Below are 69118 nucleotides of genomic sequence, written 5' to 3'. Positions count from 1 at the left end.
CTCTCGTCATATCTCAGCGCGCCTCTCACCGCGATCTAATTCTGACTGCTCATGACCCTGTCTTCCAGGCGCCCGCTCTCTTTCCCAGTGGCGCAGTTGGTAATGACACGGGTCTTTAACCAAAAGGTCGTGGGTTCAATCCCACATTGGTCAACATGTTTTTTTCCCTACAAATTAATACACTAACACAACCCAGTAATTCATATTCATCATTTATTACAATTCTGCAAACTTTTTTATGATTTTACCAGCTTTTCTAATATGGACCTCACATTCTTGTTAACACTCCATGGCACAAATACTGTTCCCTTTAGGCTCTGTGTATGTGTGTGTGTATCAATATTTCTCCCATTTTAAAGTATTACTCCTCCATAATTGTATTTCTGTTAAATCAAAGTACTTTTACTACATCTTAGTACTTCTGCTCAATCATAGTATTTCTGCTAAATCATAGTATTTCTGCTTTTTATAATATTTCAGCTTTTTATAGGATTTGTGCTTAATATAGTATTTCTGCTAAATTATAGTAGTTCTGCTTTTTATAGTATTTGAGCTTAATATAGTATTTCTGCTTTTAATAGGATTTGTGGTTAATATAGTATTTCTGCTTTTTATAGTATTTGTGCTTAATATTGTATTTCTGCTCTTTATAGGATTTGTGCTTAATATTGTATTTCTGCTTTTTATAGGATTTGTGCTTAATATAGTATTTCTGATTAATTATAGTTTTTCTACCAAATCATAGTACAGTATTTCTGCTTTTTATAGTATTTCTGCTTTTTATAGTATTTCTGCTTTTTGTAGTATTTCTACTTAATATAGTATTTCTGCTTAGTATAGTATTTCTGCTAAATTATAGTATTTCTGCAAAATTATAGTATTTCTGCTTAATATAGTATTTCTGCTAAATTATAGTATTTCTGCTTTTTATAGTATTTGTGCTAAAACATAGTATTTCTACTAAATGTAGTATTTATGCTTAATCATACTATTTCTATATATTACTGCCAGGTCCCCAGGCAGCCAATCCTCTGTGAGGACTGAGACATTCAAATTTACAAATCGGAGCCTGCACGGCTTCCCAGACAGCCAATCATATCTGAGGTCTTCCGTTTCTTCTCTCGTCATATCTCAGCGACGGTTGTACAAAGAGCAATGAAAATCGCAGTCAAAGTACACCAAAGTCCGCTGATTCACCCAGTATAAGAATTATGCTTCTATTTCACCTAGTTTTTGAGTTACACAACGTTTTGTAACTCCAAAAAACCGCGTATTTCGCCTCTCACCGTGATCTAATTCTGACTGCTCATCACCCTGTTTTCCAGGGGCTTGCTCTCTTTCCCAGTGGTGCAGTTGGTAATGACACGGGTCTGCAAGCCAAAGGTCGTTGGTTCGATTCAACCTTGGTCAACATGTTTTTTTTCTTATAAATTAATACACAGTCACAGACCAGTTTTTAATATTGATCATTTATTATAATTCTGCAAACTTTTGTGATTTTAGCAGCTTTTTTGCCAAATCATGGTTTTTGTGCCAAATCATAACCTTTGTTTTATGTTATAGTATTACTACTTAGTGGAGGAATTTGTGTCATGTTACAGTATATGTGCTGATTACAGTATTTCTGCTAAATCATACTATTTCTACTATATTATATTTTTCTTTCTAAATATAGAATTTCTGCTATATAATTGTATTTCTGCTATGTTATAATATTTGTGCTAAACCAGAGTATTTGTGCTGAAACATAGTATTAATTTAAAATTACAATATTCATAGTTCATCATAGTGTCTCTGGTAAATCACAGTATTTCTGCTATGTTGTACTATTTTTCTAAATCATAGTGTTTCTGTAATGTTTAAGTATTTTTGGCTAAATATATTCTTTCTGTTATCTTATACTATTTCTCCTAAATTCTTGTATATTTGAGAAGTTATCATGTTTCTGCTAAGTTACAATATTTCTGCCAAGTTCTGCTATGCTATTGTATTTCTGCCAAGTATTATGTTTCCTCTAAGATATTGCAGTTCTGCTAAGTTATTACTTTTTAGCAAAGTTCCTTTGCTTCTGCAAAGTTTTTACAATTTCTGCAACTTTTCTGCTTTTTCAGCTACTTTTTGCAGACAGCTTCAGCTTTAAAGCATCCACACTGCATTTTCGCAGGAAATGCAAATTGTGTGGATGCCCTCAAAGGCATCCACACTATTGAGTTCCTGTTTCTCTTTCTTCTTTATTATTGTGTGGATGCCCTCAAAGGCATCCACACTATTGAGTTCCTGTTTCTCTTTATTCTTTATTATTATTCTTCAAGTTGCTTCCGTTTTTTCCGTTTTTTGGACCTTAACTACTCCCTCAGTTTTCATGCTATTTTCACCGTTCAAATCTTAAAAAATTCTGCTCTTTCTGCTCTTTCCTGCTATGACTTTTGGTGCTCATAACTTCTATACTTTTTGAGATATTGAATTTGTTTTGCAATATTTTTTGCCCTTTTCTGCCACATTATCAGTGGCCTCACTGATTTTCCTTGCCGGGTTGACCTGTGTTTTAGCTCAGTGAGATGAGCATCCGTTCTCAGACTGGGAGGCCCGGGTTCAAATCCCGCTTATGGCAAAATTTCTTTCAGTTAACAGTTAAACTTTTTTAACTCTTTTCAGCAGAAATTCTGCTGATTGAACTGTTTTCAGCAGAAATTCTGCTGATTGAACTCTTTTCAGCAGAATTTTAAATTTTTTCACCACTTTTCAGCACAAATCCCAGCTTTTTCAACTGTTTTCAGCAAAAACCTCTTTTCAGCAGAATTCTGCTGATTGAACTCTTTTCAGCAGAAATTCTGCGTATTGAACTCTTTTCAGCAGAAATTCTGCTGATTGAATTCTTTTCAGCAGAAATTCTGCTGATTGAACTCTTTTCTGCAGAATTTTAATTTTTTTCACCATTTTCAGCACAAATCCCAGCTTTTTCAGCTGTTTTCAGCAGAAACCTATTTTCAGCAGAATTCTGCTGATTGAACTCTTTTCAGCAGAAATTCTGCTGATTGAATTCTTTTCAGCAGAATTGTAAACTTTTTCACCACTTTTCAGCACAAATCCCAGCTTTTTCAGCTGTTTTCAGCAAAAACCTCTTTTCAGCAGAAATTCTGCTGATTGAACTCTTTTCTGCAGAATTTTAAATTTTTTCACCACCTTTCAGCACAAATCCCAGCGTTTTCAGCTGTTTTCAGCAAAAACCTCTTGTCAGCAGAATTCTGCTCATTCAACTCTTTTAGCACAATTTTCTGCTTCTTTCCATCTTTTCTGTAGAAATTCTGCTCATTCAACTCTTTTCAACAAAATTTTCAGCCTTTTCACCTCTTATCAGCAAATCTTAGCCACTTCTGCTCATTTCAGCAAAATTGTCAGTGTCTCCACCTCTTCGTTGTGAGAATGACTTTGGCGCAGTGAGATGAATAGCCGCTTTGAGACTAGAAGGGCCAGGTTCGAATCCTGCTCAGGGCAACTTTTTTTTTTTTTTTTTTCACCACTTTTCAGCAAAAATTTCTCCGTCTTTACCCCTTTCAGTAGAATTTTTTGCTTTTCACCACTTTTCAACAAAATTTTCTGCTTCTTCACCTATTTTCAGCAGAATTTTACGTTTCTTCACCGCCATGCAACTTTTTGCAACTTTTCAACTTTTTCAGCTTTTCTAAGGAGACATCTTCAGCGTTAAGGCATCCACACAGCATTTTCGCAGGAAATGCAAATTTTTCTAGTTATTCTTCTAGTTGCTTCCGTACACTTTTTGGACCTTAACTACTCCTTCAGTTTTTGTGCTATTTGCACCGTTCAAATCTTTAAAAATTCTGCTCTTTCTTCTAATGCCGGCTATGACTTTTGGTGCTCATAACTTCTATACTTTTTGAGATATTGAATTTTTTTTGCAATATTTTTTGCCCTTTTCTGCCACATTATCAGTGGCCTCACTGATTTTCCTTGCCAGGTTGACCTGTGTTTTAGCTCAGTGAGATGAGCATCCGTTCTCAGACTGGGAGGCCCGGGTTCAAATCCCGCTTATGACAAAATTTCTTTCAGTTAACAGTTAAACTTTTTTAACTCTTTTCAGTAGAAATTCTGCTGATTGAACTCTTTTCAGCAGAATTTTAAATTTTTTCACCACTTTTCAGCACAAATCCCAGCTTTTTCAGCTGTTTTCAGAAAAAAACCTCTTTTCAGCAGAAGTCTGCTCATTCACCTCTTTTCAGCAGAATTTTTACCTCTTTTCACCCCAAATTCTGCTTATTCACCTCTTCTGCAAGATATTCAGCCTTTTCACCTTTTTTCAGCAGAAATTATGCTCATTCACCTCTTTTCAGCGCAATTTTCTGCTTCTTTCCCTCTTTTCTGCAGAAATTCTGCTCATTCATCTCTTTTCAGTGCAATTTTCTACTTCTTTCCATCTTTTCTGCAGAAATTCTGCTCATTCAACACTTTTCAGCAAAATTTTCAGCCTTTTCACCTCTTATCAGCACAAATCTCAGCTGTTTTCAGCAAAAACCTCTTTTCAGCAGAATTCTGCTGATTGAAGTCTTTTCAGCAGAAATTCTGCTGATTGAACTCTTTTCAGCAGAATTTTAAATTTTTTCACCACTTTTCAGCACAAATCCCAGCTTTTTCAGCTGTTTTCAGCAAAAACCTCTTTTCAGCAGAATTCTGCTGATTGAACTCTTTTCAGCAGAAATTCTGCTGATTGAACTCTTTTCAGCAGAATTCTAAACTTTTTCACTACTTTTCAGCACAAATCCCAGCTTTTTCAGCTGTTTTCAGCAAAAACCTCTTTTCAGCAGAATTCTGCCGATTGAACTCTTTTCAGCAGAAATTCTTCTGATTGAACTCTTTTCAGCAGAATTTTCACCTCTTTTCAGCACAAATTCTGCTTATTCACCTCTTTTCTGCAAAGTTTTCAGGCTTTTCACGTCCTCACCACATTTCAACTTTTTCAGCTTTTTTCACCAGACATCTTCAGCGTTAAGGCATCCACACAGCATTTTCGCAGGAAATGCAAGTTTTTCTAGTTGTGTGGATGCCCTCAAAGGCATCCACACCATTGAGTTCCTGTTTCTCTTTATTCTTTATTATCCTACTTTATTATTCTGGTTGCTTCCGTACACTTTTTGGCGCCTAACTACTCCCTCAGTTTTTGTGCTATTTGCACCGTTCAAATCTTAAAACATTCTGCTCTTTCTGCTAATGCCGGCTATGACTTTTGGTGCTCATAACTTCTATACTTTTTGAGATATTGAATTTTTTTTGCAATATTTTTTGCCCTTTTCTGCCATATTATCAGTGGCCTCACTGATTTTCCTTGCGGGGTTGACCTGTGTTTTAGCTCAGTGAGATGAGCATCCGTTCTCAGACTGGGAGGCCCGGGTTCAAATCCCGCTTATGGCAACATTTCTTTCAGTTAACAGTTAAACTTTTTTAACTCTTTTCAGCAGAAATTCTGCTGATTGAACTCTTTTCAGCGGAAATTCTGCTGATTCAACTCTTTTCAGCAGAATTTTAAATTTTTTCACCACTTTTACGCACAAATCCCAGCTTTTTCAGCTGTTTTCAACCTCTTTTCAGCAGAAATTCTGCTCATTCAACTCTTTTCAGCAGAATTTTCAGAAATTTAACCACTTTTCAGCACAAATCCCAGCTTTTTCAGCTGTTTTCAGCAAAAACCTCTTTTCAGCAGAATTCTGCTGATTGAAGTCTTTTCAGCAGAAATTCTGCTGATTGAACTCTTTTCAGCAGAAATTTTGCTGATTGAACTCTTTTCAGCAGAATTTTAAATTTTTTCACCACTTTTCAGCACAAATCCCAGCTTTTTCAGCTGTTTTCAGCAAAAACCTCTTTTCAGAAGAATTCTGCTGATTGAAGTCTTTTCAGCAGAAATTCTGCTGATTGAACTCTTTTCAGCAGAAATCTGCTGATTGAACTCTTTTCAGCAGAAATTTTGCTGATTGAACTCTTTTCAGCAGAATTTTAAATTTTTTCACCAGTTTTCAGCACAAATCCCAGCTTTTTCAGCTGTTTTCAGCAAAAACCTCTTGTCAGCAGAATTCTGCTCATTCACCTCTTTTCAGCAGAAATTCTGCTCATTCACCTCTTTTCAGCGCAATTTTCTGCTTCTTTCCATCTTTTCTGCAGAAATTCTGCTCATTCAACTCTTTTCAGCAGAATTTTAAATTTTTTCACCAGTTTTCAGCACAAATCCCAGCTTTTTCAGCTGTTTTCAGCAAAAACCTCTTGTCAGCAGAATTCTGTTCATTCACCTCTTTTCAGCAGAAATTCTGCTCATTCACCTCTTTTCAGCAGAAATTCTGCTCATTCACCTCTTTTCAGCGCAATTTTCTGCTTCTTTCCATCTTTTCTGCAGAAATTCTGCTCATTCACCTCTTTTCAGCACAATTTTCAGCCTTTTCACCTCTTATCAGCACAAATCTCAGCTGTTTTCAGAAAAAACTCTTTTGAGCACAAATTCTGCTGATTCATCTCTTTTGAGCAGAAATTCTTCTGATTCACCGCTTTTCAGCGCAACTTTCTTCTTCTTTACCTTTTTTCAGCAGAAATTCTTCTGATTCACCTGTTTTCTGTAAAGTTTTCAAACTTTTCACCTCTTATCAGCACAAATCCAAGCTTTTTCAGCTGTTTTCAGCAAAAACCTCTTTTTAGCAGAATTCTGCTCATTCAGCTTTTTTCAGCAGATTTTTCACCTCTTTTCAGCACAAATCTCAGCTGTTTTCAGAAAAAACTCTTTTGAGCAGAAATTCTTCTGATTCACCTCTTTTCTGCAAAGTTTTCAGCCTTTTCACCTCTTATCAGCACAATTCTCAGCAGCTTCTTCTCATTTCATCACAATTGTTAGTCTCTCCACCTCTTCTTTGTGACAATGAGTTTGGCTCAGTGAGTTGAGTAGCCGCACTGAGACCAGAAGAGCCAGGTTCAAATCCTGCTAAGGGCAACTTTTTTTTTTTTCCCCACTTTTCATCAAAAATTTCTTCGTCTTTTCCCTTTTTAGTATAATTTTTTGCTTTTCACCACTTTTCAACAAAATTTTCTGCTTCTTCACCTGTTTTCAGCAGAATTTTAAGTTTCTTCACAACCATACAACTTTTTGCAACTTTTCAACTTTTTCAGCTTTTTTCAGCAGACATCTTAAGCGTTAAGGCATCCACACAGCATTTTCGCAGGAAATGCAAATTGTGTGGATGCCCTCAAAGGCATCCACACCATTGAGTTCCTGTTTCTCTTTATTCTTTATTATCCTACTTTATTGTGTGGATGCCTGAAAGGGCATCCACACCATTGAGTTCCTGTTTCTCTTTATTCTTTATTATCCTACTTTATTATTCTGGTTGCTTCCGTACACTTTTTGGCGCCTAACTACTCCCTCAGTTTTTGTGCTATTTGCACCGTTCAAATCTTAAAAAATTCTGCTCTTTCTGCTAATGCCGGCTATGACTTTTGGTGCTCATAACTTCTATACTTTTTGAGATATTGAATTTTTTTTGCAATATTTTTTGCCCTTTTCTGCCACATTATCAGTGGCCTCACTGATTTTCCTTGCCAGGTTGACCTGTGTTTTAGCTCAGTGAGATGAGCATCCGTTCTCAGACTGGGAGGCCCGGGTTCAAATCCCGCTTATGACAAAATTTCTTTCAGTTAACAGTTAAACTTTTTTAACTCTTTTCAGTAGAAATTCTGCTGATTGAACTCTTTTCAGCAGAATTTTAAATTTTTTCACCACTTTTCAGCACAAATCCCAGCTTTTTCAGCTGTTTTCAGCAAAAACCTCTTTTCAGCAGAAATCTGCTCATTCACCTCTTTTCAGCAGAATTTTTACCTCTTTTCACCCCAAATTCTGCTTATTCACCTCTTCTGCAAGATATTCAGCCTTTTCACCTTTTTTCAGCAGAAATTCTGCTCATTCACCTCTTTTCAGCGCAATTTTCTGCTTCTTTCCATCTTTTCTGCAGAAATTCTGCTCATTCACCTCTTTTCAGCGCAATTTTCTGCTTCTTTCCATCTTTTCTGCACAAATTCTGCTCATTCAACTCTTTTCAGCAAAATTTTCAGCCTTTTCACCTCTTATCAGCACAAATCTCAGCTGTTTTCAGCAAAAACCTCTTTTCAGCAGAATTCTGCTGATTGAAGTCTTTTCAGCAGAAATTCTGCTGATTGAACTCTTTTCAGCAGAATTTTAAATTTTTTCACTACTTTTCAGCACAAATCCCAGCTTTTTCAACTGTTTTCAGCAAAAACCTCTTTTCAGTAGAATTCTGCTAATTGAACTCTTTTCAGCAGAAATTCTGCTGATTGAACTCTTTTCAGCAGAATTTTAAATTTTTTCACTACTTTTCAGCACAAATCCTAGCTTTTTCAGGTGTTTTCAGCAAAAACCTCTTTTCAGCAGAATTCTGCTGATTGAACTCTTTTTAGCAGAAATTCTGCTGATTGAACTCTTTTCAGCAGAATTTTAAATTTTTTCACCACTTTTCAGCACAAATCCCAGCTTTTTAAGCTGTTTTCAGCAGAAATTATGCTCATCCACCTCTTTTCAGCGCAATTTTCTACTTCTTTCTATCTTTTCTGCAGCAATTCTGCTCATTCAACTCTTTTCAGCAAAATTTTCAGCCTTTTCACCTCTTATCAGCACAAATCTCAGCTGTTTTCAGAAAAAACTCTTTTGAGCAGGAATTCTGCTGATTCATCTCTTTTCAGCGCAACTTTCTGCTTCTTTATCTCTTTTCAGCAGAAATTCTTCTGATTCACCTCTTTTCTGCAAAGTTTTCAGCCTTTTCACCTCTTATCAGCACATTTCTCAGCAGCTTCTTCTCATTTCATCAGAATTGTCACTCTCTCCACCTCTTCTTTGTGAGAATGAGTTTGGCTCAGTGAGATTAGTAGTCGCCTTGACACCAGAAGGGCCAGGTTCTAATCCTCCTCAGGGTGATCTTTTTTTTTTTTTTCTTCAACTTTTTCACCTTTTTTCAGCAGACATCTTCAGCGTTAAGGCATCCACACAGCATTTTCGCAGGAAATGCAAATTTTTCTAGTTTTTCTAGTTCTTTATTATTCTAGTTGCTTCCGTACGTTTTTTGGCCCTTAACTACTCCCTCAGTTTTCAGCCGATTTTCTCAGTTCAAACTCTAAACTGTTCTGCTCTTTCTGCTCTTTCCGGCTATGACTTTTGCTGTTTATTACTATTATACTTTTTAAAATATTACACTTTTTTCCTTTAATTTGTCCCATTGAAATGAATGGGAAACTTCCACAATTCTGCTAAAACTTGCTTGTTTTTGAAACTTAACTACATGCTCATACTTTCACGTAGAAACTTCATTCAAACTTTAAAACGTTCTCAAATGATTGGGCTATTCCTGTGTGATTCAGCTTTTTCATATCTGTTACCGTTTTCATTTAATGCCTCTTTAAGTTTTCAGTTGCAGATTTGTGATTTTTCAGAAAATACATGCGTTGCTATGGTTGCTATGCAATTAACTCAGAGTGAGCACTGGTGCGTTCTGAATTTTCTCTTCATGTCTGAACAACTTCTTGCTACTCACTCAATTTCCACTGATCCTCCACAAATTATACATCAAAACGTAGGTATTTTTGCTGGCTTTAAGACAGTGTCACTATAATTATCGTGCGAGTTACGGTTTTTTCACAATTTGCCTCGAAGTGACACGAAGTCTAAAAACTCCCCATTCAAAGTCTATGGGGAGGTTGTGAAACTCAGAGCTGAAATACTGAAACTGAAGGCATTTTCAAATCGTCATATCTCCTTAACGAAGCAAAGTTAAGACATGAGGCTTGTGCCAATTCATCTTCAGACACTGCTGACACTCACGGTCGAAGCAGTTTTTACAGTCATCTTACCGTTGAGCCATAAATTACGTTTGTTTGAGGGGTGGAAATCTGTCCTCCTCTCAGTTTTCAAACTCCGAAAATGAAGCCGTTTCTTCTCTCGTCATATCTCCGCGACGGAGGTACAAAGAGCTATGTAAATTGCAGTCAAAGTTCACCAAGGCCCGCTGATTCACCCAGTGCAAGAATTATGCTTCTATCCCACCTATTTTATGAGTTACACGACGTTTTGTAACTCCAAAAAATGGCGTTTTTCGCCTCTCACCGCGATCTAATTCTGACTGCTCATCAACCTGTTTTCCAGGCCCCCGCTCTCTTTGCCAGTGGCGCGATTGGTAATGAAACGCATCTTCAGACCAAAGTTCGTGGGTTCGATTCCACCTTGTTCAACATTTTTTTCCACTACAAATTGATACACTATCACAGACCTGTAATTCATATTGATAATTTATTACAATTCTGCAACGTTTTATGTTTTTGGCAGCTTTTCTAATATGGACCTCAGATTCTTGTTAACGCTCCATGGCAGAAATACATACAAGTACACAGCCTGATGAAGCAGACAGAAGCAGTACCTCTGATTGGTGGACTGAAATTGAGCAGAACCAGGTTGTTCTGTCTCTTTTCAGCAGAAAGCTTAGCGTTTTATCCTCTTATCAGCACAAATGTCAGCCTCTTCTGCTGTTTTTATCAGAATTTTCAGCTTTTTCACCTTTTTTCAGTTATGTGAGAACCAGTTTGGCTCAATGAGTAGCTGAAAAATTTCAGTCTCTTCTGCTCATTCAGAAGAATTTCAGCTTTTTCATCTCTTTTCAGCACAATTTCAGTCTTTTCAACTGTTTTTAACATACGGTTCTGCTTCTTCACCTCTTTTCACAACAATTCATCTTTTTCGGCTCCCTTCATATTTTTTTCTCTCGTCATATCTCTTTTGAGACAAGAACTGCTATGGCCCAGTGAGATGAGCAGCTACTTTGAGATCTGTTGGTGCAAGTTTGAATCCTACTTGTGGCTGTTAGCACACTTCTGCTCTGCTTGCATGCACTCTGCTTTAGTGACACTGTTCAGTGTACCATTTCAAATACAGAAGTTTTCAGCGAAGAGTTCAGCTTCTACACAGTGTTTTCAACATATAGTTCTCCTTCTTCTGCTGTTTTCAGATTCCACTGCAAGGCATTCACACATCATTTTTGCAGAAATATAGTTATTTCTGCTAAAAAGCAGAAATACTGTCTTATAGCAGAAAGATCTGCTAAAAGACAGTATTTATGTAAAAACTTAGTATTTCTGCCAAATCATAGTATTTTTGCATAAACATAGTATTTGTGCCAAAGCATCATATTTGTACGGAGTCATAGTATTTCTTCTAAATCATAGTATTTGTACCCAGTCATAGTATTTCTGCTGAAAAACAGTATTTGTGCCAAATCATAGTATTTGTGCCAAATGATAATATTTCTGTTATTTTATAGTATTACTACTAAGTCATAGATTTTCTGTTATGTTATAGTATATGTGCTGAATATAGTATATGTGCCAAATCACAGTATTTATACAAAATCATAGTATTTTTGCAGAAACATAGTATTTCTGCCAAATCATAATATTTCTGTTATGTTATAGTATATGTGCTGATTATAGTATATGTGCCAAATTATAGTTTTTATACCAAATCATAGTATTTGTGCAAAAACATATTATGTCTGCTAAATCATAGTATATTTGTTCTGGTTTAGTATTACTACTAAGGCATAGTATTTCTGCCAAATCATAGTATTTGTGCCAAAGGATAGTATTTTTTGCTAATCATAGCATTTCTGCTATGTTGTAAAATTTTTGCTAAATCACAGTATTTCTGCAATATTGCAGCATTTTTGCTAAATCATAGTATTTCTTCCAAATCAGAGTACTTGTGCCAAATCATGGTATTACCAGAAATACATTGCAGAAAGCTTGCGTCTCTGTCTGTGTGTGTAAGGGGTGCCATAGAACACTAAGATTGCCTACTTCACCACTGGCACCCTAGGTCTGGTGAACTCCATCACATGCTCCTTGGTGATGGTGTTCAGGAGAAGACCGTTCTTATTAGTTTAGAATATTTATTTAATGTATAGACTTCAACTTCTGATAGTTTTTTTTTTCGGTGTCAAAACATTTTGCATGATAATATTTCAAATTACATACATTTTTGACGTTTACAATGCCCATTTTGTGTAATACTAGAATTTCCTACTACCCTTGAATGCCTCTTCTTTCACGTGTCTGGCTCACGCCTGCGTCCCCTCCCACTCTGTTAACATCAGCTGCCGGTAAGACCTGCTTCTCTTCTCTTAAATGAAATGTCTGTAAGCCATTTGAGTGATTTACCAAGTTATTGTTGTTCGTGACTTATGAAGCCAGTCGAAGTATAACTCATGTTAAAGTAACACAATGGCTGCTTTTTTTTTTTTTTTAGCGAAAAGCTGTCATTTTAATATTTAAAAGGAGTTTTCGAGAAGCTAACCCTAACAACCCAATGCTAATGCCTAGCGTTCCTATAGGCCCAGTGTGAAATGAATATGGTTCATTTGACTGTTTACTACAGTTATTCTGTTGTTGTTTTTTAGCTTCATTTGTTGTGTTAGTGTTTCTGAGTGTGTTAGGAAAGCGGCAGTTAGTTCTCCCTTTCACAAATCGGTTGGTTAAAACATCTTCATTCTTTAGGTTGTAAGGTAATGTAAGGAGCCACCATCTTAGAAACATTGATTAACGGCAGGTTCAAGGAGCTGCTGCATGAAAGGACAGCTGTCGGCAAGATCAAAGTAGCCATTTTACCGCCTCTGATAAACACCGGGAGGGAAAGTCACGTGTGTGTCTGTTTCGCTGGTTAATTGGAAGAGGGAGAGAGGAGAAAACACATAGTTAATACAAGAATATTAAGATCTTTTAATAAGAAGGAGACTTTTTAATTTTTAAGAACTGTTTAACAAACTGTTTGTGCAGGCCCACTTTGAAATAAAACCTAAATCTGCAGCTCTGTTTGACTTCTTACCTTGTGGAGAAATAATGAAATAAGAAATAGGTCATTTTCAAACAAATAAAATGCAGCAGTGGGCCATTAATATTATTAATATGGTATGTAGATATTTATTCTAAAACATCAGCATATTAAATGACACTAAATGATACTGTATGTAGTTGATAACATTTTTAGGAAGTACAATTTTTAGGATCTACAATTTAAATGCAGCCTACACATATATCATGAAAGCTTTCATTTATGATTGTTGCATACTTTGAAATTGTGATGTCACCAATTGATGAATTGTGCAGTGCTAGGTGTAGCAAATCATTACTTATTATATCTACTGTGTTATATAATAGCACCAAGCTATTAGAGCTTTACATGAAGCTTATGTGTCTTATTGCAAATGGATGGAACCACACATTACCTAAATGAAGATGGCAATCTTTAATATGGTGCAGAAAAAAGGGGAAAGGAGTAGTTTTTATTCCAGCTATGGTAAACAAAGAAGTTAACTGAATCTTTTTGACTACAGTGAGTGATGCAGTATTGACTCTGATGCTGATTTGAGTGGTCTCATTCTGTATTTTTGTCTTTTGTTGCACAGAGTGAAATAGATCTTTGGTTTTGCCTTTGCTGGTAAGTAAATAGTGATTGCAGCTGAAACAATATGACATTGCCGTTGTGTAACATGTCTAGCAAGTCACATACAATAGTTTGACTTTTTGTGATGTTTCCATTCACTCATGGGCAAAAGCACATTGTCAGGATTTATAATCTGTAGCAGCAAAGCCCCCACACAGGACCTCTGACTCTCACTGAAAATGTCCCTGAAGTTTAATAGACCATTTATGTCTGATTATTATGGCTTGTCTTATCATGTCCAAACATAAATGTCAGATGTCTTTATACAGTTGTTCGTGCTGTCCTTATGCTTGTGGATTTAAGTAGCAGACAAAACTATTAAAGTGTTTTAGGTGAGTCACTATCAGTGGTAGCTCAAACATTTACAAGCATCACAGCTACTGATTTATATTGTCTCTCATAATCTGCTTATATTACATTAAAGTCATAACACTATGGAAGTATCTTGACTGAGTCGGTTTAATAATGAAAAACTAGAAGAAGCAGAGTTGTGATTGGATATTTGGCATATTAAAGCCAGTGTGTTTAATTAGTTTATTAATTATTTGGTGAATGTAATGTGTTTTAAAATTACATAGAAATGTTGCCAAAAAGGAATATATTGCAAAATAAATAAATATTTTTAGCAACAGGTACAATAGAAGGAGTTTTTAGTGTAAAATTTAACAAATTTGCATTTTAATTACAAAACATGGTGCACCTCTGTTGTTGTTGCTGTAACATGTGAATACTAACATGTATTTTAGGATTTACATATTCAGGCCAGATTAACTGAAACATGATGACATTTTCTGTTGCTTCTGATTTAAATAATTACTTTTTATCCAATGTGCTCAATCTGAAATGAAATGTTTTTCACATTTTATTAGCACTGACTTGACATACAAAATGTTGGAGCCACAAAGCTTTTGTGTAGGAAATATTTGGTATATCCTGCATTTGTGCCAACATATATTGGTGCCTATTCTTTGCACTTCTGTAGTAATGAATGTTTTTAATACACACGCTATAGCCATCTGAGAACTTAAAATTCATTTTTGCCCTCTTTAGACTACAGTAAGTTCATGAAAGCTTGAAGAAATTGAGGATTTTACTAGTTAATTTATGTCACAGTAAATTGGATTGTGTGTGAAGAGGCTCAACAGTCTGAATCATTACACAGTGATCTGATGTCTTGTTTCCTTTCTCTAGACTGCTGACCTGAATGTCTCAAGTCTGGTAAGTAAAGGTTTTGTCTGAGGTACAAATCTGAAAATCTTTCTTCTTTGCAGATTTATTTTATTTATGCTTTTTGACACATTTAAATGTTACAAATGATGTAACAAGGATAACCTGGATAAATACAAAAAGCAGTTTTAAAGTGATGATTTCATTTGCAAACCAGAACAACCTGGTCTAACGTAAAAACATGTTGCTCTCTAATACCCAGTTGTGGAAGCCCTGATAGCAACTACAATGAAGTATTTACAGTAACTAGTAATGAGATACATTGATACATCACTAGGGGGAATTTTGGTCCACCACATTATGTCAGCAGCTGTTCTCCACCATGAACTATGTTAATAACAAACACCACTCACACCTGACAGATGACAGCTTACAGTCCTGTGTAAAGATGAAAGCCCCGATTTGTAGACACTGTGCGCAGAGGTTCAGGACCAAAAGTCCCATTGTAAACATATCACGGCAGACCCGACAATGTTTGCATGAACAAGCAGCATCTCTTTATTGACCGCTTTTCACACACGGTTGCCGTACGCATACAGCCGGCTGTAGCTTTTCAGCTCACAGCCCAACACATACCAACACAACAGCATAGAGAGCACAGACGTAAAGGCGGCCACACACATTAACCAGGTAAAATATATATTTAAGCAGAATTTAACAAATATCTATTTTTCATTTTTTAGCAGCATAGTGCTTTTTTGCCAATTATTTTTTAAAAGTCAGGTCAAGGCTCCAAAAGCCCTAAGGCGATATAACAGTTTTTGTTTGCTACATGGATCATTTTAGTTCAGCTGAGTGTCTTTCCTTTGGTTATATTTCTTTAAGAGTTCAAAATGTGTTAATTGCATAAATAAAATGTAATTTTCTCTGTAGCACTTCAAGGATTTCATAAGCAACACACCTTAGTTGTTCACACAAAGCATAAAGGTAAAAAACAATATATACAGTGTTATCTTCATTTTAGATGTCAAAAACTATTTGCAGCTCCCATTGTGGTTTAATTTTGTTCTGTTTGTTTTTATTGTGTGAATAGAATTCAAAAATGTCCTTACAACAGTTCCACCACCATTTTTTAAACCATTTTTATTCAGTTCAGTCCAATAATGTACTGTACAAGTCTTCTGTGTGTAAAGCCCTATATGTACTGTATTTTTCAGACTATAAGGTGAATGAACCCAAACAAAACAGATAAGTCAAACTTTAACTCATTCACAATAACTCTCAATATTGTCCAGTTGTAACATATAAAATACAAAACAATACACTCACTCATTCAATTTATCTCTCTTCCGCAAATCCATCAAATTCTTGATGGTTTGATCAGATTGAAATCTGCTTTGTAAGCATGTCTTTTAACAGGTGCCAGGTCCTTATACACACACACCATAATATTATGATGAAGCACAGTACATATTACTCCATGAGTCTCCTGACTATGGTAGCTGTGATGTTCTGACACTCCATCAAGCGCTGCAGCTTTGTAGCTTACCAAAGTTGTACTAAGACATTTTGACAGAACTTTGAGCCCTGTGTACCACATAAATCCAGTTCGAGGTCAGTAGGCACAACCAGAATCAATACGTAAGGCACACTGTCAATTTTTGAGCAAATGACAGGTTGTAAGTTCGCCTTATAGTCCGACGAATATGGTAAAGGCAAGCTTTTTGGAAATATGCCTAATTCCAGTCTCTTTGTGTCTTACAGGTGACCTGCTGCAGAAAACCCTCTCCCTCTATCATTAACAAACAATTCAGTCTGTCCTATCACTCTCCCCACTCTATCTATTTTGACAAGCCATTCTATCTTGCATCACTCTATCCCAAGAGCTCTATCTAATTTACCAAAAATCAAGTTTTGACTGGAATCAAGTTTTGACTGGAATCAAGTTTTGACTGATCCCATTTTTTGGAATTGAAGTTACCAGTACTTCATCTATCTGTAACAGAATTCTGAGAGGTCTCTGCTCTCACTGCTCCTTCTCTCCTGTCGTTAAACTCTCTCACATCCAGTCTTTTTGCTGGAAATTACAAGTAGAAAGTTGAATATGCAGTAGTACAGTTAAACTAGAGTAGAAACTACTTACACAGCCATAGATTTATAATTTCAATTTTTACATTTGGAACACTTTGGAATAAACACTGATAGTTTGGCTTTAAGGTGCAATTACTTTGATAAATTATATAAAATATTCACCTTTTCAAAGGTTTATTTGTAATAAGATAATCTTGTTATTCTGTAATACATATTTTAAGAGTGCTATATTCACATAAATATTTAATTTGCTTTCTTCAAATACATTTTGCTAGTCTGTTTCATTGAACATAATATTTGAGTACAATAGGTTTATACTATTATTATTTAAGGACAAACACATTTCTGTTACTCAGTGTAAGTGTTCAGATACAACTGTCATTGAGAAGCTGCCCTGAGGACCCAGACTTCCTGTTTCCTGACTGCTGCAGCACATCCAGCTGGAGAATACTCATCGCCTGTCATCTGGTCACCACACCACCACAGCTCCTTATATTTGCTTTAAATAGATATCTGAAAGATTTACACAAATTATACTTAAAAGCAAGAATTTTATCATAGCCTGTTGATTGTTGTGATTTTTTGTGCATATCCCTCTACAGAAGTTAAGAACTAATCATTAACCAGTCTGGTTAAGAAATATACAGTTGTTTTATTTGTTTTTTTAAAAGCTACAATAAAACTGACCCAGAATTTGTTTTATTTAGAGAACTTCGAATATCTTTTTATATTGACTTGGGATTAAAGTAAGCTTTTACATCCATTGCATATTCATAATAACATTTAAACATTAGTATAATCTCAGTAACCTGAAGATTTTAGGTTTTCAGTGTTTCCAGGTTTTTTTGTTGATATCTGCTTATATAGGGTCCATTTTATACTTCAACAAAATGCCAAGGAAAGGTCAAAGGTCGCAGTCCCAGAAGCTTAGATGGCAAAAGCAGAAAGAACAGGTAAATGTTTCTCAGAGCGGTGAACAGGAAAAGGTGTCTGTTAAAACTATTCCCAGTCCAGAAGTGCAGAGCAGCGTTCAGACAGCTGCAGTGTCTTATGCAGATGTGGTAAAGAGAGGTGTTCCCTCAGTGTCTGTGCCAAAGGCTGAAGTACAGCAGGTAATCCATACTGAACCCCTGGTAACTGTGCGAACGCAGCATGATGGAGAAGCTCCAGGACCATCTGATGTACAAGTTAGAAACAGTGAAAGTCGTCCACGAGTGAGTAGCACCTGTGCGTCTCGAAGCCAGGCCTCTGCTAAGTATGGTAAGTACAGGAATAAGCAATGCATGGCTAACAGTTTGGTTTTCCTGTCATTCTTACACGAGGATGAATTCATTACCAGAGCAGATCTTAACCGTGTGTTGGACAAAGGCCATGCCGTGTATTCAGATGCCAGAAAGAGGTTTGTGAACAGCGTGTTTCTAGCCTGCGATGAGCTTCCCACAGTGGTCACCAGCCGCAGACACGAGTATCAAGTGGATATGTCTCAGTTTGCTCGTTACGGCACATTTGATGGTACAAATCATCTTCCGAGCCTTGAACAGGGACTACAGTGTTTGGCTTCAGAGGTTCGCTATGCTTTGCTAGTCATGGGAGGAATGGTCATCGCAGTTTGCAGGCTGACTTCAGGTGAATACGCATACTTTGATCCTCACCCACGTAAGTCTACAGGAATGCCATTGTCGCTAGGTGTAAGTGGTGGAACTGCAGTTATGTTAAAATTCTCACGTCTTAATGACATGATTGAAAGGCTCAAATGCTTGTACCGAATGTTTAGCATTGCCCCAACCTGCACTTATGAGCTACAGCCTATTGAGTTTAATGGTTACAACGCTGCTGACCAAATAGATGCTAATCAAACCACCGAATACAGACAACCTGCTACAAGTTTTCCAGCACCAGCTTTAAATCAACCTGTTCATGAATTAAAGTCCCAAAAATTCACTGAGCAGACACAGAAAACTGGGACTGACAGTTTAACCACTGAAAAGACATCATCCAGAGTGGATTATTTAGATGAGACAGCTGCTGCTGAGATGAACCATTGTCCTGATTATTTTCAAAATGAAACATCTGCATTTTCTGTGGACGAAACTCGGGTAACATCAGATTCTGTTCCTCAGAATGATCCAACCACTGCCTCCTGTTCATTTCAGAAAGCAGAGGAACTCTCACATAAACTGTTGAAACGTAATAAACAGGAAAGGAAAAAAATAAGGAGAAGATTATTGGCCCAACAAAAAAAACTACAAAGAAAGGAAAATCAGAAAAAGAAAGAAAGGGAGATGTACACTTTTGATGAAACCTTTAAGGCAAAGAAGAAAAATTCCAGTAGAAAGCCTAATGATCCTGATCACAGACAAAAGAAGAGTGTGTACAAAAATAATCTGTATAAACTAAATGCTACATATAGAGAGAAACAGAGAGAGCATTTGAAAAAGATCTATAGAGAAAGTGCTCAAATTAGAGCGACAAAAAGAGAACGTGTTATAAGGACATATAAAGACAATCCCATATTGAGAGAAAAGCAGAAGGAACGTATAACAAGAACATACAGAACTTGTGGAGAATTCAGAGAGAAACAAAAAGCTTGCATGAGGTCATATGTTTATAATCTATATAAAGAAAGTGAAGAATTTAAACGGAGAAAACAATTTTACATCATTAAACGTTATGGACAAGAGAGACAATTTCAGCAACAACACAAGCACAATATGAGAGAACGAATGAGAGTAAAATATTGGAACAGTTTTTCTTTTAGACAGATACATAATATCAGATGTGCAATGAACATAAAAAGAAAATATCGTCACATGCATCGACCAGCTGAAAGTTTAGAGTATCACCCAGATAACAGTATAATGAATGAGGCCATATCTCGTTTCAGATCAAACATCAAGTTATCACCATCTTATGTTTGTACTGTTTGTCTAAAAGCCTCTTTTCCTAATCAGGTGAAAATCTGCAAAAGAGAAAATTACTCAAAACACCAAACTGTAGCTCAACAGTGTCTAACTGGTAAATTTGTTCATGTGTGTGACGAGGCATGTAATGATCACTGCAGCTTTCCTGTTGAGAGAAAAAAGGAGTATATCTGTCACACGTGTCACAGTTCCCTCAAAAGTGGATGCATGCCCAGGCTTGCTGCTGTCAATGGTTTAGAACTGCAGGATATTCCAGCTGAACTGTGTGATCTCAACATTCTGGAGAGACATCTGATTGCCAAATGCATACCTTTTGCTAAGATTATTCCACTTCCAAAGGGAAGACAAAGACTCATACGTGGTAATGTGGTGTGTGTACCATCTGAAGTCCAACAAACAGTTGACTGTTTGCCTCGGTTAAGAAACCATTCCCAGATAATGAGGATCAAGCTGAAAAGACGACTGTGCTACAAAGGCCATCAGCTGTTCCAGACTGTTACCTGGTCTAAACTGATCCAAGCCTTGCATAAACTGAAACAGATTCATCCACAGTACACAGATATTATTATCAGAGATGATGCATTGCTTTGTGATCCAACGTTACCTGATGATGACAGCAGTGATGAAGCCAGCATGGCAAGTGATGATTATAATGAAGCAGATTTAATGGAAATTGACAACTATGAAAAAGATGCCCTTTTGTGTGAAAGTGAGTCTGAAAGTGACCAAGATGTTAACATGCTATTATGTGATGGACAGCCAGAGGGACAAAATCCAGAGGAACCAGAAAGTGATTTGAACAATGGAGGTTTTGCTCTAGAAAGTTGTCTGCAGCCTGTAGACATTTCAGAAGAGATTCTCTGTTTCAGTGATAACACATATTGTGTGGCTCCTGCAGAAAGAAACAATCCTGTTAGCTTCTTCAGAACTCCTCATTTGGAAGCCATGGCATTTCCTGTGCAGTTTCCTACTGGTCAGAATACACTGGATGAAAAGAGACTTCTTAAACTCACACCGAGTGCTTACTTCAAGTCAAGGCTTTTCAACATTGATGCAAGATTTGCTAAAGACACAAATTACCTATTTTTCTCACAGTTTGTTACTGAAATACACTTGGCTAATTCCAGCATGACAATACAGCTAAGGAAAGGTAAAACTATGACCAAAGATGGACGCAAAATCACATCAGGAATGTTACAAAGTAAGACAGAAGTAGAGAAGCTGGTAAGAAATAAAGATGCAATCAGATTTATGCAGCCACTCAGAGGAACTCCAGCTTACTGGCAGAAAACTACCAAAGATTTATTCAGTATGGTTCGTCAAATAGGAACACCTCAGTTCTTTGTCACTTTCTCTGCTGCTGAGATGAGATGGCCTGAAGTGATTCAAGCAATAAAGAGACAGCAAGGTGAAGAGGTTGATTTTGAAGCCCTGGACTGGTCCGAAAAGTGTGAAATTCTAAGATCAAATCCAGTAACCACCATGCGAATGTTTGATAAGCGTGTTGAGGCTTTGTTCAGAGATTTGCTGTTTTCTCCTGCACAGCCCCTTGGTGAAATCATTGATTACTTTTACAGAGTTGAGTTCCAGCACAGAGGTAGTCCGCATATACACATGTTGCTGTGGATTCGAGAAAAGGTAGAAGTAGATGTGGATGATGACCAAACTGTCTGTGACTTTGTGGACAGATACATCTCAGGTCAACTCCCTGATCCAGAGAAACAACCTGAACTGCACAAAAAAGTCACTGAACTACAAAAGCACAGCAAAAACCACACAAAAACATGCTTTAAGAGTGTGAACTCTGGTTGTAGATTTGGGTTTCCAAAACCACCAGCCACAAGAACAATGATTGTGAGACAGGATGAGGATTCAGACACTGAAGCTGCAAAAGCCAAACTCAGACCTTTGATGAACCTGCTGAAGGAACCTGAAGCTGCTTTGCTCACCATAGAGCAGATTCTGTCACGATGCAACTTGACAATGAATGAGTATGAACAATGCCTCCAAGACATAAACAAGAAAACAGCTCTTATTCTGAAACGTGACCCAAAGGACTGTTGGATCAACAATTACAACCCACACCTGCTTGAAGCCTGGAACTCTAATTTAGATGTCTCATTCATTTTGAATGCCTATTCATGTATAGAATACCTCTGTAAATATATAACGAAGAAAGAATCTGGCCTTTCTGAATACCTGAAGACAGTTATTGACAACTCTGATAAGAACACGGTCAATGAATGTGATGAAATGAGAGCTGTGATGCAGGCTTACTCAAAAAAGAGAGAAATCAGCGCACAGGAGTGTGTGACTCGAGTCTGTGGCCTAAAAATGAAAAAATGTTCCCGCAGTGTTGTATTTGTACCAACAGATGATAACCCAGTAAAAATGAGTCGCCCCATGAGCTATCTGGAAACCACAACACATGACAGTTGTAATATTTGGATGACAGGTTTGACTGATAAATACAAATGCAGACCTGAGACACCAGAATATGAGGAAATGTCGCTGGCTGATTTTGCTGCCCTGTGCCGGTTGGTGAGTGGTCCAAATGAAGGAAAAGATGTGCTTCCTCTTCTAAACCAGCTTGGATTTGTACAAAGGCGAAAGAATGATAAACCAGCTATAATCAGGTATTACCACTGCTCACAAGAAAAAGATCCTGAGCAATATTATGGTCGACTGTTGAGACTTTACCTTCCACACAGATCAGAGCAGGAACTGAAACCACAAGGGTTCCTAACCTATCAGTCCTTCTACAACTCAGGTTTTGTACGACTTCCATGTTCAGACCACAGTGAGTCTGTGAAAAGGGTTGTGAAGAGAAATAAAGACAAGTATGAGAAGAACTCTGAGGATATTGAGAGTGCACTGGAAGAGTTTGAACAAAATAGAGATGTTGTGATTGATGAATGGTGTAATCTTGCTCCTGAATCTGAAGTTGTGAGGTTGCAATGTGATGAGAATCTTCCTGAGAGACATTCTGATGATGAGAACGAACAGGAGAATGTTCCCGACTACAGTCGTCAGTCTGATGCTGTAACAGAGATCAGAGCCATCAGAGAACAACCTGCAGTCAATCTAGCTGTGGTACGTGTAATGTATCAGAATCTGAACCAGAAGCAGGCCTGCGTGTTCTATGCTATAAGAGACTGGTGTATTCAGCGCATTTGTGGTTTGAACCCAAATCCATTTTTCTTGTATGTCAACGGTGGTGCAGGAACTGGAAAGTCACATCTGATTAAATGTATTCACTCTGAAGCATCAAAGATCCTGAGCAGACTGCCTGCTAATGCAGAAGAAGCTGACATATCAAATCCAACAGTTTTACTGACTTCATTTACCGGTACAGCAGCTTTTTCTATCAATGGCTCTACGTTACATTCCCTACTCAAACTACCCAGAAGTCTGAAACCACCCATTCAAGGACTTGGTAACCAACTGGATGAAGTCAGATCTGAGCTTATAAATGCTGAAATTATTGTTATTGATGAGATTTCAATGGTTTCAAAACCCCTTTTTGCTTATGTGGATGCAAGACTGAAACAAATCAAAGGCACTCAGAGACCTTTTGGTGGAATGTCAGTTTTAGCTGTTGGAGATTTTTACCAGCTGCCACCAGTGCGACAGTCTAAACCTCTCTGTGTTTACGATCCAGAACAGATTGACCTATGGCGGGAACATTTTCAGATGATCACTCTAACCGAGATTATGCGCCAGAGAGATGATGTTGCCTTTGCAGAGATGTTGAACAGGATTAGAGTCAAAGAAAAGACAGATGAGCTTTCTCAGTGCGACAAAGATTTGTTGTCACAGGCTGTGACTGCACCAGAAGAATGTCCAACTGAGGTCTTACACATTTATGCCACCAACAAGAATGTGGAATCCCATAACACAGATACCCTGAAGAAGCTTCATTCAAACATCATAATCATCACTGCAGACGATTTCCAGAAGGATAAACGTACAGGCAGAATGGCACGAAGAGACAAACCATTTACAGGCGGGCGAAATGATTTACCCGACACCCTGAACGTTGCTGAAGGAGCTCGAGTGATGCTGACCAGAAACTTGGACACACTAAACGGTTTGGTCAACGGTGCTTTTGGTATACTGATAAAGGTGGTGAGATCTGAAAATGATGGACACATAATTAAACTGGGCCTCAGAATGGACAACCGGCAGTCTGTAAGAAGGAACCGCAGTGCTAATGCAGCATCTGATGATCTGGTTTACATTGAGAGAGCAGAGGAGAGTCTGAAATTTAAAGGGGCGGTACGCAGACAGTTTCCTGTAAAGCTAGCATTCGCCTGCACAATTCACAAAACTCAGGGTCTTACAACACAGACAGCTGTAGTTTCAATGAAGAACATTTTTGAACCAGGTATGGCTTATGTTGCTCTCAGCAGGGTGACGTCTCTCAGTGGACTCTATTTACAGAACTTGGATGAGAAAAAGATTTACGCCAATCCTGAGGTAACTGCAGCGCTCCAAACCGTGACACAATCCAGCGTTGAGGAAATGATGCCTCTTCTTCAGGTCAGAGAAACAGCCAGCAGACCTGACACTCTTACACTGATCCATCACAATACAGAGGGTTTGCCATCTCACATCAGTGACATCAAGAGTCATCATGAAATGTGTTTAGCAGATGTTTTGTGTCTCACTGAGTCTCACCTCCAAGGCTCCTTTGTTGCAGATAGTCTTCATTTGGACGGCTACACCATGTTCAAACGCAACAGACATGTGTCCTACACAAACTTTCCTCACATGGCCAGCAGAAGTGGTGGTGGAGTTGTTGTGTATTTGAGGAATCATTTTCAGGTTCAGGTAAAACAGTATCTGCATAATGTCACTGATCTTGAGTTTTTAGTGTTGAAGGTTCAGGCTCCATTCCCTGTGCTCATTGCGGTTGTGTACAGAGCCCCTGACTACAGTTTGACACCATTCATGCAAAACCTGGTAAGTCTTTTAGATTCACTTGAAATAATGGACTCTCACCCAATAATTGTGTGTGGAGATTTTAATGAGAACCAGTTACAGAGTGGAAGAAAACAGATTCTGGAGCAGTTTCAATCTAGAGGGTATTCACAGCTGATTACTTCTGCCACTACGGACAAGAACACCCTGCTTGATCTCATTTTTATTTCTCAGCCACAGCAAAGTCTCCATTCAGGTGTCCTGAGGACATATTACAGTTACCACAACCCTGTCTTTTGTGTCCTGTCCTCAAGCTAATCATGAAGTCATCTGGTAAGTTTTTTAATAATTACAGATCATATTTGTTAGAGAATTTGCTGTTTGTAGGGTTGAAAACAAGATTTTTCAATGATAACAGATGAGTTCCAACATATTGGCTTCCCTGCTCTGTCTGTAACAAGACCATTCTACAAAAGCTACCTTAGTATTTATCAAACCTTGCTTCTTGGATTGGTCAGCACATTGTTGTCAAATCATGGCTTAAATAAATACAGAGCAGGGAAGATCTGCATTCTGTTTTCATGCACCTCACATCTGAAATATGCTGCAACAAACAATTGCTAATTGTCATCTTTTTTTGTTTATACTTTATTTTACTCTGACATATTTATCTCAATACTGTTGAAATGACACCTTTCCCTTAAAGGGCTTTCTATTACATAACAAATACATAAATCTGGGATAAATGTAAGTATTTCTTATGGGTCATATAAAAAAAATACAGATCTATATGTTTTCTTCATTACAGTAGATTTTATAGACTCAAGTTTTTGGATAAATTAATCTTGTTGATTACGTTTTACAGCTACCTAAAATGTAACAACTCTTCAAGTTTTTTTAGGCTACCAAGAATTTCTATCATTATTTATTTAGTGGAGGAAAATATTTTTACAGGCAATATATATGAAAACTGATTTCAATGTAAATGTACAATTTGTAAATCCTTTTTCTGACTTGGCCTTTATCTGGGTGGGTTTGGGTTCGGGTGGATAAGGGCCAAGTCGGAATTCTCTGAGCAGCTGGAAATAGCTGCTAATAAACAAAGACAACAGGAAACATGGGCTTTAGGTGTAGCCCATACTTTCTGATGCACTATTTAGATTTATTAACTGACACCCCATACCAGCATTACATTGACACTTGGGGGCTGAGTGGGTGGGTAGGGTGGGTGGTGTTAAAAGCACTTTGTGTTTTGTAGATGCATTTTCTTCAGACAGGGCACACACAGTCCTGTCTCCTTTGTGGCAAAACCTTCACACATCATCATCCTCAGCTGAAACAACAACATCATAACACCATCTTCATGAACTCCTGATCCCAACCTCATCCATCACCCCTGGAAACACAGAGACTACATGCCAAATAGAGACTCCTGCTTTATAACCTGCCATACCAGTGTGTCTTCAGTGGAGAAGATGACACACCCATCACCTTACCTGCCAATTAATCTGCAGACCATCACCATGTGATGACACTCCACACCTCTGAAACCATCACCGCTGTACTTCATGCCATACTACAGTAATCCTGAGACCAGAGAGAGGTATGATTCGTTGTCTTTCATTAAAAAAAAAAAATCATGTCTGCACTTGGAATTCATTTCCTCTTTATTTTATGGATGATTCTTTACTCAAACAATTGAACTTGTAGGCACTTTTCAAGTTTTTTTTTTTTAACATTATGGAAAACTAATCGGTTTTCTTTTCCTTTGTCTCTCTCTTCAGCTATTGTTCTCATGTGATTTCTTCCGTTTCACAACTGACACCTTAAAACGTCATCACAGAGCTCATCTATCTTAACCATAGACGACCATAATACAAGATGGCAGCAGCCAAGATGGCAGCAGCATGTCTCCTTGTTGAATGTCTGCCTTGAATTTTTGGGGTATTTATTTATTTATTTTTTTACTATCTTAAATGGATTTTAGTTTTTTCTAACAAGCTTTTTAAGACTATTTTAAACTATTCTGTAAATTCTTGGAAAGTGGTCTTTTTTGGGGGGGGGACCTCTGCTACTACCAGAAGTTGTCTGCACCACACCAGGGCCTGTGCTGCTAGCATAAACCAACTGAACCTCAACCAGGGCCTGTCCTGTTTTCTGAGGCCATCTCACTATACCGAGGCCTGTGCTACCAGCTGGATCCATCTGCACCACCCCAGGACCTGTGCTGCTGGCTGGAGCCATCTGCACTGCACCAGGGCCTAGCTGGACCCATAGGCACCACACCAGGGCCTGTTCTGCTAGCATAAACCAACTGAGCCTCACCAGGGCCTGCACTGCCGGCTGGACCCATAGGCACCACACCAAGACCTGTACTGCCAGCTGGACCCATAGGCACCACACCAGGGCCTGTGCTGCTAGCATAAATCAACTGAGCCTCACCAGGGCCTGCACTGCCGGCTGGACCCATAGGCATCACATCAGGGCCTGTACTGCCGGCTGGGGCCATCTGCACCGCAACAGGGCCTGTTCTGCTGTCTGGATCCATAGGCACCACACCAGTGCCTGTGCTGCTAGCATAAATCAACTGAGCCTCACCAGGGCCTGTACTGCCGGCTGGACCCATAGGCACCACCCCAGGGCTTGTGCTGCTGGTTGGGGCCGTCTGCAGCACACCAGGGCCTTGCTGCTGGATGAACCAACTGCATCTGTGTTACTAGTGGAAGACATCAGCACCACACCAAGGCCTGTGCTGCTCGAAAAGCTCATCTGCAATACATCGGGCGCTGTGCTGTTGATTGAAGCCTTCTACACCACATTGGTGAATGTGCTAGCAGAAGCCCTATGCTAGCAAACCACCAGGACCCGAACTTCTGGCTGGCGCCTTAATTGCCATCCTAGGTTTGTGCAGCCTATTTAATTCAGCATCAACAATCATTGTGTTTTGGATAATGGCTTTTTTAAGAACTTTACTTTGCTTATTGGCCGTGGGGGACTTTTGGACACTCAATTTTTCTAAGATGAGAACATTTAACAGTGTCCCCATTCTGCGAGACATGGTTCCCAGATCTACATGCGTCACTGCTGCTATACATCCTGTACAATTTCCAATGTATTTGGAACAGGACATTAATTTATCATTTGAACTACAGAAAGATTTACCTCACCTTCAAAACCTTCTTGCTTTGTACAATTACAAAATTAGTTATGAAAAATCCTGCTTTGTTTCAACATTTCACAAGTCAAAATCAATAAGTACAAAGCAGAGACTTCTTATCGTCTTACTACTGCTCTTATCTGGTAATGTACAACCTAACCCAGGCCCTGAGCTGCAATGTAGTCAGACACCATCTGAATTTAAATCCTCAACTGGGCTGAAGATTGTTCACCTTAATGTGCGCAGTTTGTTACCCAAGATGGATATGATCAAGATCTGGGTTCAATCAACAGATGCAGATATTGTCCTCATTTCTGAAACTTGGTTGTCTAAATATATATCTGATGAACATGTTAGCATGGCTGGCTACAATATCTATCGCACCGATAGGCTTAAGAAAGGTGGTGGTGTTGCTGCTTATGTTAAGTCAAAATTTGATGCTACAATAGTTCTATCAGAATCAATTTGCAAAGAATTGGAATGTTTGGCTCTGAATGTGAATGTTGCAAAGGGTCTTTGCATAACAGTTGCTTGTTGCTATCAACCCCCTTCTGCCTCCACAGAAGCTCTGCGTTCTTTAAACCTTTTGCTGTCCAGACTAAATTATGGTGAGCTTGTTCTAGCTGGTGACTTTAACTGGGATTGGCTCAAAACTGTTTCAGATGATTTTAAATCTTTTTGTGATTCTATCAATCTTACCCAGCTGGTCAATTTACCCACTCGGCTGAATCTCAAAAGCCCCCAAAAGTCTACCTTGATTGACTTGATTTTGACAAATGTTCCTCATAAATTTTCATTTTTGGGTGTCTTTTGTAACGACTTAAGTGACCACTGTGTTGTTGCTGCTATTAGAAATACTAAAGTGGCCAAGTCACAACATCATATTATTTTTAAAAGAACTCTTAAACATTTTAATGAACGAGCATTTTATCATGAATTGTCAAACTATGACTTGAAGAAAATAGGATTGATCCCTGATGTAGAATTAGCGTGGGCATTCTTCAGGGATGGGTTTATGCAAATTGTGAATAAACATGCTCCATTAAGAAGATATAGGATAAAAGGTCGTGAAAACCCTTGGTTCTCCCCAGAGCTGGCAGATATCATTCATGAGCGCAACCTGGCTTGGGCCAAAGCGAGGAAAACAGGCTACCCCAGTGATTGGCTTATTTTTAGACAACTAAGAAACAAATGTACTTCCTCTATTAAGAAAGCTAAAACAGAATGTTATCTGCCTGTCACCACTGACAACCTAAATAATCCACAGAAGTTCTGGAAAATCATTAAGTCTCTTTCAGTGAGTAAAAGCTCCCACGCTCTACCCACCTATGTTTTTAAGGATTCCTTTCCTGTTTATGATAGGAAGGAGATTATGAATTGCTTTAACAAGCACTTTATATCTTCTGGCACTTTGTTTGACTCTCTGAACCCAGTCTCTGTAAAATCTGGCACAAACCTTCCGGTGTACACTGGTCAGCCATTTAACTTTGTTCCTTTCTCTGTGCAGGAGGTCTGTAAAGCTCTTAAACTGTTAGATCCTAGAAAATCTCCAGGGCCAGACTTACTAGATCCTTACTTCTTGAAACTGGCAGCTGATTTTGTGGCAGAGCGTCTCACAACACTTTTCAACCTCACACTGGATACGAATAAAATTCCCTCAGTATGGAAATCAGCTTTTGTTATTCCACTATTAAAAGGGGGCGACCCAGCAGTGTTAACTAATTACAGACCAATATCTAATCTATCGGTGCTGACCAAAGTTCTTGAAGCTCTTGTGTGTGAGCAGTTAAAGGAGTTTTTACACACCAATGCCATTTTATCTGAATATCAATCAGGCTTTAGGAAGAATCACAGTACAGCTGCAATTAGAGTGGTAAATGATATTACTATTGCACTTGATAAAAAACAACACTGTGCATCCCTTTTTATTGATTTGTCAAAAGCATTTGACACTGTTGATCATTGTATTTTAAAACTTAGACTCTTCCAGTCAGGACTCTCTGAGAGAGCAGTGGCATGGTTCTCAAACTACCTCAGTAACAGGACTCAGTGCATTAAATCTGACGATTTATGTTCTGACTTTGTTACAGTGCACAACGGAGTGCCACAGGGTTCTGTATTAGGTCCCCTTCTATTTATCATTACGTAAACAATCTTAGTCTACATGTGCCAGATGCAAACTTGCACTTCTATGCTGATGATGCAGTTATTTACAGCTGTGGTTCAACTCTTGTCCAAGCCATTGACTCCTTGCAGAAAGCCTTTTTTGCTGTCCAGCACTCATTACTTCAGCTAAAACTTGTTCTCAACGCAGACAAAACAAAGCTCATGTTGTTTTCCAAATCAAGGAGACGAGCCCAAACAATCCCATCAGTAACCACTCTTGAAGGTAATAAAATAGAGTTGGTTCACACCTATAAATATCTGGGAATCTTAATTGATGACTCGCTTACCTTCAAACCACATGTAGAGAATCTTGTGAAAAACCTGAAGTTAAAACTGAGATTTTATTTTCAAAATAAGTTGTGTTTCTCTTTTAATACAAAGAAGCGGCTTGTTGCTGCAACATTCTTGCCTGTGCTGGATTATGGTGATATTCTATATATGAATGCTTCTGCTCAATGTCTTTGAATGGTTGATTCTGTGTATCATGCTTCTCTGAGGTTCATCACTAACCGTAAATTTCAGACTCACCACTGTGAGTTATACTCTCAGGTAGGATGGCCTGCTTTGGTAAGTCGGAGGAACTCTCATTTATACAGTTTTATATATAAGGCGATACTTGGGTTGCTGCCTTCTTATATATGTTTCCTGCTTGTAATGAAACATGCTGGTCGGTATTCTCTTCGTCCGCATGGTTACTTGTTGCTTTCTGTTCCATTTGCCCGAACTGAACTTGGTAAAAGAGCTTTTGTCCATTTAGCACCCTCGGCTTGGAACAAACTGCAGAAGGAATGGAAAATGACTGAATTAATTTCATTAAGTGCTTTTAAATCTAAACTACGAATCCTTGAGGCCAAGTCCATAACATGCAACTGTTTCAATTAGATTGACTGTCATTTTAACTGATTTTTTTTATTTATTTATTTGAATTTTATTTTATTTTATTTGTATTCTTTCACTTATTGTTGCATGTGTGTTGTTGCTGCCTGTGTTTGAGTAATTTCTGTAACTGTGAGACACCTGCTGCTGCGTATCTCGGCCAGGTCTCCCTTGAAAAAGAGGTTTTTAATCTCAATGGGATTTTCCTGGTTAAATAAAGGTTAATAAAGAATAAATAAATCATGTCAGATTTCTCTGGACTCTGGTTATGTGGCCTGGAACACATATGAGGTATTTTAAAATTATTGATTGTTTAACTTCTCTGTAGTTCTTAGTCCTTAACACCTAGAACATGATTTTCAATGTACTTTTCAAAACATGCTTATTTTGTAAGACTGCATTTCAGCTTAGACATTACAAGGTACTCATAGTATTACTGTTTTGAACACTCTTATAGTGACCTTTTTCTGTGACCTCATTGCTACTGATCAAACACCTTGGTCCAGGAAGAGAGAGGGCTGCAGCTTTGAATCAGTTTGTATCACCAGAACTAACAAACAATATCAGACATATAAAAATGAACTTTCAACAAATGTGGATTATTTTTTATTGTGTCTTGACTGTCTATTGGGTAATCTATTTACCCAAATCATATGACTTGTTTGGGGAAATAGTGGATTCACATTTTTTTAACTCAACAATTGCAGGCTGTATTCCTACAAACAGCTTATAATCTTCCAGTCTTGAATTGTAGAGTACACAATATTGATCATGTAATTCTTGTAGAGAATGAAAAAATACTGTACTGATCCATTCTCATACTTTTTCTACTGTGAAATGTGACAAAAAAAATGCATATTTCACAGGATAAATCATTACATCTCACTGTTTGTATGAATCTTCCTTTAACATGGGGTGTCAATAGGTAAATGCATACAGAACTTGTGTAACACTGCTAAACATTTCTGTTTATCATTTCTTTTGAGGAAACACTGCTGACTTATGGTTGCACTGTGATGTAAACTTAAGTTTCATGTCTATGACTTTACAGTTACTTTATAATAGATTCCCAGCTCTGGCACACTGATAGCACCAATATGTCGAAACAGGCGACCGTGCCTCAGGGGATTGGGAAGCTTATATGTAACCGGAAGGTTGCCGGTTTGATCCTCCTGCTTTCTCTGTCCTGGTCGTTGTGTCCTTGGGCAAGACACTTTACCCTACCTCCTACTAGTAATGGCCAGAGGGTCCAATGGCATGTGATATGGAAGCCTCGCTTCTGTCAGTCTGCACCAGGGCAGCTGTGGCTACAACTATGGTTTGCCTCCACCAGTGTGTGAATGTGACAGTGAATGAATAGTGAAATTGTAAAGCACTTTGGGTGCCTAGAAAAGCACTATATAAAAGCAATCCATTAATAAAACCCTTTAGAATCAATCATTCACTTACTGTCTAAGGAAAGGCAGTCATTTTTTCCCCATTGAATTGATTTCACAACTTTAATGTTCTTTACCAGTCTTTCTCTGAATATGCGCAACAATTATTCAGCTTTGTGACTGTCCATGTCTAAAGTGTATCACAAACTGGACTTAATTTAGACATTATTTAGGTCCTTTGTTTCTGCTCAAATTCATATACAAGTGAAAACAACCTACACCAATTGCATAATGTATTTAGTATTTCACCGTTTATAATTTTCCATCGCTTTGTTTTCTTTTTCCATACAAGTTGTAGTAAAACATTGGAATTTTGCTTGTAAATCTTGTTTGTAAAATTTAGATTTGACTTTATTATAATCATTTCCTGTTGCAAACACTGCCCCAAATCCAATTATGGTTTTCTTATAACATTGTATTTACTGGAAATGACTAGATTCGTCTTATGTTCCAAAACAATTTCCATTTTGACATTTCTGTGTCAGGTGACACAAAGCTTTTTGGACAGAAAATATTGCCTAATCATAAACGAAGCATCACTATTACATTTAATCAAGTAATGTGAAGTATCATCTTTGTTTTGTTAAGTCTTTTTACATTAAGGTCACATTCACTGCACATTTGTTACTACTTTTACACATCACTAAATAAATTATTCTCACACTTGAATGTTCAATGTTTTGTTGGGTTTTTGTTCTTTAAATTCACGGTCAGAATATTACATGAAATTTATTGTACACCAACTGATATCCTGGGATTCTTCCCCTTACTTCAGTTATAAATCCTGGCCTTCATAAAATATGCATGTGGTTTTCATTCATCTCAAATTATACCTTCATGATTTCTCCCTTGCATAACTCTTTGTTCAAACCATTAGAAAACCAATGTAACACTGTACACAATGTACAAATGTGGTGCCTTTAAACATACAACATCCATTATATGTTTGAACTTCGTTCAATGGAACTTAAAAAATGGAATACTCATTTCAACTTAAGATATTTTCTTTTTAACAGACTTTTTTCATCTTTTCTCAAAAACCCTCAAAATAACAAGTTACAGAATTCTGATGGGAACGATTGCCAATAGCCTGGAGTATTACTGCTCCTTTAACACATTTGTATTAATCATAGTTTTCATTTTCTATTTCATTAACACACCACTGACTCATTAATTTCCAACTTTATTACCATTTTCTTCCATATGAACACCAAATATTTGAAACATTTTAACTTTTTACATCATGAACATTTAACAGTTTTCTTTAACTATTTACACTGACATTTTTCAATCTCTGAAACATTCTTGCCTTTAAGTTTGATGTTGACACAGACCATGGCCTTTTCAAGGTCTTTGTCGAATGGCTGCCACATGTCCGCATCAATGTATAGGGTCTCTCCATCTTCCAAAAGCAGCTCAAGCTGATTGGCGCTGTTGGTAGTGGTGACGCCGACGACCATAGCTTGTGCTCGCTCATCTTCATTTGTCTGTCAATACACAACAACCACCTGGTAAGCATTTTAACCTTTAACTTCTTTCATCCAAAACAATTAATATGGTAAATATGGTGCCTCTGTCAGTGTGCCCCAGGGTGGCTGTGGCTACAATGTAGCTTGCCATCACCAGTGTGCTAGTGTGTGTGAATGTGTGGATGACTGAACGTGTAAAGCGCTTTGGGGTCCTTAGGGACTAAGTAAAGCACTATACAAATACAGGCCATTTACCATATTTGCCCCAAATTCCCAGTTCATATACATAATGCATTATATTAACTAACATCTTGATGCATTCTCAATCATCCAGGAAAGTAAATCTCCAAAAGTTTATTCTGTTCATCTGGACCTAGCGTTTTGTGGGAGAAACGTTTTGTCACTCATCCAAGTGACTTCTTCGGTCTCAGCTGACTGCAGGTTTCCCCAAATATTAGAAACAGTACATTTGCAGAGGAAACCTGCAGTCAGCTGAGACCGAAGAAGTCACTTGGATGAGTGACAAAACGTTTCTCCCACAAAACGCTAGGTCCAGATGAACAGAATAAACTTTTGGGGATACGTTAACATTTTTTTAATAGATCTACTTCCAGATATCTAGATATCAAATCCAGCTATAAAAATAGATCTGCAACATTACACAATATATGCACTGTCATATTTTCACCTACTATAAGAAAGTAGACTTTTACTTTTCAAAACGTATAATTGTAAAAATTACTACATTGCTATTACAAGTTCGTACAACCATGGCTTCTTCATACCTCAATTTCTGTAAATACCGTCGTGTGCAGCTCTAATCCAAAAGTTGACTGCTTCACTTTGACGTGGGACACCTTTATGTGGTCTCCCACGTGAACCTGATGAATGGCCGCCTCCCTCCACAAACACACTCTCATGATACAAGCATCCTGAAATCATAAAGATTATAGAACATTTATTCATAACTAATACAAAAAGGCACTCACTACCAAATTCAAGCAGACAACGTTATATAATCTAAACCTCTACCTCCAATCTCAAATATGAAACATTACTTTTCCTACTTTTAGTATCACACTTCAGTTGCACCATTACCTGCTTTAGCTGCAAATTTTTGATGGGAACTTCTTGTGTACCTGACAGCACTTTCCTGATGGCCAAACACTGAAAAGTCAATTAAAAGATAATGTCAGTTACAGTGAATGTATAACCCTGGTGTACATGTCTAGCTTACTTCAATACTCTGTTTATGTTCCGTTATTTTAATAAAACAATCTATAATCACCTTTTACAACATTCCTGATACATAATACATTCATAATTTTTGTTTTAACCCATGCTTGAGTAACAACATCAATTACCAATTTGCGAATTTCAAGCATGGCAATTAGTTGCCATAGAAAGCCAATATTTTTTCATAATTTCCATTGTACTTCTTTCTTATTAGACATATCTAATTCAATAAACCGGTTTCTCTGTAAACATTTACCAAAGGGTATAAACTTATCATTCCATTGTTTTGAGAAACTACAGAATGCAGTACTAACCTTTAATTCTAATCTCACCAATACAATAAAAATGCATGTTAGCATAATAAAGATTGTGTATAAACACCAAAAACACTTGGTAATGCAAATTACAAAATAATATTCATTAAACATGTTTCCCAAATTTAGTGTTTGTTTGAAAACAAGACCAAAAATGATTATTTACACTTCAAAATAAAGAAAAACACTCAAGCCTTCTTAACAAAAAATAAATAAATAAAAAACTCGAGCTATATGCTAATCACAGCACAAATACTTACCTCCACAATCTCCCCCTCTACTGTTACAAGCCCTGCATTTATGGAGCTCATCTTAAGTTGCATCAAAGGAGCCGGGGGATGCAAAAGATCCTCTGCTTTAGTAAACAGCTCCTCGGACACACACAGGGCAGAGGACTTGAAGAATTGTGTCGAGGCACCAATATAAATGGTATAGGGGGGAGCTGTCCCTCTTAGCTCGTGCCCTTTTATTATATAGGAAAAGCCTTCCTGCACTTTTGAGCCAAAAGCCTCATACAAGGTCACCTTAACAACTGCCTTCCCATCAGAGAGGGCTGCCACCTTGTTACGCTTTGTAGTGACAGGTTTTGCCACTCCCTCATTTACGTCCCATTTAATCACTCTTGCCTGTTCACAGAGCTTTAGCACACACACATGCAAGGCTGGTGGACGGAAATAAGGGGTTTCAGGACGAGTATTGATCAGCTGCATCAATGCCATTCTGAAAGAAAACAAACAATATATTTACACAAATTTATACATTTCTGCTAGATACACTTCTGATATTACAATAAAACGTTTTGCATTTATTCAGTCTCTGTATTTTCCCAGACAAACCTCTTCACCTCTTACACCAGGTGTGGGCTACTGCAGGCCTCTAAGGCCAGTGTCCTGCAGCTTTCAGATATGACCCTGGGTCAACACACCTGAATCAAATGATTAGTTTATTACCAGGCCTCAGGAGAACTTCATGACATGTTGATAAGGCAATTGTACTCAGCTGTGATGGATGAAAGACGCATCTAAAACCTGCAGGACACCAGCCCATAAGGCCTGGAATGCCCATCCCTGTCTTACACCCCAAATGTGTTTCTGAAGTTCCTGAAGTTCAAAAACTACAGTCCACAAATCATTACAGTACTTCTGTCAAATTACCATCATCATAAAAATATACTCAAAATAAATTTGAGACTTATCACCCTTCTTTAAATACATACAAATAGTAACACCTGAAAGCCTGTCCAACTCCCGCTTCATAAACCACTGAAAAAGAATAGGAAAAAAGAAAACTCCTTTCTTTGCCCAACTTATTTTTTACGGCTAATAATGCCTTTTGAAAATTTTTTACAATACACTTCAGAAAACAAAGAAACATCAGAAAGATTTCACTAAACATTTATGTTAATACTTAACTTTACCACTTAACTATAAACTTCTATCTGGCATTCTCTCCTACTGTGTTCTTAGATTGTATTACAATGTACAATACCAATAACACTAAAGTTATTTTAACAGTTAAGACGCAAAAAATAAAAAGTACTACATTTTTTTTAAACTATTTTTACTGTCTAGTCACATACATCAACACAATGCAATTGTTAATTAGGAGTTTGAAACAAATGTTGAAGTTGTAATCATGATGGCCTCATCTGACCACAACTCAAAATCAAACAGCCATCAATTTGTTGCAGTATATGTAACAAATATATACATAACTTCAGCATAAAGGTTTAAACTAAGAAGAACCAAATCAAACTCACCTCACCTCAACTGCAATGGGACTGCAAAGAAGGAGCTAGAGGTGAGCGCAGTTCATATACTAGAAAAATTCGCATTTCCTGCGAAAATGCTGTGTGGATGCCTTAACGCTTAAGATGTCTGCTGAAAAAAGCTGAAAAAGTTGAAAAGTTGCAAAAAGTTGTATGGTTGTGAAGAAACTTAAAATTCTGCTGAAAACAGGTGAAGAAGCAGAAAATTTTGTTGAAAAGTGGTGAAAAGCAAAAAATTATACTAAAAAGGGAAAAGACGAAGAAATTTTTGATGAAAAGTGGTGAAAAAAAAAAAGTTGCCCTTAGCAGGATTTGAACCTGGCTCTTCTGGTTTCAATGCAGCTACTCATCTCACGGAGCCAAACTCATTGTCACAAAGAAGAGGTGGAGAGACTAACAATTGTGATGAAATGAGAAGAAGCTGCTGAGAATTGTGCTGATAAGAGGTGAAAAGGCTGAAAACTTTGCAGAAAAGAGGTGAATCAGAAGAATTTCTGCTCAAAAGAGTTTTTTCTGAAAACAGCTGAGATTTGTGCTGAAAAGAGGTGAAAAATCTGCTGAAAAAAGCTGAATGAGCAGAATTCTGCTAAAAAGAGGTTTTTGCTGAAAACAGCTGAAAAGGCTGGGATTTGTGCTGATAAGAGGTGAACAGTCTGAAAACTTTACAGAAAACAGGTGAATCAGAAGAATTTCTGCTGAAAAAAGGTAAAGAAGCAGAAAGTTGCGCTGAAAAGCGGTGAATCAGAAGAATTTCTGCTCAAAAGAGATGAATCAGCAGAATTTGTGCTCAAAAGAGTTTTTTCTGAAAACAGCTGAGATTTGTGCTGATAAGAGGTGAAAAGGCTGAAAATTTTGCTGAAAAGAGGTGAATGAGCAGAATTTCTGCAGAAAAGATGGAAAGAAGCAGAAAATTGCGCTGAAAAGAGGTGAATGAGCAGAATTTCTGCTGAAAAGAGGTGAATGAGCAGAATTCTGCTGACAAGAGGTTTTTGCTGAAAAAGCTGGGATTTGTGCTGAAAACTGGTGAAAAAATTTAAAATTCTGCTGAAAAGAGTTCAATCAGCAAAATTTCTGCTGAAAAGAGTTCAATCAGGAGAATTTCTGCTGAAAAGACTTCAATCAGCAGAATTCTGCTGAAAAGAGGTTTTTGCTGAAAACAGCTGAAAAAGCTGGGATTTGTGCTGAAAACTGGTGAAAAAATTTAAAATTCTGCTGAAAAGAGTTGAATGAGCAGAATTTCTGCAGAAAAGATGGAAAGAGCAGAAAATTGCGCTGAAAAGAGGTGAATGAGCAGAATTTCTGCTGAAAAGAGGTGAATGAGCAGAATTCTGCTGACAAGAGGTTTTTGCTGAAAACAGCTGAAAAAGCTGGGATTTGTGCTGAAAACTGGTGAAAAAATTTAAAATTCTGCTGAAAAGAGTTCAATCACCAAAATTTCTGCTGAAAAGAGTTCAATCAGCAGAATTCCTGCTGAAAAGAGTTCAATCAGCAGAATTTCTGCTGAAAAGACTTCAATCAGCAGAATTCTGCTGAAAAGAGGTTTTTGCTGAAAACAACTGAAAAAGCTGGGATTTGTGCTGAAAAGTGGTTAAAATTCTGAAAATTCTGCTGAAAAGAGTTCAATCAGCAGAATTTCTGCTGAAAAGAGGTGAATGAGCAGAATTCTGCTGACAAGAGGTTTTTGCTGAAAACAGCTGAAAAAGCTGGGATTTGTGCGTAAAAGGGGTGAAAAAATTTAAAATTCTGCTGAAAAGAGTTTGAATCAGCAGAATTTCCGCTGAAAAGAGTTCAATCAGCAGAATTTCTGCTGAAAAGAGTTAAAAAAGTTTAACTGTTAACTGAAAGAAATGTTGCCATAAGCGGGATTTGAACCCGGGCCTCCCAGTCTGAGAACGGATGCTCATCTCACTGAGCTAAAACACAGGTCAACCCGGCAAGGAAAATCAGTGAGGCCACTGATAATGTGGCAGAAAAGGGCAAAAAATATTGCAAAAAAAATTCAATATCTCAAAAAGTATAGAAGTTATGAGCACCAAAAGTCATAGCCGGCATTAGCAGAAAGAGCAGAATTTTTTAAGATTTGAACGGTGCAAATAGCACAAAAACTGAGGGAGTAGTTAGGCGCCAAAAAGTGTACGGAAGCAACCAGAATAATAAAGTAGGATAATAAAGAATAAAGAGAAACAGGAACTCAGTGGTGTGGATGCCCTTTCAGGCATCCACACAATAATGTGTGCCAGGCGTGTTCAGTGAAAGCACAGACTGCAGAGGCAATCAGTGGTGAGAAAGTAAATGAGGAAACAAGGTCAGTCTGGTGAGGTGAGGGAGAGTGAGGAAAAGGGTGAATACAACTCGAGAGCAAACATTTTAGTAGACATTTTAAGTGTGCCAGTTAAATATATGTATAAACAATTAAATTTATTAAATTGGCCAAAGATTTTATGATTTCTGCAACTTTCAAATATAAAGTTCAGCTTTTTCACCTGTGTTCAGCAGCTCCCAGATAAAAAGGACGCCCCAACTGCCTTTTTTTGACTGCTCATCACCATTTCTGCCATATTATCAGTGGCCTCACTGATTTTCCTTGCCGGGCTGAGCTGTGTTTTAGCTCAGTGAGATGAGCATCCGTTCTCAGACTGGGAGGCCGGGGTTCAAATCCCGCTTATGGCAACATTTCTTTGAGTAAACAGTTAAACTTTTTTAACTCTTTTCAGCAGGAATTCTGCTCATTCACCTCTTTTCAGCGCAATGTTCTGCTTCTTTCCATCTTTTCTGCAGAAATTCTGCTCATTCAACTCTTTTCAGTAAAACTTTCAGCCTTTTCGCCTCTTATCAGCACAAATCTCAGCTGTTTTCAGAAAAAACTCTTTTGAGCAGAAATTCTGCTGATTCACCTCTTTTCAGCACAACTTTCTGCTTCTTTACCTCTTTTCAGCAGAAATTCCGCTGATTCACCTCTTTTCAGCATAATTTTAAATTTTTTCACCACTTTTCAGCACAAATCCCAGCTTTTTCAGCTGTTTTCAGCAAAAACCTCTTTTCAGCAGAATTCAGCTCATTCAACTCTTTTCAGTAAAACTTTCAGCCTTTTCGCCTCTTATCAGCACAAATCTCAGCTGTTTTCAGAAAAAACTCTTTTGAGCAGAAATTCTGCTGATTCACCTCTTTTCAGCACAACTTTCTGCTTCTTTACCTCTTTTCAGCAGAAATTCCGCTGATTCACCTCTTTTCAGCATAATTTTAAATTTTTTCACCACTTTTCAGCACAAATCCCAGCTTTTTCAGCTGTTTTCAGCAAAAACCTCTTTTCAGCAGAATTCTGCTCATTCACCTCTTTTCAACAGAAATTCTGCTGATTGAACTCTTTTCAGCAGAATTTTCACCTCTTCTCAGCCCAAATTCTGGTTATTCACCTCTTCTGCAAAGTTTTCAGCCTTTTCACCTCTTTTCAGCACAAATCTCAGCTGTTTTCACAAAAAACTCTTTTCAGCAGAAATTCTGCTCATTCACCTCTTTTCAGCGCAATGTTCTGCTTCTTTCCATCTTTTCTGCAGAAATTCTGCTAATTCACCTCTTTTCAGCGCAACTTTCTGCTTCTTTATCTCTTTTCAGCAGAAATTCTGCTGATTCACCTCTTTCCTGCAAAGTTTTCAGCCTTTTCACCTCTTCTCAGCACAATTCTCAGCAGCGTCTGCTCATTTCAACAGAATTGTCAGTCTCTCCACCTCTTCTTTGTGAGAGTGAGTTTGGCTCAGTGAGATGACTAGCCGCCTTGAGACCAAAAGGGCCAGGTTTGAATCCTGCTCAGGCCAAAATTTTTTTTCAGCTTTTTTCAGCAGACATCTTCAGCGTTAAGGCATCCACACAGCATTTTTGCAGGAAATGCAAATTTTTCTAGTTGTGTGGATGCCCTCAAAGGCATCCACACTATTGAGTTCCTGTTTCTCTTTCTTCTTTATTATTGTGTGGATGCCCTCAAAGGCATCCACACCATTGAGTTCCTGTTTCTCTTTCTTCTTTATTATTGTGTGGATGCCCTCAAAGGCATCCACACTATTGAGTTCCTGTTTCTCTTTCTTCTTTATTATTGTGTGGATGCCCTCAAAGGCATCCACACCATTGAGTTCCTGTTTCTCTTTATTCTTTATTATCCTACTTTATTGTGTGGATGCCTGAAAGGGCATCCACACCATTGAGTTCCTGTTTCTCTTTATTCTTTATTATCCTACTTTATTATTCTGGTTGCTTCCGTACACTTTTTGGCGCCTAACTACTCCCTCAGTTTTTGTGCTATTTGCACCGTTCAAATCTTAAAAAATTCTGCTCTTTCTGCTAATGCCGGCTATGACTTTTGGTGCTCATAACTTCTATACTTTTTGAGATATTGAATTTTTTTTGCAATATTTTTTGCCCATTTCTGCCATATTATCAGTGGCGTCACTGATTTTCCTTGCCGGGTTGACCTGAGTTTTATCTCAGTGAGATGAGCATCCGTTCTCAGACTGGGAGGCCCGGGTTCAAATCCCGCTTATGGCAACATTTCTTTCAGTTAACAGTTAAACTTTTTAAACTCTTTTCAGCAGAATTTAAAATTTTTCACCACTTTTCAGCACAAATCCCAGCTTTTTCAGCTGTTTTCATCAAAAACCTCTTTTCAGCAGAAATTCTGCTGATTGAACTCTTTTCAGCAGAATTTTAAATTTTTCACCACTTTTCAGCACAAATCCCAGCTTTTTCAGCTGTTTTCAGCAGAAAATCTGCTCATCCACCTCTTTTCAACGCAATTTTCTGCTTCTTTCTATCTTTTCTGCAGAAATGCTGCTCATTCAACTCTTTTCAGCAAAATTTTCAGCCTTTTCACCTCTTATCAGCACAAATCTCAGCTGTTTTCAGAAAAAACTCTTTTGAGCAAAAGTTCTGCTGATTCATCTCTTTTGAGCAGAAATTCTTCTGATTCACCTCTTTTCTGTAAAGTTTTTAGACTTTTCACCTCTTATCAGCACAAATCCCAGCCTTTTCAGCTGTTTTTAGCAAAAACCTCTTTTTAGCGGAATTCTGCTCATTCAGCTTTTTTCAGCAGAATTTTCACCTCTTTTCAGCACAAATCTCAGCTGTTTTCAGAAAAAACTCTTTTGAGCAGGAATTCTGCTGATTTATCTCTTTTCAGCGCAACTTTCTGCTTCTTTACCTCTTTTCAGCAGAAATTCTTCTGATTCACCTCTTTTCTACAAAGTTTTCAGCCTTTTCACCTCTTATCAGAACATTTCTCAGCAGCTTCTTCTCATTTCATCAGAATTATCAGTCTCTCCACCTCTGCTTTGCGAGAATGAGTTTGGCTCAGTGAGATGAGTAATCGCCTTGACACCAGAAGGGCCAGGTTCTAATCCTCCTCAGGGCGATCTTTTTTTTTTTTTTTTTCTTCAACTTTTTCACCTTTTTTCAGCAAACATCTTCAGCGTTAAGGCATCCACACAGCATTTTCGCAGGAAATGCAAATTTTTCTAGTTATTCTTCTAGTTGCTTCCGTACACTTTTTGGACCTTAACTACTCCTTCAGTTTTTGTGCTATTTGCACCGTTCAAATCTTAAAACATTCTGCTCTTTCTGCTAATGCCGGCTATGACTTTTGGTGCTCATAACTTCTATACTTTTTGAGATATTGAATTTTTTTTGCAATATTTTTTGCCCTTTTCTGCCACATTATCAGTGGCCTCACTGATTTTCCTTGCCAGGTTGACCTGTGTTTTAGCTCAGTGAGATGAGCATCCGTTCTCAGACTGGGAGGCCCGGGTTCAAATCCCGCTTATGACAAAATTTCTTTCAGTTAACAGTTAAACTTTTTTAACTCTTTTCAGTAGAAATTCTGCTGATTGAACTCTTTTCAGCAGAATTTTAAATTTTTTCACCACTTTTCAGCACAAATCCCAGCTTTTTCAGCTGTTTTCAGCAAAAACCTCTTTTCAACAGAAATCTGCTCATTCACCTCTTTTCAGCAGAATTTTTACCTCTTTTCACCCCAAATTCTGCTTATTCACCTCTTCTGCAAGATATTCAGCCTTTTCACCTTTTTTCAGCAGAAATTCTGCTCATTCACCTCTTTTCAGCGCAATTTTCTGCTTCTTTCCATCTTTTCTGCAGAAATTCTGCTCATTCACCTCTTTTCAGCGCAATTTTCTGCTTCTTTCCATCTTTTCTGCACAAATTCTGCTCATTCAACTCTTTTCAGCAAAATTTTCAGCCTTTTCACCTCTTATCAGCACAAATCTCAGCTGTTTTCAGCAAAAACCTCTTTTCAGCAGAATTCTGCTGATTGAAGTCTTTTCAGCAGAAATTCTGCTGATTGAACTCTTTTCAGCAGAATTTTAAATTTTTTCACTACTTTTCAGCACAAATCCCAGCTTTTTCAACTGTTTTCAGCAAAAACCTCTTTTCAGTAGAATTCTGCTAATTGAACTCTTTTCAGCAGAAATTCTGCTGATTGAACTCTTTTCAGCAGAATTTTAAATTTTTTCACTACTTTTCAGCACAAATCCTAGCTTTTTCAGCTGTTTTCAGCAAAAACCTCTTTTCAGCAGAATTCTGCTGATTGAACTCTTTTCAGCAGAAATTCTGCTGATTGAACTCTTTTCAGCAGAATTTTAAATTTTTTCACCACTTTTCAGCACAAATCCCAGCTTTTTAAGCTGTTTTCAGCAGAAATTATGCTCATCCACCTCTTTTCAGCGCAATTTTCTACTTCTTTCTATCTTTTCTGCAGCAATTCTGCTCATTCAACTCTTTTCAGCAAAATTTTCAGCCTTTTCACCTCTTATCAGCACAAATCTCAGCTGTTTTCAGAAAAAACTCTTTTGAGCAGGAATTGTGCTGATTCATCTCTTTTCAGCGCAACTTTCTGCTTCTTTATCTCTTTTCAGCAGAAATTCTTCTGATTCACCTCTTTTCTGCAAAGTTTTCAGCCTTTTCACCTCTTATCAGCACATTTCTCAGCAGCTTCTTCTCATTTCATCAGAATTGTCACTCTCTCCACCTCTTCTTTGTGAGAATGAGTTTGGCTCAGTGAGATTAGTAGTCGCCTTGACACCAGAAGGGCCAGGTTCTAATCCTCCTCAGGGTGATCTTTTTTTTTTTTTTCTTCAACTTTTTCACCTTTTTTCAGCAGACATCTTCAGCGTTAAGGCATCCACACAGCATTTTCGCAGGAAATGCAAATTTTTCTAGTTGTGTGGATGCCCTCATAGGGCATCCACACTATTGAGTTCCTGTTTCTCTTTATTCTTTATTATTCTAGTTGCTTCCGTACGTTTTTTGGCCCTTAACTACTCCCTCAGTTTTCAGCCGATTTTCTCAGTTCAAACTCTAAACTGTTCTGCTCTTTCTGCTCTTTCCGGCTATGACTTTTGCTGTTTATTACTATTATACTTTTTAAAATATTACACTTTTTTCCTTTAATTTGTCCCATTGAAATGAATGGGAAACTTCCACAATTCTGCTAAAACTTGCTTGTTTTTGAAACTTAACTACATGCTCATACTTTCACGTAGAAACTCCATTCAAACTTTAAAACGTTCTCAAATGATTGGGCTATTCCTGTGTGATTCAGCTTTTTCATATCTGTTACCGTTTTCATTTAATGCCTCTTTAAGTTTTCAGTTGCAGATTTGTGATTTTTCAGAAAATACATGCGTTGCTATGGTTGCTATGCAATTAACTCAGAATGAGCACTGGTGCGTTCTGAATTTTCTCTTCATGTCTGAACAACTTCTTGCTACTCGCTCAACTTCCACTCATCCCCCACAAATTATACATCAAAACGTAGGTATTTTTGCTGGCTTTAAGACAGTGTCACTATAATTATCGTGCGAGTTACGGTTTTTTCACAATTTGCCTCGAAGTGACACGAAGTCTAAAAACTCCCCATTCAAAGTCTATGGGGAGGTTGTGAAGCTCAGAGCTGAAATACTGAAACTGAAGGCATTTTCAAATCGTCATATCTCCTTAACGAAGCAAAGTTAAGACATGAGGCTTGTGCCAATTCATCTTCAGACACTGCTGACACTCACGGTCGAAGCAGTTTTTACAGTCATCTTACCGTTGAGCCATAAATTACATTTGTTTGAGGGGTAGAAATCTGTCCTCCTCTCAGTTTTAAAACTCCGAAAATGAAGCCGTTTCTTCTCTCGTCATATCTCCGCGACGGAGTTACAAAGAGCTGTGTAAATCGCAGTCAAAGTTCACCAAAGTCCGCTGATTCACCCAGTGCAAGAATTATGTTTCTAGTCCACCTTGTTTTTGAGTTACACGACGTTTTGTAACTCCAAAAAACGGCGTTTTTCGCCTCCTACCGCGATCTAATTCTGACTGCTCATCAGCCTGTTTTCCAGGCGCCTGCTCTCTTTGCCAGTGGCGCAGTTGGTAATGACACGGGTTTGAAGCCCAAAGGTCGAGTGTTCAATTCCACCTTATCCACATGTTTTTTTCCACTACAAATTAATACACTATCACAGACCAGTAATTCATATTGATCATTTATTACAATTCTGCAAAGTTTTATGATTTTGGCAGCTTTCCTAATATGGACCTCAGATTCTTGTTAACGCTCCATGGCAGAAATACATACAAGTACACAGCCTGATAAAGCAGACAGAAGAAGTACCTCTGATTGGTTCAGCATTTTCACCTCCTATCAGCACAAATCTCAGCTGTTTTCAGAAAAAACTCTTTTGAGCAGAAATTCTGCTGATTCATCTCTTTTCAGCGCAACTTTCTGCTTCTTTCCATCCTTTCTGCAGAAATTCTGCTCATTCAACTCTTTTCAGCAAAATTTTCAGCCTTTTCTCCTCTTATCAGCACAAATCTCAGTTGTTTTCAGAAAAAACTCTTTTGAGCAGAAATTCTGCTGATTCATCTCTTTTCAGTGCAACTTTCTGCTTCTTTACCTCTTTTCAGCAGAAATTCTGCTGATTCACCTCTTTTCAGCAGAATTTTAAATTTTTTCACCACTTTTCAGGACAAATCCCAGCTCTTTCAGCTGTTTTCAGCAAAAACCTCTTTTCAGCAGAATTCTGCTCATTCACCTCTTTTCAGCAGAATTCTGCTCATTCACCTCTTTTCAGCAGAAATTCTGCTGATTGAACTCTTTTCAGCAGAATTTTCACCTCTTTTCAGCCCAAATTCTGCTTATTCACCTCTTCTGCAAAATTTTCAGCCTTTTCACCTCTTTTCAGCACAAATCTCAGCTGTTTTCACAAAAAACTCTTTTGAGCAGAAATTCTGCTGATTCATCTCTTTTCAGCGCAACTTTCTGCTTCTTTACCTCTTTTCAGCAGAAATTCTGGTGATTCACCTCTTTTCAGCAGAATTTTAAATTTTTTCACCACTTTTCAGCACAAATCCCAGCTTTTTCAGCTGTCTTCAGCAAAAACCTCTTTTCAGCAGAAATTCTGCTGATTCATCTCTTTTCTGAAAAAAAAATCATCCTTTTCACCTCTTATCAGCACAATTCTCAGCCATTCTGCTCATTTCAGCAAAATTGTCAGTTTCTCCACCTCTTCTTTGCGAGAATGACTTTGGCTCAGTAAGATGAATAGCCGCTTTGAGACCAAGAGGGCCAGGTTCTAATCCTGCTCAGGGCAACCTTTTTTTTTTTTTTTTCACCACTTTTCAGCAAAAATTTCTCCGTCTTTACCCCTTTCAGTAGAATTTTTTGCTTTTCACCACTTTTCAACAAAATTTTCTGCTTCTTCACCTATTTTCAGCAGAATTTTACATTTCTTCACCGCCATGCCACTTTTTGTGTTGATTCATCTGCTGATTCATCTCTTTTCAGTGCAACTTTCTGCTTCTTTCCATCTTTTCTGCAGAAATTCTGCTCATTCACCTATTTTCAGCGCAACTTCCTGCTTCTTTACCTCTTTTCAGCAGAAATTCTGCTGATTCACCAACGTTTTCAGCCTTTTCACCCTTTCTCAGCAGCTTCTGGTCATTTCAACAGAATTGTCAGTCTCTCCACCTCTTCTTTTTGAGACGGAGTTTGGCTCAGTGAGATGACTAACCGCCTTGAGACTAAAAGGGCCAGGTTTGAATCCTACTCAGGGCAACACTTTTTTTCAGCTGACATCTTCAGCGTTAAGGCATCCACACAGCATTTTCGCAGGAAATGCAAATTTTTTCTAGTTCTTCTAGTTGCTTCCGTACACTTTTTGGACCTTAACTACTCCCTCAGTGTTTGTGCTATTTGCACCGTTCAAATCTTAAAAAATTCTGCTCTTTCTGCTAATGCCGGCTATGACTTTTGGTGCTCATAACTTCTATACTTTTTGAGATATTGAATTTTTTTTGCAATATTTTTTGCCCTTTTCTGCCACATTATCAGTGGCCTCACTGATTTTCCTTGCCGGGTTGACCTGTGTTTTAGCTCAGTGAGATGAGCATCCATTCTCAGACTGGGAGGCCCGGGTTCAAATCCCGCTTATGGCAAAATTTCTTTCAGTTAACAATTAAACGTTTTTAACTCTTTTCAGCAGAAATTCTACTGATTGAACTCTTTTCAGCAGAATTTTGAATTTTTTGACTACTTTTCAGTAGAAATCCCAGCTTTTTCAGCTGTTTTCAGCAAAAACCTCTTTTCAGCAGAATTCTGCTCATTCACCTCTTTTCAGCAGAAATTCTGCTGATTGAACTCTTTTCAGCAGAATTTTCACAATTTTCACCTCTTTTAAGCCCAAATTCTGCTTATTCACCTCTTCTGCAAAATTTTCAGCCTTTTCACCTCTTTTCAGCACAAATCTCAGCTGTTTTCAGAAAAAGCTCTTTTGAGCAGAAATTCTTCTGATTCATCTCTTTTCAGCGCAACTTTCTGCTTCTTTACCTCTTTTCAGCAGAAATTCTGCTGATTCACCTCTTTTCTGCAAAGTTTTCAGCCTTTTCACCTCCTCACCACCTTTCAACTTTTTCAGCTTTCAGCAGACATCTTCAGCGTTAAGGCATCCACACAGCATTTTCGCAGGAAATGCAAATTTTTCTAGTTATTCTTCTAGTTGCTTCCGTACACTTTTTGGACCTTAACTACTCCCTCAGTTTTTGTGCTATTTGCACCGTTCAAATCTTAAAAAATTCTGCTCTTTCTGCTAATGCCGGCTATGACTTTTGGTGCTCATAACTTCTATACTTTTTGAGATATTGAATTTTTTTTTGCAATATTTTTTGCCCTTTTCTGCCACATTATAAGTGGCCTCACTGATTTTCCTTGCCGGGTTGACCTGTGTTTTAGCTCAGTGGGATGAGCATCCGTTCTCAGACTGGGAGGCCCGGGTTCAAATCCCGCTTATGGCAACATTTCTTTCAGTTAACAATTAAGCGTTTTTAACTCTTTTCAGCAGAAATTCTGCTGATTGAACTCTTTTCAGCAGAAATTCTGCTGATTCATCTCTTTTCAGCAGAATTTTAAATTTTTTCACCACTTTTCAGCACAAATCCCAGCTTTTTCAGCTGTTTTCAGCAAAAAGCTCTTTTCAGCAGAATTCTGCTCATTCACCTCTTTTCAGCAGAAATTCTGCTCATTGAACTCTTTTCAGTAGAAATTCTGCTCACTGAACTCTTTTCAGCAGAATTTTGAATTTTTTCACCACTTTTCAGCACAAATCCCAGCTTTTTAAGCTGTTTTCAGCAAAAAACCCTTTTCAGCAGAAATTCTGCTGATTCATCTCTTTTCAGCAGAATTTTAAATTTTTTCACCACTTTTCAGCACAAATCCCAGCTTTTTCAGCTGTTTTCAGCAAAAACCTCTTTTCAGCAGAATTCTGCTCATTCACCTCTTTTCAGCAGAATTTTAAATTTTTTCACCACTTTTCAGCACAAATCCCAGCTTTTTCAGCTGTTTTCAGCAAAAACCTCTTTTCAGCAGAATTCTGCTCATTCACCTCTTTTCAGCAGAAATTCTGCTCATTGAACTCTTTTCAGCAGAAATTCTGCTCACTGAACTCTTTTCAGCAGAATTTTGAATTTTTTCACCACTTTTCAGCACAAATCCCAGCTTTTTCAGCTGTTTTCAGCAAAAACCTCTTTTCAACAGAATTCTGCTCATTGACCTCTTTTCAGCAGAAATTCTGCTGATTGAACTCTTTTCAGCAGAAATTCTGCTGATTGAACTCTTTTCAGCAGAATTTTAAATTTTTTCACCACTTTTCAGCACAAATCCCAGCTTTTTCAGCTGTTTTCACCGAAAACCTCTTTTCAGCAGAATTCTGCTGATTGAACTCTTTTCAGCAGAAATTCTGCTGATTGAACTCTTTTCAGCAGAATTTTAAATTTTTTCACCACTTTTCAGCACAAATCCCAGCTTTTTCAGCTGTTTTCAGCAAAAACCTCTTTTCAACAGAATTCTGCTGATTGAACTCTTTTCAGCAGAAATTCTGCTGATTGAACTCTTTTCAGCAGAATTTTAAATTTTTTCACCACTTTTCAGCACAAATCCCAGCTTTTTCAGCTGTTTTCAGGAAAAACCTCTTTTCAGCAGAATTCTGCTGATTGAATTCTTTTCAGCAAAATTTTCAGCCTTTTCACCTCTTATCAGCACAAATCCCAGCTGTTTTCAGAAAAAACTCTTTTGAGCACAAATTCTGCTGATTCATCTCTTTTCAGCAGAAATTCTTCTGATTCACCTCTTTTCTGCAAAGATTTCAGTCTTTTCACCTCTTAACAGCACAAATCCCAGCTTTTTCAGCTGTTTTCAGCAAAAACCTCTTTTTAGCAGAATCCTGCTCATTCAGCTTTTTTCAGCCGAAATTCTGCTGATTGAACTCTTTTCAGCAGAATTTTCACCTCTTTTCAGCACAAATCTCAGCTGTTTTCAGAAAAAACTCTTTTGAGCAGAAATTCTTCTGATTCACCTCTTTTCTGCAAAGATTTCAGACTTTTCACCTCTTATCAGCACAAATCCCAGCTTTTTCAGCTGTTTTCAGCAAAACCTGTTTTTAGCAGAATTCTACTCATTCAGCTTTTTTCAGCAGAAATTCTGCTGATTGAACTCTTTTCAGCAGAATTTTCACGTCTTTTCAGCACAAATCTCAGCTGTTTTCAGAAAAAACTCTTTTCAGCAGAAATTCTGCTCATTCACCTCATTGCCATCATTCAGCCTTTTCACCTCTTATCATCACAAATCTCAGCTGTTTTCAGAAAAAACTCTTTTGAACAGAAATTCTGCTGATTCATCTCTTTTCAGCGCAACTTTCTGCTGCTTTCCATCTTTTCTGCAGCAATTCTGCTCATTCAACTCATTGCCATCATTCAGCCTTTTCACCTCTTATCAGCACAAATCTCAGCTGTTTTCAGAAAAAACTCTTTTCAGAAGAAATTCTGCTCATTCATCTCTTTTCAGCGCAATATTTTGCTTTTCACCACTTTTCAGCAAAAAATTTCTTCTTCACCTGTTTTCATCACAATTTTCAGTTTCTTCACCGCCATATAACTTTTTGCAACTTTTCAACTTTTTCAGCCTTTTTCAGCATACATCTTCAGCGTTAAGGCATCCACACAGCATTTTCGCAGGAAATGCAAATTTTTCTAGTTGTGTGGATGCCCTCATAGGGCATCCACACTATTGAGTTCCTGTTTCTCTTTATTCTTTATTATTCTAGTTGCTTCCGTACGTTTTTTGGCCCTTAACTACTCCCTCAGTTTTCAGCCGATTTTCTCAGTTCAAACTCTAAACTGTTCTGCTCTTTCTGCTCTTTCCGGCTATGACTTTTGCTGTTCATTACTATTATACTTTTTAAAATATTAAGCTTTTTTCCTTTAATTTGTCCCATTGAAATGAATGGAAAACTTCCACAATTCTGCTAAAACTTGCTTGTTTTTGAAACTTAACTACATGCTCATACTTTAACCTAGAAACTCCATTCAAACTTTAAAACGTTCTCAAATGATTGGTCTATTCCTGTGTGATTAAGCTTTTTCATATCTGTTACCGTTTTCATTTAATGCCTCTTTAAGTTTTCAGTTGCAGATTTGTGATTTTTCAGAAAATACATGCGTTGCTATGGTTGCTATGCAATTAACTCAGAGTGAGCACTGGTGCGTTCTGAATTTTCTCTTCATGTCTGAACAACTTCTTGCTACTCGCTCAATTTCCACTCATCCCCCACAAATTATACATCAAAACGTAGGTATTTTTGCTGGCTTTAAGACAGTGTTACTATAATTATCGTGCGAGTTACGGTTTTTTCACAATTTGCCTCGAAGTGACACGAAGTCTAAAAACTCCCCATTCAAAGTCTATGGGGAGGTTGTGAAACTCAGAGCTGAAATACTGAAACTGAAGGCATTTTCAAATCGTCATATCTCCTTAACGAAGCAAAGTTAAAACATGAGGCTTGTGCCAATTCATCTTCAGACACTGCTGACACTCACGGTCGAAGCAGTTTTTACAGTCATCTTACCGTTGAGCCATGAATTACGTTTGTTTGAGGAGTGGAAATCTGTCGTCCTCTCAGTTTTCAAACTCCGAAAATGAAGCCGTTTCTTCTCTCGTCATATCTCCGCGACGGAAGTACAAAGAGCTATGTAAATCGCAGTCAAAGTTCACCAAAGTCCGCTGATTCACCCAGTGTAAGAATTATGTTTCTAGTCCACCTAGTTTTTGAGTTACACGACGTTTTGTAACTCCAAAAAACGGCGTTTTTCGCCTCTTACCGCGATCTAATTCTGACTGCTCATCAGCCTGTTTTCCAAGTACCCGCTCTCTTTTTTTCCAGTGGCGCAGTTGGTAATGACACGGGTTTGAAGCCCAAAGGTCGTGTGTTCAATTCCACCTTATCCACATGTTTTTTTCACTACAAATTAATACACTATCACAGACCAGTAATTCGTATTGATCATTTATTACAATTCTGCAAAATTTTATGATTTTGGCAACTTTTCTAATATGGACCTCAGATTCTTGTTAACACTCCATGGCAGAAATACATACAAGTACACAGCCTGATAAAGCAGACAGAAGAAGTACCTCTGATTGGTTCAGCATTTTCACCTCCTATCAGCACAAATCTCAGCTGTTTTCAGAAAAAACTCTTTTGAGCAGAAATTCTGCTGATTCATCTCTTTTCAGTGCAACTTTCTGCTTCTTTACCTTTTTTCTGCAGAAATCATGCTCATTCAACTATTTTCAGTAAAATTTTCAGCATTTTACACCTCTTATCAGCACAAATTTCAGCAGTTTTCAGAAAAAACTCTTTTGATCAGAAATTCTGCTGATTCATCTCCTTTCAGTGCAACTTTCTGCTTCTTTCCATCTTTTCTGCAGAAATTCTGCTCATTCACCTCTTTTCACTGCAACTTTCTGCTTCTTTAACTCTTTTCAGCAGAAATTCTGCTGATTCACCTCTTTTTTGCAAAGTTTTCAGCCTTTTCACCTCTTCTCAGCACAATTCTAAGCAGCTTCTGCTCATTTCAACAGAATTGTCAGTCTCTCCACCTCTTCTTTGTGAGAATGAGTTTGGCTCAGTGAGATGACTACCTGCCTTGAAACCAAAAGGGCCAAGTTCGAATCCTACTCAGGGCAACCCTTTAATTGAACTTTTTCAGCTTTTTTCAGCAGACATCTTCAGCGTTAAGGAATCCACACAGCATTTTCGCAGGAAATGCAAATTTTTCTAGTTGTGTGGATGCGTTAAGGCATCCACACTATTGTTTTCCTGTTTCTCTTTATTCTTTATACTTTATTATTGTGTGGATGCTTTAAGGCATCCACACTATTGAGTTCGTGTTTCTCTTTATTCTTTATACTTTATTATTATTCCAGTTGCTTCCGTACGTTTTTTGGCACTTAACTACTTCCACAATTTTCAGCCGATTTTCACCGTTCAAATTTTAAACTATTCTTCTATTTCTGCTAATGATCGCTATGACTTTTGCTATTTTTTGCTATTATACTTTTTAAAATATTAAGCTTTTTTCCTTTAATTTGTCCCATTGAAATGAATGGAAAACTTCCGCAATTCTGCTAAAACTTGCTTGTTTTTGAAACTTAACTACTTCCTCATACTTTCACCTAGAACAACCATTCGAACTTTAAAATGTTCACAAAATATTGAGCTATTCATGTATGATTCAGCTTTTTCATATCTGTTACCGTTTTCATCTTATCCCTCTTTAAGTTTTGAGTTGCAAAATTGTGATTTTTCACAAAATACATGGGTTGTTATGGTTGCTATGCAGTTGGTTCTAAGTGAGCTGCTGTACCTTTGGCAATTTTCTCTTCATGTCCGAACAACTTCTTGCTACTTGCTCAATTTTCACTCAACTTCCACAAATTATACATCAAAACGTAGGTATTTTTGCTGGCTTTCAGAAAATGTCACTATCATTGTTGTGGGATTTATAGAATTTTGGCAAATCTCCTCAGACCAACACAAAGTCTCAAAGCTCTCCATAGAAAGTCAATGGAGAGTTTGTTCAAAATCACCGCTGGATTTCTGTAATGAGAGGCATATTCGAATCGTCATATCTCCTTAACGAAGCGAAGTTAAGACATGAGGCTTGTGCCAATATATCTTCAGACTCTCCTGACGCTCACAATTCAAGAATTTTTTTCTCACCTATTACCATTTGGCCATGAATTACGTTTGTTTGAGGGTAGGAAATTCGTCCTTCGCTCAGATTTCTTCAGATTTCAAACTCTGGAAATGAGCCACTTTTTTCTCTCGTCATATCTTTTTGATAGATTTCCACAAAGACCTGAAAATTTCCATGGTTGTTCACCAAAGCCTGCTGTCTCTTACGGTGAAAGAATGATATCAATACTCCAAATAGATTTAGAGTTAGAAAGCGTTGTTTGAGGGCAAGTCAAGGCAGTTTTCGCTTAGCCTCTACTCAGTTATGGTGCATTACAAGTCAAATATCTTTAATAATTCATATTTTAATGATAAATTGTCAACACTTGAAGATTCCCCCATCTCTTCTGAACAAAACGGTGTAAGAATGACCATTCTAGCCCCTACGGTTAGGAAATTATGGCCATTTGTTTGGACGGTAGTCGTCACAATTAGAAATAGACTGCAAAAATTCCTTTCTCTCTGCTGCGTGTGTAAAAACGGCTGCACCTGTTTTGGCGGGAAAATGTACACAGCATCTCTGATTGGTGGATTCAAATCCAGCAGCTCCCAGGCTGCTTGACAGATCTACAAAGTTGCTTCTCTCTCTTTCTGTGTGTGTTATAGTATTTCTAAATCATAGTATTTCTGCTTTTCATAGTATTTCTGCTTAATATAGTATTTCTGCTAAATTATAGTATTTCTGCGTTTTATAAGATTTGTGCTTAAAATAGTATTTGTGCTTAATATAGTATTTCTGCTAAATTATAGTATTTCTGCTAAATTATAGTATTTCTGCTTTTTATAGTATTTGTGCTTAATATAGTATTTCTGCTTTTTATACTATTTCTGCTTTTTATAGTATTTTTGCTTTTTATAGTATTTGTGCTTAATATAGTATTTCTGCTAAATTATAGTATTTCTGCTTTTTATAGTATTTCTGCTTTTTATAGTATTTCTGCTAAATTATAGTATTTCTGCTTTTTATAGTATTTCTGCTAAATTATAGTATTTCTTCTTTTTATAGTATTTCTGCTTAATATAGTATTTCTGCTAAATTATAGTATTTCTGCTTTTTATAGTATTTCTGCTAAATTATAGTATTTCTGCTTAATTATAGTATTTCTTCTTTTTATAGTAATTCTGCTTTTTATAGTATTTCTGCTTAATATAATATTTCTGCTTAATATAATATTTCTGCTAAATTATAGTACTTCTGCTTTTTATAGTGCTTCTGCTTAATATAGTATTTCTGCTAAATTATAGTATTTCTGCTAAATTATAGTATTTCTGTTTTTAATAGTATTTCTGCTTTTTATAGTATTTCTGCTTTTTATAGGATTTCTGCTTTTTATAGGATTTTTACTTAATATAGTATTTCTGGTAAATTATAGTATTTCTGCTTTTTATAGTATTTGTGCTTAATATAATATTTCTGCTAAATTATAGTATTTCTGCTTTTTATAGTATTTCTGCTTTTTATAGTATTTCTGCTTTTAATAGTATTTCTGCTAAATTATAGTATTTCTGCTTTTTATAGGATTTGTGCTTAATATAGTATTTCTGCTAAATTATAGTATTTCTGCTTTTTATAGGATTTGTGCTTAATATAGTATTTGTGCTTAATATAGTATTTCTGCTAAATTATAGTATTTCTGCTTTTTATAGGATTTGTGCTTAATATAGTATTTCTGCTTTTTATAGTATTTCTGCTTTTAATAGTATTTCTGCTAAATTATAGTATTTCTGCTTTTTATAGGATTTGTGCTTAATATAGTATTTCTGCTAAATTATAGTATTTCTGCTTTTTATAGTATTTGTGCTTAATATAGTATTTCTGCTAAATTATAGTATTTCTGCTAAATTATAGTATTTCTGCTAAATTATAATATTTCTGCTTTTTATAGTATTTCTGCTTTTTATAGGATTTCTGCTTTTTATAGGATTTTTACTTAATATAGTATTTCTGGTAAATTATAGTATTTCTGCTTTTTATAGTATTTGTGCTTAATATAATATTTCTGCTAAATTATAGTATTTCTGCTTTTTATAGTATTTCTGCTTTTAATAGTATTTCTGCTAAATTATAGTATTTCTGCTTTTTATAGGATTTGTGCTTAATATAGTATTTCTGCTAAATTATAGTATTTCTGCTTTTTATAGGATTTGTGCTTAATATAGTATTTGTGCTTAATATAGTATTTCTGCTAAATTATAGTATTTCTTCTAAATTATAGTATTTCTGCTAAATTATAATATTTCTGCTTTTTATAGTATTTCTGCTTTTTATAGTATTTGTGCTTAATATAGTATTTGTGCTTAATGTAGTATTTCTGCTAAATTATAGTATTTCTGCTTTTTATAGGATTTGTGCTTAATATAGTATTTGTGCTTAATATAGTATTTCTGCTAAATTATAGTATTTCTGCTAAATTATAGTATTTCTGCTAAATTATAATATTTCTGCTTTTTATAGTATTTCTGCTTTTTATAGTATTTGTGCTTAATATAGTATTTGTGCTTAATGTAGTATTTCTGCTAAATTATAGTATTTCTGCTTTTTATAGGATTTGTGCTTAATATATGTCAGGGTTCTTCGTCTGAGCAACCCAGGATCCATGAGCAGTTATGGACTAGTTATATCTTATGTATTTTTGGTGTTGCTTCCCCTTTTGCTCTATGCTTGTACATATGTGGAGAAGCTTGTTAAATTCCCCTGGCTGGTGGACTCCCTCAATCCAGTTGTCCTGGACTTCCTGCTTTCCACCCTCCACCTCCACTCTCCTCCTCAGGCTGCTCACCGGCCCGGACCGCTGGTGGATTCACAGCCTGAGATGCCGGCCCTGACGTCTACACGGAAACGACGTTCGCTCCACCGGCTTTCCTCACCGCAGCCTAATCCACGAACTTCTCAAGAGTCGGCTGTGGTGAGTAGTACGGACAATTTTCCATTTCCCTCCCCATCTGGTTTTGTGTCTGCAGTGGACGAGCCGACAGCGCAGGTAACATCACCTCGGTCAGAGGTCTCCACACTACTCGCTGCTTCAACATCTGCAGCTGTGGCACCGCCGTCATCTCATCCGCCTGCAGTCACCCTTCTGCCATCTTCTTCACCGGCTGCTACGTCGCCACCCGGACCTGCCCTGCCCGAGCAGGAGCTTGGCGAGCCGGAGGATCTCGCACTGCCCGAGCAGGAGCTCGGCGAGCAGGAGGAGCTCGCACTGCCCGAGCAGGAGCTCGGCGAGCCGGTGGAGCTCGCACTGCCCGAGCAGAAGCTCGGCGAGCCAGTGGAGCTCGCACTGCCCGAGCAGTTGCTCGGCGAGCCGGTGGAGCCAGCGCCGCTGCCGGAGGAGCTCAGCGAGCCGGTGGAGCCAGCGCTGCTGCTGGAGGAGCTCAGCGAGCCGGTGGAGCCAGCGCCGCTGCCCGGCGAGCAGGAGAAGCCAGCGCCGCTGCCAAAGGAGCCTGCGCCGCTGCTCGGCGAGCAGGAGAAGCCAGCGCCGCTGCTCGGCGAGCAGGTGGAGCCCGCGCCGGAGCTCGGCGAGCAGGTGGAGCCCGCGCCGGAGCTCGGCGAGCGAGTGGAGCCCGCGCCCTAGCCGGGGGACCTCGGCGAGCGGGAGGAGCCCGCGCCGCAGCCGGGGGAGATCGGCGAGCGGGATGCGCCGCTGCGGGATGCGCGGTCTGACTTTGGGACTGTGACCTGGGAGGGTTTGTTGTTTGTTGTTTTTGCTTGTTTTGGTTCTGGCTACTTAAGAGAGTCTTGGAGCTCCCACCGACGCGGGATCATTGCGTGAGACTCCACGTCAGTCATCCAGTTGTGCTTGGTTAGTGTGTGTGTATATGCCCGCGATTGTATGTGTCCTGACGGCTGCTTCTATTGTGTCCAGAGGAGAGGGGTGGAGTGCCAGACAGCAGCCAGCACGGGGAGTGCTGAGACACGGGAGCGGAGAGCACAAACAGTGGGAGAAGACACAACACGGGAGTCTGGGGAAAGCACGGGAATTTGTTGTTATTTCCACACACTGTAAATAAACGCACTGTTTATACACAGAGCACTGCGCCTGGGTCCTTCTTCCCCACACCCCCGTGACAATATAGTATTTGTGCTAAATTATAGTATTTCTGTAAAATTATAGTATTTCTGCTTTTTATAGTATTTCTGCTTAATCATACTATTTCTATATATTACTGCCAGGTCCCCAGGCAGCCAATCCTCTGTGAGGACTGAGACACTTAGCCCTGAAATTTACATATCAGGGCCTGCACGGCTTCCCAGCCAGCCAATCATATCTGAGGTCTGCCGTTTCTTCTCTCGTCATATCTCAGCACGCCTCTCACCGCGATCTAATTCTGACTGCTCATGACCCTGTCTTCCAGGCGCCCGCTCTCTTTCCCAGTGGCGCAGTTGGTAATGACACGGGTCTTTAACCAAAAGGTCGTGGGTTCAATCCCACATTGGTCAACATGTTTTTTTCCCTACAAATTAATACACTAACACAACCCAGTAATTCATATTCATCATTTATTACAATTCTGCAAACTTTTTTATGATTTTACCAGCTTTTCTAATATGGACCTCACATTCTTGTTAACACTCTATGGCACAAATACTGTTCCCTTTAGGCTCTGTGTATGTGTGTGTGTATCAATATTTCTCCCATTTTAAAGTATTACTCCTCCATAATTGTATTTCTGTTAAATCAAAGTACTTTTACTACATCTTAGTACTTAGTACTGGTAGTAGTACTGCTCAATCATAGTATTTCTGCTAAATCATAGTATTTTTGCCAAATCATGGTTTTTGTGCCAAATCATAACATTTGTGTTATGTTATAGTATTACTACTAAGTGGAGGAATTTCTGTCATGTTACAGTATATGTGTTGATTACAGTATTTCTGCTAAATCATATTATTTCTACTATATTATATTTCTCTTTCTAAATATAGCATTTCTGCTATATAATTGTATTTCTGCTATGTTATAATATTTGTGCTAAACCAGAGTATTTGTGCTGAAACATAGTATTTCTGCCAAATGATAGTATTTCTGTCAAATTATAGTATTTGTGCTAAAACATAGTATTAATTTAAAATTACAATATTCATATTTGATCACAGTTTCTCTGGTAAATCACAGTATTTCTGCTATGTTGTACTATTTTTCTAAATCATAGTGTTTCTGTAATGTTTAAGTATTTTTGGCTAAATGTATTCTTTCTGTTATCTTATACTATTTCTCCTAAATTCTTGTATATTTGAGAAGTTATCATGTTTCTGGTAAGTTACAATATTTCTGCTAACTTCTGCTATGCTATTGTATTTCTGCCAAGTATTATGTTTCCTCTAAGATATTGCAGTTCTGCTAAGTTATTACTTTTTAGCAAAGTTCCTTTGCTTCTGCAAAGTTTTTACAATTTCTGCAACATTTCAGCTTTTTCAGCTAGTTTTTGCAGACAGCTTCAGCTTTAAAGCATCCACACTGCATTTTCGCAGGAAATGCAAATTTTTCTAGTTCTTTATTATTATTGTGTGGATGCTTTAAGGCATCCACACTATTGTTTTCCTGTTTCTCTTTATTGTGTGGATGCCTGAAAGGGCATCCACACTATTGAGATCCTGTTTCTCTTTCTTCTTTATTCTACTTTATTCTAGTTGCTTCCGTACGTTTTTTGGCGCTTAACTACTCCCTCAGTTTTCAGCCAATTTTCTCAGTTCAAACTCTAAACTGTTCTGCTATTTCTGCTAATGTGTGCTATATCTTTTGGTGTTTATTACTATTATACTTTTTAAAATATTACACTTTTTTCCTTTAATTTGTCCCATTGAAATGAATGGGAAACTTCCACAATTCTGCTAAAACTTGCTTGTTTTTGAAACTTAACTACATGCTCATACTTTCACGTAGAAACTCCATTCAAACTTTAAAACGTTCTCAAATGATTGGGCTATTCCTGTGTGATTCAGCTTTTTCATATCTGTTACCGTTTTCATTTAATGCCTCTTTAAGTTTTCAGTTGCAGATTTTTGATTTTTCAGAAAATACATGCGTTGCTATGGTTGCTATGCAATTAACTCAGAGTGAGCACTGGTGCGTTCTGAATTTTCTCTTCATGTCTGAACAACTTCTTGCTACTCACTCAATTTCCACTCATCCCCCACAAATTATACATCAAAACGTAGGTATTTTTGCTGGCTTTAAGACAGTGTCACTATAATTATCGTGCGAGTTACAGTTTTTTTACAATTTGCCTCGAAGTGACACGAAGTCTAAAAACTCCCCATTCAAAGTCTATGGGGAGGTTGTGAAACTCAGAGCTGAAATACTGAAACTGAAGGCATTTTCAAATCGTCATATCTCCTTAACGAAGCAAAGTTAAGACATGAGGCTTGTGCCAATTCATCTTCAGACACTGCTGACACTCACAGTCGAAGCAGTTTTTACAGTCATCTTACCGTTGAGCCATAAATTACGTTTGTTTGAGGGGTGGAAATCTGTCCTCCTCTCAGTTTTCAAACTCCGAAAATGAAGCCGTTTCTTCTCTCGTCATATCTCCGCGACGGAAGTACAAAGAGCTATGTAAATCGCAGTCAAAGTTCAGCAAAGTCCGCTGATTGACCCAGTGTAAGGATTATGTTTCTAGTCCACCTAGTTTTTGAGTTACACGACGTTTTGTAACTCCAAAAAACTGCGTTTTTCGCCTCTTACCGCGATCTAATTCTGACTGCTCATCAGCCTGTTTTCCATGCGCCCGCTCTCTTTGCCAGTGGCGCAGTTGGTAATGACACGGGTTTGAAGCCCAAAGGTCGTGTGTTCAATTCCACCTTATCCACATGTTTTTTTCACTACAAATTAATACACTATCACAGACCAGTAATTCATATTGATCATTTATTACAATTCTGCAAAGTTTTATGATTTTGGCAGCTTTCCTAATATGGACCTCAGATTCTTGTTAACGCTCCATGGCAGAAATACATACAAGTACACAGCCTGATAAAGCAGACAGAAGAAGTACCTCTGATTGGTTCAGCATTTTCACCTCCTATCAGCACAAATCTCAGCTGTTTTCAGAAAAAACTCTTTTGAGCAGAAATTCTGCTGATTGAACTCTTTTGAGCAGAAATTCTGCTGATTGAACTCTTTTCAGCAGAATTTTAAATTTTTTCACCACTTTTGAGCACAAATCCCAGCTTTTTTTAGCTGTTTTCAGCAAAAACCTCTTTTCAGCAGAAATTCTGCTGATTGAACTGTTTTCAGTAGAAATTCTGTTGATTGAACTCTTTTCAGTAGAAATTCTGCTGATTGAACTCTTTTCAGTAGAAATTCTGCTGATTGAACTCTTTTCAGCAGAATTTTACATTTTTTCACCTCTTTTCAGCACAAATCCCAGCTTTTTCAGCTTTTTTCAGCAAAAACCTCTTTTCAGCAGAATTCTGCTCATTCACCTTTTTTCAGCAGAAATTCTGCTGATTGAACTCTTTTCAGCAGAAATTCTTCTGATTCACCTCTTTTCAGCAAAATTTTCAGCCTTTTCACCTCTTATCAGCACAAATCTCAGCTGTTTTCAGAAAAAACTCTTTTCAGAAGAAATTCTACTCATTCACCTCTTTTAAGCGCAATGTTCTGCTTCTCTCCATCTTTTCAGCCCAAATTCTACTCATTCAACTCTTTTCAGCAAAATTTTCAGCCTTTTCACCTCTTATCAGCACAAATCTCAGCTGTTTTCAGAAAAAACTCTTTTGAGCACAAATTCTGCTGATTCATCTCTTTTCAGCAAAATTTTACATTTTTTCACCACTTTTCAGCACAAATCCCAGCTTTTTCAGCTGTTTTCAGCAAAAACCTCTTGTCAGCAGAATTCTACTCATTCACCTCTTTTCAGCAGAAATTCTGCTCATTCACCTCTTTTCAGCGCAATTTTTTGCTTCTTTCCATCTTTTCTGCAGAAATTCTGCTCATTCAACTCTTTTCAGCAAAATTTTCAGCCTTTTCACCTCTTATCAGCACAAATCTCAGCTGTTTTCAGAAAAAACTCTTTTGAGCACAAATTCTGCTGATTCATCTCTTTTCAGCAGAAATTCTTCTGATTCACCTCTTTTCTGTAAAGTTTTCAGACTTTTCACCCCTTAACAGCACAAATCCCAGCTTTTTCAGCTGTTTTCAGCAAAAACCTCTTTTTAGCAGAATTCTGCTCATTCAGCTTTTTTCAGCAGAAATTCTGCTGATTGAACTCTTTTCAGCAGAATTTTCACCTCTTTTCAGCACAAATCTCAGCTGTTTTCAGAAAAAACTCTTTTGAGCAGAAATTCTGCTCATTCAACTCTTTTCAACAAAATTTTCAGCCTTTTCACCTCTTATCGGCACAAATCTCAGCTGTTTTCAGAAAAAACTCTTTTGAGCAGAAATTCTGTTGATTCATCTCTTTTTAGCAGAAATTCTGCTGATTCATCTCTTTTCAGTGCAACTTTCTGCTTCTTTCCATCTTTTCTGCAGAAATTCTGCTCATTCACCTCTTTTCAGCGCAACTTTCTGCTTCTTTACCTCTTTTCAGCAGAAATTCTGCTCATTCACCTCTTTTCTGCAAGGTTTTCAGCCTTTTCACCTCTTCTCAGCACAATTCTCAGCAGCTTCTGCTCATTTCAACAGAATTGTCAGTCTCACCACCTCTTTTTTTCTGAGAATAAGTTTGGCTCAGTGAGATGACTAGCCGCCTTGAGACCGAAAGGGCCAAGTTCGAATCCTACTCAGTGCAACACTTTTTTTCTGCTTTTTTCTGCAGACATCTTCAGCGTTAAGGCATCCACAAAGCATTTTCGCAGGAAATGCAAATTTTTCTAGTTATTATTATTATTCTAGTTGCCACTTTTTTCCCCGTTTTTTGGCACTTAACTACTTCCACAATTTTCAGCCGATTTTCACCATTCAAATTTTAAACTATTCTGCTATTTCTGCTAATGATCGCTATGACTTTTGCTATTTTTTGCTATTATACTTTTTTAAATATTAAGCTTTTTTCCTTTAATTTGTCCCATTGAAATGAATGGAAAACTTCAGAAATTCTGCTAAAACTTGCTTGTTTTTGAAACTTAACTACTTCCTCATACTTTCACCTAGAACAACCATTCAAACTTTAGAATGTTCACAAATTATTGCGCTATTCATGTATGATTCAGCTTTTTCATATCTGTTACCATTTTCATCTTATCCCTCTTCAAGTTTTGAGTTTCATCTTTGTGATTTTTCACAAAATACATGGGTTGTTATGGTTGCTATGCAGTTGGTTCTAAGTGAGCCACAGTACCTTTGGCAATTTTCTCTTCATGTCCGAACAACTTCTTGCTACTTGCTCAATTTTCACTCAACTTCCACAAATTATACATCAAAACGTAGGTATTTTTGCTGGCTTTCAGAAAATGTCACTATCATTGCTGTGGAATTTATAGAATTTTGGCAAATCTCCTCAGACCAACACAAAGTCGGAAAACTCTCCATAGAAAGTCAATGGAGAGTTTGTTCAAAATCACCGCTTGATTTCTGTAATGAGAGGCATATTCGAATCGTCATATCTCCTTAACGAAGCGACGTTAAGACATGAGGCTTGTGCCAATATATCTTCAGACACTCCTGACGCTCACAATTCAAGAATTATTTTCTCACCTATTACCGTTCTGAGATGAGTTAGACTTGTTTGAAGGTAGGAAATTCGTCCTTCGCTCAGATTTCTTCAGATTTCAAACTCTGGAAATGAACCACTTTTTTCTCTCGTCATATCTTTTTAATGGATTTCCACAGAGACCTGAAAATTTCCATGACTGTTCACCAATGCCTGCTGTCTCTTACGGTGAAAGAATGATATCGATACTCCAAATAGATTTAGAGTTAGAAAGCGTTGTTTGAGGGCAAGTCAAGGCAGTTTTTGCTTCGCCTCTACTCAGTTATGGTGCATTATAAGTCAAATATCTTTATTAATTCATATTTTAATGATAAATTGTCAACACTTTAAGATTCCCCCATCTCTTCTGAACAAAACGGTGTAAGAATGACCGTTCTAGCCCCTACGGTTAGGAAATTATGGTCATTTGTTTGAGTTTAGTCCTCACTATGAGAAATAGACTGCAAAAATCCTGTCTCTCTGCTGTGTGTGTAAAAACGGCTGCACCTGTTTTGGCGGGAAAAAAGTACACAGCCTCTCTGATTGGTGGATTCAAATTTAGCAGCTCCCAGGCTGCTTGACTGACCTAGAAACTGGCTTCTCTCTCTTTCTGTGTGTGTTATAGTATTTCTAAATGATAGTATTTCTGCTTTTTATAGGATTTGTGCTTAATATAGTAGTTCTGATTTTTATAGTATTTGTGCTTAATATAGTATTTCTGCTTAATATAGTATTTCTGCTAAATTATAGGATTTCTGCTTTTTATAGGATTTCTGCTAAATTATATCATTTCTGCTTTTTATAGGATTCGTGCTTAATATAGTATTTCTGCTAAATTATAGTATTTCTGCTTTTTAAGGTATTTCTGCTTTTTATAGTATTTCTGCTTAATATAGTATTTCTGCTAAATTATAGTATTTCTGCTACATTATAATATTTCTGCTTTTTATAAGATTTGTCTTTAATATAGGATTTGTGCTTAATATAGTATTTGTGCTAAATTATAGTATTTCTGCTAAATTATAGTATTTCTGCTTTTTATAGGATTTGTGCTTAATATAGTATTTATGCTAAATCATAGTATTTCTGCTTTTTATAGGATTTGTGCTTAATACAGTATTTCTGCTAAATTATAGTATTTCTGCTTTTTATAGTATTTCTGCTAAATTATATCATTTCTGCTTTTTATAGGATTCGTGCTTAATATAGGATTTCTGCTAAATTATAGTATTTCTGCTTTTCATAATATTTCTGCTTAATATAGTATTTCTGCTTTTCATACTATTTCTGCTTAATATAGTATTTCTGCTTTTCATACTATTTCTGCTTAATATAGTATTTCTGCTTTTTATAGGATTTGTGCTTAATATAGTATTTCTGCTTTTTATACTATTTGTGCTTAAAATAGTAGTTCTGCTTTTTATAAAATTTGTGCTTAATATAGTATTTCTGCTTTTTATAGGATTTGTGCTTAATATAGTATTTCTGCTTTTTATAGTATTTCTGCTTAATATAGTATTTCTGCTAAATTATAGTATTTCTGCTACATTATACTATTTCTGCTTTTTATAGTGTTTCTGCTAAATTATAGCATTTCTGCTTTTTATAGTATTTCTGCTTTTTATACAATTTTTGCTTAATATAGGATTTGTGCTTAATATAGTATTTGTGCTAAATTATAGTATTTCTGCTAAATTATAGCATTTCTGCTTTTTATAGGATTTGTGCTTAATATAGGATTTCTGCTAAATTATAGTATTTCTGCTTTTCATAGTATTTGTGCTTAATATAGTATTTCTGCTTTTTATAGTATTTCTGCTTAATATAGTATTTCTGCTAAATTATAGTATTTCTGCTAAATTATAGTATTTCTGCTTTTTAAGGTATTTCTGCTTTTTATAGTATTTCTGCTAAATTATAGTATTTCTGCTAAATTATAATATTTCTGCTTTTTATAGTATTTCTGCTTAATATAGTACTTCTGCTTTTAATAGGATTTGTGCTTAATATAGTATTTCTGCTTTTTATAGTATTTCTGCTTTTTATAGTATTTCTGCTTAATATAGTATTTCTGCTTAATATAGTATTTCTGCTAAATTATAGTATTTCTACTTTTTAAGGTATGTCTGCTTTTTATAGTATTTCTGCTAAATTATAGTATTTCTGCTTTTTATAGTATTTCTGCTTTTTATACAATTTGTGCTTAATATAGTATTTGTGCTTAATATAGTATTTCTGCTAAATTATAGTATTTCTGCTAAATTATAGTATTTCTGCTTTTTATAGGATTTGTGCTTAATATATTATTTCTGCTAAATCCATCCATAAATCCATAAATCAGCATCCCTGATTGGTGGATTCAAATCCAGCAGCTCCCAGGCTGCTTGACTGATCTACAAAGTTGCTTCTCTCTCTTTCTGTGTGTGTTATAGTATTTCTAAATTATAGTATTTCTGCTTTTTATAGTATTTCTACTTTTTATAGTATTTGTGCTTAATATAGTATTTGTGCTAAAACATAGTATTTCTACTAAATGTAGTATTTATGCTTAATCATACTATTTCATACTATTTCTAAGTTATCATGTTTCTGGTAAGTTACAATATTTCTGCTAAGTTCTGCTATGCTATTGTATTTCTGCCAAGTATTATGTTTCCTCTAAGATATTGCAGTTCTGCTAAGTTATTACATTTTAGCAAAGTTCCTTTGCTTCTGCAAAGTTTTTACAATTTCTGCAACTTTTCAGCTAGTTTTAGCAGACAGCTTCAGCTTTAAAGCAATTCAGAATTCATATGGTTACAACCAATATGTATTAGAATAAAAGAAACAAATGTGCAATGAACATGTCAGGAGTCGCTGTTAAAAAGTCTTATGGCAGTGGGGTTAAGGGACCTCCTGAACCTCTTGAGTCCTGCAGTGGAGTGAGATGAGCCTCTGCAGCCACTGTCCTGTGAGGATGCTTAGGCGATCACCAACACCAGCTCCTTGGCGTTGGTGTTCAGAAGAAGACTGTTCTTATTACTGCAGTCAGTTAAATAAATCTATCATAATACAGTACATTTTAACATAATGACCTTATGTTTATTTATGTATTTTAACCATTATTTCAAATTCAAAGAATCCTGTTTGAAACATTTATTAAACTTATAGAATTAAATTTCTGCTAGTTGTTTTTTGTTGCAAAAAAATCTAGTATAATAATATTTAAATTTACATATATTTTTCACGTTTTCAATGTCAATTTTGTGTAATTGCGAAGTTTCCCACTACCCGTGAATGCCTCTTTTTTTACGTCTCTGGCTGACTCCTGAATCTCCGCCCACTCTCTGCTATATCCCTGCCGGTAAGCTCTGCTTCTTTGTCTCTCTTCTCTGAAATGAAATGTCTATAAGCTGTTATAGTGATTTACCCAGTTGTTGTTAGTGACTTATAAAGCCAGTCGAAGTATAAGTCATGTTAAAGTAACACAATGACTGCTTTTTTAGTGAAACGTTGTAATTTTAGTATTTAAAAGGAGTGTTTGGTATGCTAGCCCTAACAACCTAAGCGCTAACGCCTAGCCTAGCTGCTATAGGCCCAGTGTGAAATTAATATGATTCATTTGATTGTTTAATACAGTTACTGTGTTGTATTTAGTTCATTCGGTGTGTTAGTGTTTCTGAGTCTCTTAGGGAAGCTGAAGTTAGTTCTCCTCTTCACAAATCAGTCAGTTAAAACGGCCTCAGTCTTTATGTCGTAAGGTAATGAGCCGCCATTTTAGAACCACTGATTAGCTGCTGAAGCTGCAGGGTCGGCAACTTCAAAGGAGCCATTTTACCGCCATTAGCTGTGTCACAAAACGTCGGCTGCATCCTTCGGAGGACCCGGCCTTCGCGGTCTACCTGGGCCGGGTCCTTCAAAGACCGAGAAGGCCGGAAGCGCGAGGCTGTGAAATGGGACGTCTAGCCTTAAGATTTGCGTCACCGCTGTCTCGTTTAATAAACTCGGCCGTCTGCTCCTTGCTATTTAAAATATAACAGGACACTGGCGTAAATTCTCGACCATTTAACGTTTATTGAGCTGTGTGAAAATCCCGGAGGAACCCATCCGATGGATTAATAAAGCTTTATTTAATCTAATAATCTAATAACTTTGATCTCAGCCAAACCGATTCACTCCAGAACAAATAAAACACCGAAAAAAGGCAAACAATTACATTTTAAGTTATCCAAGTGACTTATATATCATGTTTAACCTGAGTAGTGAAAGAGCGGGGGTCTGAAAACGATGCAGCCGGGAGTCCGCTGCTCTCGCCGGCTGGAGTGACCATTGAACCCCCCCCCGGCTTGCCATCGAGCCGGTGGGGTGACAGACGTCTCCGAAAACGTCGGCACACAAATATGCGATGTCTTGATAAACCAAGCAGATATTTGTAATTTACACCGTTACTTTCTCGCCTTAAAATATGTTAAAAGTTTATTTTGTGGCCCAGAAAGATTAATAAGAGTAATTTTAAAACTTAGTAGCGGCTGTCATTGTTGGCAGCTGAAATTTGGCTGGGCCTCGCTATGAATTCTGGGATATGGTGGGCCACGAAGGACACACCCAACCCATCCTTCAAATTCGGGGAAATGAAGGACGCATTTGTCGGCCGAATTTGAAGGACTCGACGAATTGGGACAGCCTTCGTCGCCTGGCTGTGACGTAATCGGCCTTCAAATGCGGTCTCCGGAGGATGCAGCCAACGTTTTGGGACACAGCCGGGGAGAAAAAGAGTCACGTGCCTGTGCCTGTGTTTGTGTTGTGGGTTAAATAACAGAAGGGAGAGAGAGAGTGAGGATAAAACACATAATATAAGAATAATAACATCTCTTAACAAGAAGTTTTTTTTAATTAATTAATTTTAGTTTTTTAGTTAAATTTTAAGAACTGTTTAACAAACACTTGTTTGTGCAGGTTGGTTTTTTAAATAAAACCTACACCTGCAGCTCTGTTTAACTTCTGACTTTGTAAAAAATTAATGAAATATAAAAAAGGCCACCTTCAAATAAATAAAATGCAGCAGTGCACCATTAATATTATAAATATGATATGTAGATATTTAAAACAACAGCATATTAAATGATACTAAATGATACTGTGTGCAGGTGATAATATTTTTAGGAAGCATAATTTGAATGCAGACCAACTCAAATGTTGAAGCCTACAAATATATCACCCAAGCTTTCATGTATGATTGTTCATGCTCTGAAATTGTGATGTCTGAATTTGATAAAGTGTGCATTGCTAGGTGTAGCAAATCATTGCTTATTAAATCGACTGTGTTATCTATTAGCACCAAACTAATAGAGCTATCACATAACTGAGAAACGTGTGTCGCTTATTACAAATGGATGAAACCACATTTTACCTTAATAAAGACAGTAATCTTTAATAAGGTGTAGAAAAAAGAGGTGAGTTGTTTGTTGCTGTGGTAAACAAAGAAGTGTACTGAATCTTTTGGACTACACAGAGTGATGTAGTATTGACTGTGATGCTGATTTGAGTTGTCTCATTCTGTATTTTTGTGCTTTGTCTTTTGTTACACAGAGTGAAAGAGATCTTTGGTTTTGCCTTTACTGGTAAGTAAACAGTGATTGTAACTGAAGCAGTATGAACCTGGCATTGCGTAGCACATTTGGCAACTTACATACAGTAGTATGACTTTTTGTGATATGTTTCCATTTACTGATGGGCAAAAACACAAAGTCAGGATTTATTACGTGTAGCAGCAAAGCCCCCACACAGGACCTCTGACTGTCCCTGAAAATGTCCCTGAAGTTTAATAGACCATTTATG

General features: G+C 37.4%; 1 protein-coding gene and 1 pseudogene across 1 annotated transcript; one reads left to right on the top strand and one right to left on the bottom strand.

Annotated features, from left to right (window-relative positions):
- Nucleotides 1-33545: 33545 nt before the first annotated feature.
- LOC148094745 (uncharacterized) lies at nucleotides 33546-51607 on the bottom strand. The gene is made up of 5 exons (XM_087837359.1): nucleotides 51500-51607; nucleotides 35557-36016; nucleotides 34845-34913; nucleotides 34532-34678; nucleotides 33546-33764 (listed from the first exon to the last, which is right to left on the bottom strand). Exons 1-5 carry the CDS (start codon nucleotides 51508-51510, stop codon nucleotides 33546-33548), a joined length of 906 nt encoding a protein of 301 aa, XP_087693485.1. The 5' UTR covers nucleotides 51511-51607.
- A 4661-nt stretch (nucleotides 51608-56268) lies between these two features.
- On the top strand, nucleotides 56269-57441 carry LOC148094744 (uncharacterized; annotated as a pseudogene).
- The last annotated feature ends 11677 nt before the right edge of the window (nucleotides 57442-69118 follow it).

Source organism: Neolamprologus brichardi, unplaced genomic scaffold (assembly GCF_056152115.1).
Source record: "Neolamprologus brichardi isolate AB-2024 unplaced genomic scaffold, ASM5615211v1 NODE_ptg000031l+_length_7269946_cov_1, whole genome shotgun sequence".
In the NCBI taxonomy this organism is placed as follows: domain Eukaryota; kingdom Metazoa; phylum Chordata; class Actinopteri; order Cichliformes; family Cichlidae; genus Neolamprologus; species Neolamprologus brichardi.
Note: the sequence above shows the minus strand (reverse complement) of the source record. Positions and strands in the feature narration are given on the sequence as shown.

Excerpts from the sequence above, each read along its gene's own strand:
- LOC148094745 (XM_087837359.1), bottom strand. Across the intron at positions 34,914-35,556 it reads TAGAGGGGGAGATTGTGGAG|TGTTTGGCCATCAGGAAAGT; the intron begins GTAAGTATTTGT and ends TTGACTTTTCAG. Across the intron at positions 33,765-34,531 it reads CGGTATTTACAGAAATTGAG|ACAAATGAAGATGAGCGAGC; the intron begins GTATGAAGAAGC and ends GTGTATTGACAG.